Source organism: Giraffa tippelskirchi, chromosome X, assembly GCF_054371585.1.
Source record: "Giraffa tippelskirchi isolate mGirTip1 chromosome X, T2T-mGirTip1v1.2.pri, whole genome shotgun sequence".
Taxonomy (NCBI): Eukaryota; Metazoa; Chordata; class Mammalia; order Artiodactyla; family Giraffidae; genus Giraffa; species Giraffa tippelskirchi.
The window spans coordinates 17575208-17634865 of NC_137289.1; the positions used below are offsets into that span (position 1 = coordinate 17575208).

Below are 59658 nucleotides of genomic sequence, written 5' to 3' on the forward strand. Positions count from 1 at the left end.
TAAGTGATCAATGAAAAGAAATAGAGGAAAAAAATAGAATGGGAAAGACTAGAGATCTCTTCAAGAAAATTAGAGATACCAAGGGAATATTTCATGCAAAGATGGACACAATAAAGGACAGAAACGGTATGGACCTAAGAAAAGCAGAAGAGGTTAAGAAGAGGTGGCAAGAATGCAAAGAAGAACTAAACAAAAAAGATCTTAATGACTCAGATAACCGCGATGGTGTGATCACTCACCTAGAGCCAGACATCCTGGAGTGCAAAGTCAAGTGGGGCTTAGGAAGCATCACTATGAGCAAAGCTAGCAGAGGTGATGGAGTTTCAGCTGAGCTATTTCAAATCCTAAAAGATGATGCTGTGAAAGTGCTGCACTCAATGTGCCAGCAAGTTTGGAAAACTCAGCAGTGGTCACAGGACTGGAAAAGGTCAGTTTTCATTTCAATCCAAAAGAAAGGCAATGCCAAACAATGTTCAAACTACCACACAACTGCACTCATCTCACACGCTAGCAAAGTAATGCTCAAAATTCTCCAAGCTAGGCTTCAACAGTACATGAACCAAGAACTTCCAGATGTTCAAACTGGATTTAGAAAAGGCAGAGGAACCAAACATCAAATTGCCAACATCCGTTGGATCATCAAAAAAGCAAGAGAGTTCCAGAAAAACATCTACTTCTGCTTCATTGACTACACTAAAGCCTTTGACTGTGTACATCGAAACAAACTGTGGAAAATTCTTCAAGAGATGGGAATACTAGACCACCTGACCTGCCTCTTGGGAAACATGTATGCAGGTCAGGAAGCAACAGTTAGAACTGGACATGGAACAACAGACTGGTTCCAAGTAGGGAAAAGAGTAATTCAAGGCTGTATATTGTCACCCTGCTTATTTAACTTATATGCAGAGTACATCATGAGAAACACTGGGCTGGAAGGAGCACAAGCTGGAATCAAGATGGCCAGGAGAAATATCAATAACCTCAGATATGCAGATGACACCACCCTTATGGCAGAAAGTGAAGAAGAACTAAAGAGTCTCTTGATGAAAGTGACAGAGGAGAGTAAAAAAGTTGGCTTAAAGCTCAACTTTCAGAAAACTAAGATCATGGCATCCGGTCCCATCACTTCATGGCAAATAGATGGGAAAACAATGGAAACAGTGACAGACTTTATTTTCTTGGGCTCCAAAATCATTGCTGATGGTGATTGCAGCCATGAAATTGAAAGATGCTTGCTCCTTGGAAGAAAAGCTATGACCAACCTAGACAGCATATTAAAAAGCAGAGACATTACTTTGCCAACAAAGGTCCATCTAGTCAAAGCTATGGTGTTTCCAGTGGTCATGTATGGATGTGAGAGTTGGACTATAAAGAAAGCTGAGCGCTGAAGAATTGATGCTTTTGAACTGTGGTGTTGGAGAAGACTCTTGAGAATCTCTTGGACTGCAAGGAGATCAAACCAGTCAATCCTAAAGGAAATCAGTACTGAATATTCATTAAAAAGCCTGCTGTTGAAGCTGAAGTTCCAATACTTTGGCCACCTGATGTGAAGAACTGACTCATTGGAAAAGACCCTCAAGCTGGGAAAGATTGAAGACAGGAGGAGAAGGGGACAACAGAAGATGAGATGGTTGGATGGCATCACCGACTCGATGGACATGAGTTTGAACAAACTCTGGGAGATTTGTTTGCTCCAGGAGTTGGTTATGGACAGGGAAGCCTGGCACGCTGCAGTCCATGGGGTCACAAAGAGTCAGACATGAATGAGCAATTGAACTGAACTGATTCAGTTCCATTGATCTCTTTGTCCATCTTTATGTACCACACAATAGGTTTAGAGTTGTTGTTTAGTTGAGAAGTCATGTCCAACTTTTTTGTGACCCCATGGACTGTAGCCCGCCAGGCTTCTCTATCCATGGGATTATCCAGGCAAGAATACTGAAGTGGATTGCCATTTCCTTCTCCAGGGGATCTTCCCAATCCAGGGACTGAACCCGTCTCCTGGGTTGTCAGGAGATTCTTTACCCGAGCCACCTGAGAAGCCCAGATTTAGAGTATGTATGTAAAATTCAGATAGTGTGCATCATCCAAAGTTTTTATTTTTCAAGATTGTTTTGGCTAGGATCTTTGCATCATCATATAAATTTTAGAATCAACTTGCCAATTTCTACAAGATAAATTTCTTGGTCTTATAAATGTGACTGCATTAAATCCATAGGTCATTCCTGGAAGAACTAAGATCCTAACAATATTGATTCTACCAATCCACAAACATGATGTATCTCTCCATTTATTTAGGTCTTCTTTAATTTCCTTCAGTAATGTGTTTTTTTTCCAATCTTGAGAACTCAATTGTCTTTTGTTAGATTTTTTTCCTTGGTGTTTGAAGTTTTTTGATGATATCATAAATAATAATGTTTAAAATTTTTCATTTCCCAATTTTTCACTACTATTATTGATATATAGAAATACAATTAATTTTGTATATCAGCCTTGCATCTTGTGACCTTACTTAATTTGCTTATTACCTCTAGTGAGATTTTTAGATTCCTTACATTTTTATACACAATTATGTTATCTGAATTAAAAGTTTTACTTCTTTCTTTCTAATTTATATGCTTCTTATTTCTTGACTTATTGAACTGGCTAGAACCTCCAGTATGCTAGTATGATATCGAATAAAAGTGATAAGAATGGACATACTTGCCTTATTACCAATCTTAGGGGAAAGTACTCAATATTTCAGCAGTAAATGTGATGATATGTAAGTCTCAAAAAGAATACTCTGCCTACTGATTGAAAAGAGGGCTCAGTGGATATGAAAGGTTAGAGATAGAAATTTGTGACTCATAATTATGGATGGTATATAAAGCATAAGTCCTGAGGAGTAATAAAATTTAGAGGTTGGGTAATAAAAATAAATCAATAGCAAAGCTGGTAAAATGAAAAAGGTGCCATCAGAAGACCTGACATAATAATAAATATTATTTATTAAGTGCTTACTATTTATCATAAACTATTATAAACACTTTTCATGTGTTCTTATTTACTCTCTGTGCAGAGAGAGAAAGAGATCCAGCAAAAGACATCGAAGGAGAAGCTTGAAGAAATTCAAGATGTGGGGTGTCAAAGGAACCAAGAAAAGAGATTGTCCTAAGAAACAATGACTGACTTCTGGATACTACTGAGAGGCAAGATAGAAAGAAAGAAAGACGTTCCTTCGATTTGCCAACAAGGATGTTGGCTGCCTCAGCAAGAGTATTTTCAATAAAGTACAGTCTGGAAGATAGATCAAAGTGGGTTGAGGAGTAGATGGGAGCTGAGGAGGAAGAGGCAGTGTTAAGGAGATGGCTCTTTGGAGAAGCTGGGCTGTAAGAGGGGACGAAAAAAAGAGTATCAGATGGAGAGGGCTTTGGGGTCAACAGAAGGATGTTCGTGCTCCAGGGCTCCTGCACTGCTGTCCTCAGGCTTCTCCCAAGTTGCCTTTGTCCACACTCTTTCTAAGCGCAAAGTTCTGTCTCCACTCTTCTCCATCTGACAAGCTCTTATACTTTAATATTCACAACAAATGTCTCCCTCCTCTGTGAGGACTTCGTTAAGTCGTGGTAAAATGAGCCACTTTTTCCACCAAGTCCCTAGGTACCATGGACACAATTCTGTTAGACCATTCAGCATGTGGACTATAATGTAATCATTTTGTTTGTCATCTGTCTCCCCTGTTGTCATCTGTCTCACCTCCTCCAGCACAAAGGGCATGTCTGAGTCATTTTTGCTTATTCCTTTGTTAAAAATCCTCCATTGGATGGAATATTACTCAGCCATAAAAAAAGAATGAAATAATAACATTTGCAGCAACATAGATGGGCCTAGAGACTATCATACTAAGTGAAGTAAGTCAAAGATAACTATCATATGATGTCATTTATATGTAGACTCTTTAAAAATAATACAAATGAACCTGTTTACAAAACAGAAAAATACAGAATATAGAGAACAAACATGGCTACCAAAGGGGAATGGAGTGGGGAGGGATAAATTAGGAATTTGGGTTTACAAACATCAGTTCAGTTCAGTTCAGTCGCTCATTCGTGTCCAACTCTTTGCAACCCCATGAACTGCAGCACGCCAGGCCTCCCTGTCCACCACCAACTCCCAGAGTTTACCCAAACTCATATCCATTGAGTCAGTGATACCATCCATCCATCTTATCTTCTGTCGTCCACTTCTCCTCCCGCCTTCAATCTTTCCCAGCATGAGGGTCTTTTCAAATGATCCAGCTCTTCGCATCAGGTGGCCAAAGTATTGGAGTTTCAGCTTCAACATCAGTCCTTCCAATGAACACCCAGGACTGATCTCCTTTAGGATGGACTGGTTGGATCTCCTTGCAGTCCAAGGGACTCTCAAGAGTCTTCTCCAACACCACAGTTCAAAAGCATCAATTCTTCTATGCTCAGCTTTCTTTGTAGTCCAACTCTCACATCCATACATGACCACTGGAAAAACCATAGCCTTGACTAGACAGACCTTTGTTGGCAAAGTAATGTCTCTGCTTTTTAATATGCTGTCTAGATTGGTCATAACTTTCCTTCCAAGGAGTAAGCGTCTTTTAATTTCATGGCTGCAATCACCACCTGCAGTGATTTTGGAGCCCCCAAAAATAAAGTCAGCCACTGTTTCCACAGTTTCCCCATCTATTTGCCATGAAGTGATGGGACTGGATGCCATGATCCTAGTTTTCTGAATGTTGAGCGTTAAGCCAACTTTTTCACTCTCCTCTTTCATCAAGAGGCTCTTTAGTTCTTCTTCACTTTCTGTCATAAGCGTGGTGTCATCTGCATATCTGAGGTTATTGATATTTCTCCCGGCAATCTTGATTCCAGCTTGTGCTTCTTCCAGCCCAGCATTTCTCATGATGTACTCTGCATATAAGTTAAATAAGCAGGGTGACAATATACAGCCTTGACGTACTCCTTTTCCTATTTGGAACCAGTCTGTTGTTCCATGTCCAGTTCTAACTGTTGCTTCCTGACCTGCATACAGGTTTCTCAAGAGGCAGGTCAGGTGGTCTGGTATGCCCATCTCTTTAAGAATTTTCCACAGTTTATTGTGATCCACACAGTCAAAGTCTTTGGCATAGTCAATAAAGCAGAAATAGATGTTTTTCTGGAACTCTCTTGCTTTTTCGATGATTCAGCAGATGTTGGAAATTTGATCTCTGGTTCCTCTGCCTTTTCTAAAACCAGCTTGAACAGCTTACAGATATACCTGACTGTATATATATACACACACACATATATATAATGCTATGCTATGCTATGCTAAGTCGCTTCAGTCGTGTCCGACTCTGTGCGACCCCACAGACGGCAGCTCACCAGGCTCCACCGTCCCTAGGATTCTCCAGGCAAGAATACTGGAGTGGGTTGCCATTTCCTTCTCCAGTGCATGAAAGGGAAAGGTGAAAGTGAAGTCACTCAGTCGTGTCCGACTCTTAGTGACCCCATGGACTGTAGTCTGCCAGGCTCCTCTGTCTATGTGATTTCTCAGGCAAGAATACTGGAGTGGGTTGCCATTTCCTTCTCCAGGGGATCTTCCTCACCCAGGGATCAAACCCACGTCTTCTGCATAGGCAGGCAGGTTCTTTACCACTGAGTCACCAGGGAAGCCCTATATATATGTATGAATCATTTTGCTGTGCACATGGTACATTGTAAATCAACTATACTACAATAAAAAATAAAGAATAAAAGTTTTAAAATTAAAAAAAGATGTGATATTAAAAATATCTGGTTATACAAGTGTGGTTAGCTTGTGAGAATTCACCAACCTCTACACTTACACTCAACAAAAGGGCTTTTTTTTAAATGCACAAACAATAAGAAAATAAAATACTGTTTCCCCTCCCCATTGTCTTCAGCCTAGTTCATTCCCAGCACTGTGCTAGGTTCTCAGGTGATCCCAGCAAACACCTTTTGATCTCCCTGTCCCTCTCCAACTCTTAGCCGATGCTGACTGGAGTCTAGAGAGAGCATACACGTGTCCTACTCTGGGACTTTGGGTTTCAGAATGGTAAAATCCTCACTTGGCTCTCTAGGATACTTTACAAGGAACTCAAAACTGCTGGATTAAAAACAGGATGAATTTACAAATGTTTTGGACTGAATGTTATACCTCTGTTAATATATTCTGGAAAATAGCAAGGTCTTTTGCAATAATATCTTCATATTTCACATTCTGCTTGTGAGCAATTATTCTATACATTCTTGTTGGGCTCCTGTTGACCAACATTCTCAGAAACTGATTTCTGGACTAGTGTGATGGAATGTTCTACCTAATTTTTTAAGGATCAACATAAACTTTCATATATTACTCCAAAAACAAAGAGATAAACATCTTATTTCTTCATTTATAGCATTGGAGTGTATTACTCACACTTAATCTGTGTTTAGCAATCTGAAATGAGGCCTTAAGGGTGTTTGAATTCCTGGAGCCCTTTCACATTTCCGGACTTCAATTGAGTGAGATGAACACACAAGAGTAGCCATCTGTAAACAGGGAAAACCAACCCATATTAAGCAATTAGAATCAGAATATGACTTGTGTAACAGTTCAGTTTTGAAGTCTAGCTCTGGCTAAATGTCTGACTTCAGCTAAATTGTTTAATTTCCCTGCTCCTTAGGCTCTCTGTTTTATAAGATGGAACAAATACTGTAATCTTTAAGATGACTAGTTTGAAGGAATATGCTAACAATTATAGAGCTGTTTGCTCAGAGAGTATGATTACCCATATGAATCCCTTTATTTGAAGGAAAGATAAAGGTTCTGTCCTCTGCTTACAAATCTCCTTAGGTGTTCTCATGTAGAGGTCTTTAAGAAAACATAGGGACACAGAGAATTGTACACTTAAAATGGGTGAACTTTACAGTATGTAATTGATACCTTGGGCTCCCCTGGTGGCTCAATGGTAAAGAATCTGCCTGCCAATGCAGGAGACGAGGGTTCAATCCCTGAGTGCGGAAGACCCTCTGGACAAGGAATCGGCAACCCTCTCCAGTATTCTTGCCTGGGAAATCCCATGGACAGAGGAACCTGGTGGGCTACAGTCCATGGGGTTGCAAAAGAGTTGGACACAACTGAGCGACTGAACAACAAGTTTATTCTGCTTTCAGACATTTCATATTTCTCACTGACAACCTGTACCCATTTGTCCAATGAAAGTTTACTGAGAAAGATCAGTCTGGATCAAAAGGCCAAGAAACAGCAGACTGCAAGCAACTATTTTCTTCTCTCTGTGCATTTAGAGTAAGAATCCTGCTCCTCACCCTGAGTTGGGCTGGCCCTTGTAGATCTCACCAACCTCATTTCCTTCCAAACTGCCTTTTGTTCACTAGGCCACACTGGCCTCCTTTCTGGAAATGACCAGCTTTTCCCCATCCTGGAGACTAGATTTTCTGTTTCCACTGCTTGGAATGTTCTTTACCCAGCTCTGGGGTTAGTTTGCTCCTTCTCACCCACCGGGTCTCAGCTGAAATAGCACCTCCCAGGAGAGACCTTCTCTGACCATCCTTTGTTTCTTTGCTTGTTTCTTTTATCATAACCCACAATTAGGTTAATTCTTTTGTCTACTTGTTTGTAGTCTGGCTCCCTCATTGGAATGAAAACTTTGCAAAGCAAGCTTGTCTTATTTCTATGAAAAATGCTGACCCTCCATAGTGGTCCCCCTTCCCCCCCATGACTCTCCCCAAGCCTCCCTCTCTATTCCCGTCATAGCTCTCCTTACAACCTGAAGTGCTCTTTCTTTGTTTTCTTCTTAATGGTCTGGCTTTCTCTACTAGACTGTGAGCTCCTTGATGGCAGAGAATGGGTCTGTCTTATTCATTTCTGTATCCCTCGTACCCAGCACAGACCCTCACACTGGATGAATATCAGAACATTAGTGTTTGTGTTTAGGACAAAACACCATGGTCACCTCTTCCTGAGTAAACACTGCTTGCTTTTTGCCTAGAATTGCGGAGGTGTTGCTGTTGAGTCCAAAGCCATTTCAGTCAAGGCTGTTATAACAAAATTACCACAGACTGGGTAGCTTATGGATCACAGAAGTTTATTTCTAACAGTTCGGGGGGCTGAGAGTCCAAGATCAAGGTGCTGAGAGATTTGGTGTCTGGTAAGAGCACTCTTCCTGGATCACAGATGGCCATCATCTCTCTGTGTCATCACATGATGGAGAGATAAAGAGAGAGTTCTCTGGGGTCTGCTTTATACGGACACTAACCCATTGATGAGGGCTCCACCCTCATGACCTAGACACCTCCCAAAGACCCACCTCGTAATATCACCACATTCAGTTCACTTCAGTTCAGTAGCTCAGACATGTCTGACTCTTTGCGACCCCATGGACTGCAGCATACCAGGTTTCCCTGTCCTTCACTGTCTACCAGAATTTGCTCAAACTCATGTTAATTGAGTTGGTGATGCCATCCAACCATCTCATTCTCTGTTGTCCCCTTCTCCTCCTGCCTTCAATCTTTCCCAGCATGAAGGTCTTTTCCAACGAGTCAGTTCTTCACATCAGGTGGCCAAAGTATTGGAACTTCAGCTTCAACATCAGTCCTTCCAATGAATATTCAGAACTGATTTCTTTCAGGATTGACTGGTTTCATCTCCTTGCAGTCCAAGGGACTCTCAAGGGTCTTCTCCAACACCACAGTTCAAAAGCATCAATTCTTTGGCACCCAGCTTTCTTTATGGTCCAACTCTCACATCCATACATGACTACTGGAAACACCATAGCTTTGACTAGACGGACCTTGTTGGCAAAGTAATGTCTCTGCTTTTTAATATGCTGTCTAGGTTGGTCATAGCTTTTCTTCAAAGGAGCAAGAGTCTTTTAATTTCATGGCTGCAGTCGCCATCCACAGTGATTTTGGAGCCCAAGAAAGTAAAGTCTGTTTCCATTGTTTCCCCATCTATTTGCCATGAAGTGATGGGACCAGATGCCATGATCTTTGTTTTCAGAATGTTGAGTTTTAAGCTAGCTTTCTCTTTCGCTTTCATCAAGAGGCTCTTTAGTTCTTCTTCACTTTCTGCCATAAGGGTGGTGTCATCTGCATATCTTAGGTTATTGAAATTTCCACTTGCAAACTTGATTCCAGCTTGTGCTTCATCCAGCCTGGCATTTCGCATGATGTACTCTGCATATAGGTTAAATAAGCAAGGTGACAATAAACACCCGTGACATACTCCTTTCCCAATTTGGAACCAGTCCGTTGTTCCATGTCTGGTTCTAACTGTTACTTCTTGACCTGCAAGCAGATTTCTCAGGAGACAGGTAAGGTTGTCTGGTATTCCCATCTCTTGAAGAATTTTCCAGTTTGTTGTGATCTACATAGTCAAAGGCTTTAGTGTAGTCAATGAAGCAGAAGTAGATGTTTTTCTGGAACTCTCTTGCTTTTTTGATGATCCAACAGATGCTGGCAGTTTGATCTCTGGTTCCTCTGCCTTTTCTAAATCCAGGTTGAACATCTGGAAGTTCTCGGTTCACGTACTGTTGAAGCCTAGCTTGGAGAATTTTGAGCATTACTTTGCTAGCGTGTGAGATGAGTGCAATTGTGCGGTAGTTTGAATATTCTTTGGCATTGCCTTTCTTTGGGATTGGAATGAAAATTGACCTTTTCCAGTCCTGTGACCACTGCTGAGTTTTCCAAATGTGCTGGTATATTGAGTGCAGCACTTTCACAGCATCATCTTTTAGGATTTGAAATAGCTCAGCTGAAACTCCATCACTTCCACTAGCTTTGTTTGTAGTGATGCTTCCTAAGGCCTACTTGGCTTTGCGCTGCAGGATGTCTGGCTCTAGGTGAGTGATCATACCATCATGGTTATCTGGGTCATTAAGATCTTTTTTGTATAGTTCTTCTGTGTATTCTTGCCACCTCTTCTTAATCTCTTCTGCTTCTTTTAGGTCCACAGCGTGTCTGTCCTTTATTGTGTCCATCTTTGCATGAAATGTTCCTGAATAAGGAGACTGTAAAAAATATAATAAATATTATATGTATATATATACATACAGTTGATTTTCAATGAAGGTGCAAAGGCAGTTATACAAGGAAAAGATTGTCTTTTCACAAATGGTACTGAAAATAGCCAGATATTCTTTTTTTAAATTTATTTTTATTTATTTATTTGTCTTCACTGGGTCTTAGTTGCAACATGCAGGATCTTTAGGTGTAGCATGTAAGATCTAGTTCCCTGACCAGGGATCAAATGAGGCCCCTGCGTTGGGACAACAGAGTCTTAGCCACTGGACCACCAGGGAAGTCCCATAGCAAGATATTCTTAATGAAAAAAAAAAATGAACCTTGAGCCCCTACATCACTGTTTACTTAAAAATTAACTTGAGATGCATCATATACCTAAATTCAGTTAAATATAATTAAAACTCTAATGCTTCTAGAAGAATATATAGGAGAATATTTTCCATGACCCAGGGATAGGCAACAGGTTTTTTACAAGACATACAAAGCACTGATATAGAATAAAAAATAAGAATAAATGAAACTTCCTCAACATAAAAAGTTTCTCATCAAAAGACACAAGTAAGAAAATGAACAGTCATGCCACAGATCGGATAAAGTGTTCATAACACACATAACAGACAAAAGACCAAAAACATAATAAAAAATGGGCAAAAGTCACTTTACAAAAGAAGGTAGATGAAGGGCCACTAAACACATGAAAATATTTTCAATGTTATTAGTCATCTGGGAAGTGCAATGAAAAATCATTTCACACCCTCTAGAATAACTAAAATAAAAATAATTGACAGCATAAAATGTCAGCGAAGATGTGGAGCAATAGAAAATCTCATGCATTGTTGGTGGAAATGGCAAACCACTTTAGACCACTGTTTACCAGATTCTTCTAAAATTAAACATACATCTTCCCTGTGACCTAACAATTTCACTCCTTAGGTGTTTATCCAAAATAAATATAATCATAGGTCCACAAAAAGACTCATATAAAGAATGCTTACATCAGCCTTATTCATATACTCAAAAACTAGTTGTTGTTGTTGTTCAGTTCCTAAGCTGTGTCCAACTCTTTTTGACCCCATGGACTATAGCATGCCAGGCTTCCCTGTCCTCCACTGTCTACCAGAGTTTGCTCAAACTCATGTTCATTGAATTGGTGATGCCACCCAACCATCTCATCCTCTGTTGACCCCTTCTCCTCCTGCCTTCAATCTTTCCCAGCATCAGGGTCTTTTCCAATGAGTCAGTTTTTCACATCAGGTGGCCAAAGTATAAGAACTTCAGCTTCAACATCAGTCCTTCCAATGAATATTCAGGACTGGTTTCCTTTAGGATGGACTGGTTGGATCTCCTTGCAGTCCAAGTGACTCTCAAGAGTCTTCTCCAACACCACAGCTCAAAAGAATCAATTCTTTGGTGTTCAGCCTTCTTTATGGTCTAACTCTCACATCCATACATGACTACTGGCAAAACCATAACTTTGACTATACAGACCTTTGGTGGAGGGCCAAAATATACATCCATGAACAGGAAAAAGGGAAAACTGTGGTAAATTAATACGCTGGAATATTAATCTCCAGTAAAAAGGAACAAACTACTTATATGTATATGCAAGAACACAGATGAATCTCAAAAATATTATGTTGAACAAAAGGAACCAGACATAAGACTATATGCCATATGATTTCATTTATATGAAGTTCAAGAGCAGACAAAATGAGTCTATGGGATAGAAATCAGATCATTGGGTGGCTGGAGGAGCATGGAGGAACTATCTGGAGTATTGGAGATATTTTATGGCTTGATTGAGGTTAGGTGGAGGTATACAACCCTTTAAACTTATGATTAATCCTATCTCTCTCTCATTCTCTCTGTTGTGTCCTACTCTTTGCAACTCCATGGACTGTAACCCGCCAGGCTCTTCTGTCCTTGGAATTTTCCAGGCACAAATACTGGAGTGGGTTGCTATTTCCTGTTCCAGGGGATCTTCCTGACCCAGGGATCACACCCATCTCTCTTGCTTCTCCTGCATTGACAGGCAGATTCTTTACCACTAGTGCCACCTGGGAAGAATTTTTATAAATTAAAATTAAATTAAAATACAATGAAAAAAACAGAAAGCCCCAAAGCCTGAAACAAGAAAAAGACTTCATATATCCAACTATTTAATTGACATCTATACTTGGATAATTATGCAGGGATCTTCAATGGAACTCAGATACTAAATGGTGGTTTCAAAATCCTTTGACACCATGAAGAAAATGAAAGAAAATCTTGTGATAGAAAATAACTGGACAAAGGACTGTTTAAAATTGGGTAAGTAGGGATCCACGCAGTCAGCTGAAGAAAGAATGTTCCAGACAGAGGGATAGCAAATGCAAAGACTCTAAGATAGGACTGAGTTTGGCACATGCCTAGAACTTAGTGAACAAGGAAAAGGAGTGGAAGATGAATCAAAGAAGCAGGGCCAGATCACAAAGGGCCATGTAGGCCATAGTGAGTAGCTTGGATTTGATTTTATGTGTGATGAGAAACCGCTGGATGGGTTAAACGTGCCCATAGTATGACTTGCATTATAAAGGATCACTCTTGTTGCTCTGTGGAGAATCAGTTTGGGGGATTGGGAATAGGAAAAGCAAAATGACCAATCAGAAGATGTGTTGGTTATTCCCCTTAACCTCTTTATCTTCTATATCATTTCATTGTCTGCCCTTCTCTGACCTCGAAGACTGATCCCTGTAGACAGCATCTCCAGGGCCCCTTTGCTGGCTGGTTTCTGGTTGAGTTTAGGCCATGGGAGGGACTGGCAGGTGGTCAGAGGTGAGAGCTGAGGGATGTGGGAACTCATTACCATTGCTCCCTGCCCCATTTCCTTCCTTCCTCAGCAAGGTACTGGCTGGGGTTTTGTTCTTGCAGCTCCTTGTGCTTTCCCCAAGGCTTCCCCATCTTTGGGTTGTTCTCTTAGGCCTGCCCTCACCTTGGTTAATAACTAATAGTTAATGGTTTACACCATTACTATTGACTATTAGTAGGTGTGACCGACTCACCTACAGCCAAACATCCTGGAGTGCAAAGTCAAGTGGGCTTTAGGAAGCATCACTACAAACAAAGCTAGTGGAGGTGGTGGAATTCCAGTTGAGCTATTTCAAATCCTCAAAGGTGATGCTGTGAAAGTGCTGCACTCGATATGCCAGCAAATTTGGAATACTCAACAGTGGCCACGGGACTGGAAAGGTCAGTTTTCATTCCAATCCAAAAGAAAGGCAATGCCAAACAATGTTCAAACTACCTCACAATTGTACTCATCTCACACGCTAGCAAAGTAATGCTCAAAATTCTCCAAGCTAGGCTTCAACAGTACGTGAACCGAGAACTTCTAGATGTTCAAGCTGGATTTAGAAAAAGCAGAGAAACCAGAGATCAAACTGCCAGCATCTGCTGGGTCATAGAAAAAGCAGGAGAATTCCAGAAAAGCACCTACTTCTACTTTATTGACTATGCCAAAGCCTTTGACTGTGTAGATCACAATAAACTGTGGAAAATTCTTCAAGAGATGGGAATACCAGACCACCTTACCTGCCTCCTGAGAAATCTGCATGCAGGTCAAGAAACAACAGTTAGAACCGGACATGGAACAATGGATTGGTTCCAAATTGGGACAGGAGTACATCAAGGGTGTTTATTGTCACCTTGCTAATAACTTATATGCAGAATACATCATGCGAAATGCCTGGCTGAATGAAGCACAAGCTGGAATCAAGACTGCAGAAAGAAATATCAATAACCTCAGATATGCAGATGACACCACTCTTATGACAGAAAGCGAAGAGGAACTAAAGAGCCTCTTGATGAAAGTGAAAGAGGAGAGTGAAAAAGCTGGCTTAAAACTCAACATTCAAAAAATGAAGATCATGGCATCCAGTCCCATTACTTCATGGCAAATAGATGGGGAAACAATGGAAACAGTGACAGACTTTATTTTCTTGGGCTCCAAAATCACTGTGGATGGCGACTGCAGCCATGAAATTAAAAGATTCTTGCTCCTTGGAAGAAAAGCTATGACCAACCTAGACAGCATATTAAAAAGCAGAGACATTACTTTGCCAGCAAGGTCCGTCTAGTCAAAGCTATGGTGTTTCCAGTAGTCATGTATGAATGTGAGAGTTGGACCATAAAGAAAGCTGAGCCCCGAAGAATTGATGCTTTTGAACTGTGGTGTTGGAGAAGACTCTTGAGAGTCCCTTGGACTGCAAGGAGATTCAACCAGTCCATCCTAAAGGAAATCAGTCCTGAATATTCATTGGAAGGACTGATGCTGAAGCTGAAACTCCAATATTTTGGCCACCTGATGGAAGAATTGACTCATTGGAAAAGACACTGATGCTGGGAAAGATTGAAGGCAGGAGGAGAAGGGGAAAACAGAGGATGAGATGGTTGGATGGCATTACCAACTCGATGGACATGAGTTTGAGCAAGCTCCAGGAGTTGGTTATGGACAGGGAAGCCTGGCGTGCTGCAGTCCATGGGGTCACAAAGAGTCAGACATGACTGAGTGACTGAACTGAATGGTTTACACATAATGGTTTATAGTAATAATATATAATATATATAGCAATAATAATATATACAGAATTATGGTTAATAATCATTATATTCTTTTTGGTTAATCTCTTTTGAGTGTGCCATCTGCTTCCACTTGTGCCCTGTATGGCACAGGTGACTGTTACAGGCAAAAAGATGTTGATGTCTTGAGCTCCAATAGTAGTGCTGAAGAAGGTGAGAAGAGGGCTGATTTGAGATATATTTTGGAGGTAGAAACCAGAGGCCATCCTTAGCTATTGGCAGGAAATCCTTAGGGACTGGTTGTGGAGGATGGGAGAAAGAAATGGAGGGAAATTCCTGGGATTGGAGCTGATTGGTGGTGCTCTTCATTGAGGTAAGAATGTCTGAGGGAGATGGAGGCTTGTAGGAGCAGAGATGAGGGAATCAAGAAGTTCTTATCTGCCATGAAAAGTTTGAGTTGCTAATTAGACATCCAAATGGAGATGTCATGAAGGCCTGTAGACATATGAGTCTGAAGCTCAGTAGAGGTGTTGGCTGGAGAAAGAAACATGGGTCCCATGAGTATGTTGTTGTATTTGAATGCAAGGGGCAGGATGAGAACACTTCGGGAGAGAGTATGTTAGGGAATTTCCATTGTATGAATTGTGACGGGAGGCAGGGCCCGCCTTCCACTGAAAAAACTGAAAATGCCGAACATTCACTCTCCCTGACCCTTGGCAGCCCAGACATGGGCAATGACCTAGGCTCAGTCAACCAAGGCCTCCTGTCCAGGACTTTGAATCTGAAGCCAGTGTTGCAAAGAAGCAAGGGACAGTTCCGAATTCCTTCTGATGGCAGCAGTTGTAGCATCCAAGTTGTCATTGGCAGTGGTTGGTGGTGACAGTGTCGTTCGGCAGTGTCCAGTCTGTTCCTGGGTGTGAGCTGGGCTGGGATGCTGACCCCTGAACTTCCCTCAGTTTCAGACCGTTTCCAAGCCTGGCTTATCAGCTTTCCTGTCAACTCTGTTTGCTACCTGATTTCCTGCCAGTGAATTCCTTTTCTCCTTAGGTTAACCAGAGTTGGTTCCTGTTGATTGCAACTAAGAACCCTTTTAGCACAATGCCTTTAACTTGGTAGGCATCCAGCAAATATGTGCTGAACAAATGTCTCAGTAAGTTTCCTCCTAACTTGAAATTAGAAGAGAATCTCAAGCTTTTCCACCATGGCTGCCATGATCTAACGGAGAGTATTCTTTTTCGTTAATTGACAACTTTCCTTGGAGTTTTCAGAGGACAGAGAAACAAGAGGTCAGCAGCTGAAGTAACTGTCATCCTAATCTAATAGGAATAAACATGGTGACTCATGGGTGAAGTCAGTTTCCTTCTAAAAATGGCATATGGGAATTATTATTCATGGGGAATGATTCTTCTCTGGATCCTCTGGTATTTAAGGATGCTCCAGAGCAACCCACCCACCATTCCCCATATTTTGAACAGCAGTTATAGAAACCTGTGAACTCTTGATTTTAAGATATGTAGCCACAATGAAGGGCTTCCCTGGTATCTCAGATGGTAAATAATCTGCCTGTAATGCAGGAGACCTGGATTTGATCCCTGAGCTGGGAGGATCCCCTGGAGAAGGAAATGGCTACCCGCTCCAGTATTCTTGCCTGGAGAATCCCATGGACAGAGGAGCCTGGTGGGCCACAGTCCATGGGGTCGCAAAGAGTCAGACATGACAGCGCGACTCACACACACAAGTACACAGACACACATAGTCACAATGAAAGCAAGGAAAACTTTTGTCCTTTGCAACTAGAATAAAGAGGTCACATTTTACTTCTCCAAACTTCTCAAGGTAATTCAATTCCTCCCTCTCCTCCAGTGCTTTTAGATGAAAGTCATCTGCTGTCTTTGAAGAGACTTAAAGAAATTATTGAAATGACTGGAGTCCAAATCTGCTCTGGTAAAAACAAACAAACAAAAAAAGCGTGAAATTATCCTATACTGTTCTATTTTATATTTTATTGATTTTGAGCTGCATCAGGGGCCATCTGCAGGGACTCCTGTAAAGAAACCAACTTTCTGTCTTACAGATAGCTCCGAACCCACAGAGGCCAGCTCCTCAGCTGTGGTGTGAACCTATTCCAGGGGAGTGTGCCATTAGTTGGAGCTCTCGCTGATGAAAAATGGAAATGTCAGTAGCTGGAAAAAATAAGTTAATTTTGAAAGGATCACTACATCTGATACCAGATCCGGTCAATTCCACCTTAATAGCTCTCTCATGTCTATATCCTCCTCCCCACCCCACTGGATCTTGGCCAATGCTTCTCTAATTTTAATATGGACACATGGGGATCTTGTTATACTGCAGATTCTGATTCCACAGGTGGGGAGTGGAGCCTGAGATTCTGCACGTGTGTCAAGTTCTGAGGTGACATACACACTGCTGATCTTGGACCACACTTTGAATAGTCAGGGTCTAGGCCACCATAACACATCTTATCTGGATATTTATGGCAGCTTTCTACCCGGTCTCCTGGCTCCAGGCTTGATCTTATTTTCAACTGATTCTTCCTACAGAAGATAGAAATGATTGGTTTAGAAGTTAATCCTGGATCTGTACCATTCTCATTTCTCTCCACTTAAATTCTCCCAATGGCTTCCAGTATTCTTAGAATACCATCCGGACCCCTTCCTGTGGCACCGAAGGTCTCTGTGCCCGTGAGCCTCCAAACCCTACACTCCTCCATAGCACTGAGCACTCTGATCCTCCCACATTGCTGGTGTTTGCTCATATCTCCTTGTCTTCGCAAGTCTTGCTGGTACTTCTTCAGCTGGGGCTGCTTCCCTCTGTTGCCTAGTGAATTATTCTGCTAAGGCTTTTCTTTTCCTCCACAGCTCCTGCCTCTTTCACAGAGTGGGGACCTCTCCCTATGGGTTCCCATGGTACCCTGAAAATATCTCTACCACCAATTTTATCAAACTGCGTTGTAATTGTTTATATGGTTATCCCTAGTACTGCTAAACTGTGAGCTTATTGAAAGCATAGAGACTTCCTTTCTTCCTTCCTGTCTCCCTCCTCTTCCTCCTTCCTTCTCTCCCTTCCTTTTTTCTTCTTCCTCTCCCTCCTCTTCCTCCCCTCTCCCTCCCTTCCTGCCTCTCTTTTCTCTTTCTCCCTCCTTCCCTCCCTCTCTCCCTCCATCCTTCCTTTCTGTCACACTGGAGTCCATGCCCTGCTTAAAATACCATATGGCATTATGTTCTTGGTGATTCTTCTTTTTAAAGTATATATTTATTTATTTTATTTTTGGCTGTGCTTCAGGCACAGCCAAAGGCTCTAGAGGAGAGTCCTTCCTTGCCTCCTCCAGGTTCTGTTGGCTTCCGATATTCCCTAGCTTGTGGCTGCACCACTCCAATCTCTGCCTCCATCCTCAAACAGCTTTCTCCTCTTCTCCTTGTATCTGTGTCATGTTTGTCTTATATTAGGACACATCATTAGATTTAGGTTCCATCCAGATAATCCAGATGATCTCTGAACCCTTAACCTAATTATATCTGTGAAGATCTTTTTTACAAATAAGAGTACATTCACGGGTTCTAAAGGTTAGATAGTAGACATATCTTTTGAAGGTCACCAGTTAGCCTACTACAGTTGGTGACATAACATTAACAGGTCCTGCCATGACCATCTCAAGTGCATTTGAGTCCCCACACTTCTGAATACTAGTCCTTTTCAAATGTGTCAGTCCTTACACAGGAAAAAGAAAAACAAAGTCAGATTAGGTGTGCATTAATCTTTACACTGAAATATTATAATGTGCAGCCAACCAGTTTGTATTTAGACAATAGCGTCCTTGTCTGTCCTTCCAGACAACCACTGGGGTGGTACTCAAAATACTGCACAACTGATCTGTTGCAGGTACCAACCCATCACAATGGACCCCACAGCCCATCAGGATGGCACCCACTATAACCAACAGGCACTTCTATGCTGGTGTCTATTGGCAACAACGCAGCAGTAACTAATTCCTCACATTTAGGTAGTCACTTGGTTTTCAGTGATTTTTCATACTATTGATACTATTTGGTTTCCACAATGGCACTGTGAACATAGTGGGGCATGTTATTTCACAGATAACTGAACAAAATCAGAGGAGTTGCCCGACTCACCTTGGATTGCTCAGTGATGTGAGGCAGATGCCAGCCTGGAGCTCTTTTAATTCCTAGTCCAGGACTGACTTTCCTTCACCAGGTGGGGCCTGCTAGCATAGACTTAGTTTTCTTTGCAATGAACATAACATCCATAGAAGATGAGGGCCAGACATCTCTTTAGGAAGTTAATGGAGGAGCCAGGCCAATGGCCAAAACCCAAAATACCTTCAGGAGCTGGCAGATAAACTGAGTGCAGCCACCCGCATAAGGTGGACAGAGAGCATGGTGGAGCATGTGCTGATCTGGAAAGCACATGTCCCTCCTAAAGATGTTTAAAATCAGATTTGTAGTAACTCTGATGTAGCCAGAGTTATAAACAAAACAACTCTGTTGGCCTTATTAAGCCCATAGGATACCTGTGTGTACCCTCTGATATACCAACCATCTCAATGACAGATGACAGAATTGAGATGCAGACAGGCCAAGTAATTCACCCAAAGTCATATCACTTGTTACTGACAGCTGAGATTAGAGAACAAACTAGTGGTGACCAGTGGGGAGAGGGGAGGAGCAAGATAGGGGTAGGGGATTAAGAAATATAAACTACTATGTATAAAATAAATAAGCTATAGGATATATTGTACAGTAGAGGGAATTGAGCCAATATTTTATAATAACTTAAATTGGAGTAGGTTTGTGACATTGTACAGGAGACAGAGATCAAGATCATCCCCAAGAAAAAGAAAAGCAAAAAAGCAAAATGGCTGTCTGAGGAGGCTTTATAAATAGCTGTGAAAAGAAGAGAAGTGAAAAGCAAAGGAGAAAAGGAAAGATATACCCGTTTGAATGCAGAGTTCCAAAGAAGAGCAAGGAGAGATAAGAAAGCCTTCCTTAGCAATCAATGCAAAGAAATAGAGGAAAACAATAGAATAGGAAAGACTAGAGATCGGTTCAAGAAAATTAGAGATACCAAGGGAATATGTCATGCAAAGATGGGCTCAACAAAGGACAGAAATGATATGGACCTAACAGAAGCAGAAGATATTAAGAAGAGGTGGCAAGAATACACAGAAGAACTACACAAAAAAGATCTTTACGACCCAGATAATCACGATGGTGTGATCACTCACACTTACCTAGAGCCAGACATCCTGGAATGTGAAATCAAGTGGGCCTTAGGAAGCATCACTATGAACAAAGCTAGTGGAGGTGGTGGAATTCCAGTCGAGCTATTTCAAATCCTGAAAGATGATGCTGTGAAAGTGCTGCACTCAATGTGTCAGCAAATTTGGAAAACTCAGCAGTGGCCACAGGACTGGGAAAGGTCAGTTTTCATTCCAATCCCAAAGAAATGCAATGTCAAAGAATGCTCAAACTACTGCACAATTGCACTCATCTCACACACAAGTAAAGTAACGCTCAAAATTCTCCAAGCCAGGCTTCAATAATACGTGAACTGTGAACTTCCAGATGTTCAAGCTGGTTTTGGAAAAGACAGAGGAACCAGAGATCAAATTGCCAACATTTGCTGGGTCATCAAAAAAGCAAGAGAGTTCCAGAAAAACATCTATTTCTGCTTTATTGACTATGCCAAAGCCTTTGACTGTGTGGATCACAATAAACTGTGGAAAATTCTTAAAGAGATGGGGATACCAGACCACCTGACCTGCCTCTTGAGAAACCTGTATGCAGATCAGGAAGCAACAGTTAGAACTGGACATAGAACAACAGACTGGTTCCAAATAGGAAAAGGAGTACGTCAAGGCTGTATATTGTCACCCTGCTTATTTAACTTATATGCAGAGTACATCATGAGAAATGCTGGACTGGGTGAAGCACAAGCTGGAATCAAGATTGCCAGGAGAAATATCAATAACCTCAGATATGCAGATAACACCACCCTTATGGCAGAAAGTGAAGAAGAACTAAAGATCCTCTTGATGAAAGTGAAAGAGGAGAGTGAAAAAGTTGACTTAAAGCTCAACATTCAGAAAACTAGGATCATGGCATCCGGTCCCATCTCTTCATGGCAAATAGATGGGGAAACAGTGGAAACAGTGGCTGACTTTATTTTTCTGGGCTCCAAAATCACTGCAGGTGGTGATTGCAGCCATGAAATTAAAAGATTCTTGCTCCTTGGAAGGAAAGTTATGACCAACCTAGATGGCATATTAAAAAGCAGAGACATTACTTTGCCAACAAAGGTCTGTCTAGTCAAGGCTATGGTTTTTCCAGTGGTCGTGTATGGATGTGAGAGTTGGACTATAAAGAAAGCTGAGCATAGAAGAATTGATGCTTTTGAACTGTGGTGTTGGAGAAGACTCTTGAGAGTCCCTTGGACTGCAAGGAGATCCAATCAGTCCATCCTAAAGGAGATCATTCCTGCGTGTTCATCAGAAGGACTGATGTTGAAGCTGAAACTCAAATATTTTGGCCACTTAATGCAAAGAGCTGACTCATTTGAAAAGACCCTGGTCTTGGGAAAGATTGAAGGCATGAGGAAAAGGGGACGACAGAGGATGAGATGGTTGGATGGCGTCACTGACTCAATGGACATGAGTTTGGGTAAACTCCAGGAGTTGGTGATGGACAGGGAGGCCTGGTGTGCTGTGGTTCGTGGGGTCACAAAGAGTTGGACAGGACTGAGCGACTGAACTGGACTGAACTATCAAAATATGAAATCAGTATGTTGTATACCTGAAACTAATATAATACTGTAAATCAATAATACCTCAATAAAATACATTTTAAAAATGTTACAATGCTTTAAAAAAATGAGCTCTTCTCACTCTCTGCCCAGTCCTCCTTCCATCCTTACCTGTGAGCAGCACTTGCCTCTACACTTCCCTGATTGGTGTACCACCCTGGGATTGTGTCTCATAATTCAGGTTTTTACTATCCCTGTAAGGACTTCCCTCATAGCTCAATTGGTAAAGAATCTGCCTGCAGTGCAGGAGACCCGGCTTCGATTCCTGGGTTCGGAAGATCCCCTGGAGATGGAAACGGTAACCCACTCCAGTCTTCTTGCCTGGAGAATCCCATGGACAGAGGAGCCTGGCAGGCTTTAGTCCATGGGGTCGCAAGAGGTGGACACAACTTAGCGACTAAACCACCACCACTATCCCTGTGGTGCCATACTCTTTTGCTCCTCCTAATCAAAATTCCCCAAACCTTCTCCCTGTTCTCCATAGCCCTGCTCCATATTTGGTTGAAGCTGCAAAAGAAATTCACGCAAAGGCAGCAATGAGATGCAAGAGCTTAAGGTGAATTAGTGTAGCCAGTTGGGTCAGCTGTTATGCCAAGTCAAGGATTCAGTCTCTTTATTGCTAAGTCATTAGGGAAAGCAATATAACATCATGAGGAAGAGTTTGGGATCTCTAGTTATAGAGACCTGGGTTCAAATCCTGACTGTGTGACTTTGGGATAGTTACTCACCCTCTCTGTGCCTTAGTTTCATTCTCTGAAAAATGGTTATTATACTCATTTCTTTTTCCTAGCACTACTATGAGGATTAGAGAGAGTATATGCAGAGCTCTTAACACAGTGTCTGACATTTGGTAATTCATCAGAAATTATAGATTTTGAAAATAAAATCTTAGACCATAAAAAAAGATGCATCTCATATGAGCATTCCTTGGCAGTCTAGAAGCTTCTATGCTCCAGGCCTGACTGAGGTTCAGAAAAGAGAAGGGTGAGGAGGGAGACAAAGTCCTCTGGGTCAAATGGTGTTCCCACATGCTAACGTATATAGAGAGCTATCACCATCACATCATCTTTTTGTAAGCAAGAGGTTTTTCATATATTTTAACCATAAATGGGAGTTCCTTGGCAGGGCTATTTTGTGGTGGACCAAGAATAAATTCCAGAGAAGGCAATGGCAACCCACTCCAGTACTCTTGCCTGGAAAACCCCACGGATGGAGGAGCCTGGTAGGCTGCAGTCCATGGGGTCGCTAAGAGTCGGACACGACTGAGCGACTTCACTTTCACTTTTCACTTTCATGCACTGGAGAAGGAAATGGCAACCTACTCCAGTGTTCTTGCCTGGAGAATCCCAGGGATGGGGGAGCCTGGTGGGCTGCCATCTGTGGGGTCGCACAGAGTCAGACACGACTGAGGCGACTTAGCAGCAGCAGCAGCAAGAATAAATTCATAGGAAGAGAGTAATCACGGAATAGACAAATTGGAGCCAATATGAAGAATTTGGGATGTGAGCCAGAAAACACTAAGAAGCCAGAGATAGACAACGAATAAAGCACAAGTGAAAGAAAAGAGGGACAGACTCCATAACTCTGTGTTCTGCTCAAGATTTCTTATCAATAACTGGAATAAAGACCAAAGGACAAATTCATTGAATTTGGGAGGGGCATATAACTTGGAAGGGATGGTTAAACAGCTTACATGACAGAATTAGGTTTCAAAAAGACCCAGAAAGAAATCTGACTTCCTGGTCTAATCAACATGGAAAAGCCCCTCTAACAACTAAAAAAACCCAAAAAACAAAAAACCTGACATAAAAAAAAATGAAGACTTTAAAAGGTGGAAAGAAGAAGATGGACTTGACTAGGGACCCCAAGACTTCAGGAAGGACAAAGCTGTGAGTTCTCTGGGTTTCCCCTTGCCTCTGATGTATCCAGAACAGAGAGCCGGGAAAGTCTGCAACCTGGAACCATCAACAGGCACAAACAAGAAAAGCTCTTTGAGGGGCTTTCTCTCCTTACCCAAAGGACTAGAAAAAGGGTGGCCTAATACAACAGAAAATCTTTTTGACAACACCTGCCCCACCCCAGCTAAACACCAGTCTGTGTGTCTACACCTCTACCCATACCACACTGAACTGATTACAGAAGCTATATAATAAGGCTTCCATGGGATGGTAGCATGATCTCTCCCAGTTTATGCTTCTTTTACAACACTGGTTCAAGCTCAAGTTCTTGCCTTTCCATTTTGAGTGGGTGCTTATAATACTGATTTGCATTATTTCTTCTTTTCTAATGTAATGCTGTAAATTCTAATGTAGAATTTAGTGCTGTAAATTTCCCTTCAGTACTACTGTAATTGTGTCCCACAAATTTTAATGTGTTATTCTTTCACTGTCATTTTGTACAATGTTTTGTTTGAGTTCCCTTGAGCCTCCTTCTTTGACCCATGGATTATTTAGAACTATGTTGCTTAGTTCCCAAGTGTTTGGAGATTTTTCTGTTATCTTTGTGTTAGTTTCTAGTTTCTAGTTGGTTTAGAGTTTGATTCCACTGGGGCTGGAGAGCTCACTTTGTGTGATTGGAACTCTTTTAAATTTGTTGGGGTTTGTTTTATGGCCAAAGATAGAGTCTATCTTGATGAATGTTCCATGGGCACTTCAAAATTATGTGTATTCTGCTATTATTGGCCAGACAGTTCTGTAAATGTCCATTAGATACTGTTGGTTAATGATATTGTTGACTTCTTCTATACCCTTGCTGATTTTCTATCTAATTTTTCTATCAATTGCTTAGAATATGGCACTGAAGTCTTCAACTATAATTGTGGATCTTCTGTCCCTCCTTTCAGCTGTATTAGTTTTTGCTTCATGTAGATGAAACTCTGTTGTTTGATGAATACATGTTTAGCATCACTGTCTTCTTCATGAATTGATCCTTTTATCCTTATATACATTTCCTCTTTTACGTGGTAAGTTTCTGTTTTCCATTTGAAGTCTACTCTATATGACATTAATATAGCCACTCCTACTTTTAAAGAAAATTAATCAGTGTGCAATATATCTTTTCCTACCCGTTTACTTTCAACCTACTTATGCTGTTATGATTGAAGTGGGTTTCTTGGAGAGAGCATTAAGTTGGGTTACGCTTTTTAATTTACTCTAACATTCTCCTTCTTTTAATTGATAGATTTAGACCAACTAAATTTAATACAATTATTGATGTTAGGATTTAAATCTGTTAGTTTATTGCTTTCTCTTTGTTCTGTTTTTTCTTGCCTTCTTATGGATCACTTGAACATTTTCTAGAATTACATTTTGACTCATCTGTATTTGATGCTTTTGAACTGTGGTGCTAGAGAAGACTCTTGAGAGTCCCTTGGACAGCAAGGAGATTAAGCTAGTCAATCCTAAAGGAAATCAACCCTGAATATTCATTGGAAGGACTGGTGCTGAAGGTGAAGCTCTAATATTTTGGCCACCTGATGCGAAGAGATGGCTCATTGGAAAAGACCCTGATGTTGGGAAATATGGAAGGCAGAAGGAGAAGGGGATGACAGAGGATGAGATGGTTGGATGGCATCACCAACTCAATGGACATGAGTTTGAGCGAACTCTAGGAGATGGTGAAAGACAGGGAGCAGTCCTTGGAGTAGCAAAGAATCAGGCATGATTTAGTGACTGAACAACAACAATATTTGAAAAATGAAGAGGTTAAATTATCCTACCAACATTCTCTTTATGATGACATATAAATTCCCTAAGATGATACAGGCTTTCTCTCCAATGCTTCTTACTTCCTCCTGAGCCCTCCCTGGCAGAATCTTTAACATTCTTATTTCTATCAACAGTCTGTCCAGGCCAATATAGGATTTTTCTATCATGCTTTCTAAAAAATTTCCAGCCTCCACTCATTACCCATTTACAAAGTCACTTCCACATATTTAGTTATTTGTTACAGCAGCACTTCCCTGATAGAAAATCTGTATCAGTAAGGTTTCAGAGAAACAGAACCAATGTAAAATATATTTTGAGGTTTATTGCAAGAAATTGGCTTATGCAATTGTGGGGGCTGGCTAGACAAGTCTGAATTCCACAGAGTAGACCAACAGGAAGGGAACTCTTAGGACAGTCAGTCATGAGTTGAAGCTGCTGTCCAGAGGCAGAATTTCTTCTTCAGGGAAATCTTAACTCTATTGTCAAAAGCTTTCACCTGATTGAACCAGGCCCACCCAGATTATCTAGGATAATGTCCCTTACTCAAAGTCAACTGATTATATACTTTAAACACATCTACAAAATATTTTCATAGCAACATTTGGATTAGTATTTGATTGAATAATTGGGGTCTATAGCCTAGCCAAGGACACATGAAACTGGCCATCATAGACTGTAAATAACCACATTCATCTTTTAAAACTGTTTGATGGCATATACTAAAGCTAAACATATATGTCCTTTATGACTCAGCAAGTATCCTTCTAGGTTTAGACCTAAAATAAACCCATATATTCACCAAAAGTCATGGAAAAGAAGGTTCATGACAGCATTTATTTGTATTAGCTTGAAATTGGAAACAATCCAATTCTCCATCAATGGGAGAATGAATTAACAAAGTGTGGCAATACATTCAATGAACTACTACTTAGCAACAAAAAAGAACAATCTACTACTATATGCAACAGTACAGATGACTCTCACAGACATAATGGATGAGCAAAGAAAGTTATTCAAAGTTGAGTACACTTTGTATGATTCCATTTATATCCAGTTCAAAACTGGGCAAAACTAATCTACAGTGTTAGAAATCAGGATAGTAGTTACTTGGGGTGGGAATTATTGACTGGAAAGAGGCACAAGCAAGCCTTTTGGGCACTGGTAATGTTCTGTTTCTTGATCTGAATGGTGGTCACAGTGATGTGTGTGTGTGTGTGTGTGTATGCCATGTGTGAAGATCAATCAAGCTGTATAATTAAGACCTATGTGCTTAAATTATAGCTTAAGAAAAAATTAAAATAGTAAAAACATCCAGACAAGCTAGGAAAATGAGTTTAAACTAATAAAAATAGTCTTTAATGTCTAACAATTTTAAAGTAGAGCCTGAAGAAGACCTGATTTGGCAGCATGGAGAAAGACTTGGGGGCTTCAACTGACCACAAGTTCTGTGAGTTAGCAATATGATGTGGCAATTTTAAAAGTGCAAGTAATTTAACTCACCTTAACAGATACAAAGTCTCTCTTATATTTCACCTTGTTGATTACAGCCCATCATTTTCAAATCTCTTTGGATCTTAATTCTGTTATGTAGGACAAAATAGGGTTGTAGAAAGAACATTTAAGTTTGAAAATAAAGCCTTGGAATAATCTTCCTAACTAAGACAACAATCTAAAGTTGAGCAAAAGTCCAATGAGTTGTTTTCTTTGTAACTGGACTTAGATTTAGAGACCAGATGCAACACATTTCAAAAGTTGTTGACAAATTTAAGAGGAACCAGAGGCCAAGAGTTAGGATGTTAATGAGAAGTAACCCTGCCATATACGGAAGCACTTGAGACAAACAACTAAGGAGGGATGTGGAAGAGTTTTTATTCTGAATATTAGAAGGGCTGGCATTTGAAAGAGGGCACATCTGTTCACCACTAAGGACGGAGCTAAAGCTGCAGTAAGTTTAACAATGAAACTGACCTGATTCCACTATATTAAGAAGGAATCTTAAAACTCAACATTCAGAAAACTAAGATCATGAATCTGGTCCCATCACTTCATGGCAAATAGATGGGGAAACAGTGAGAGACTTTAGCTTTTGGGGCTCCAAAATCACTGCAGATGGTGACTGCAGCCATGAATTTAAAAGGCATTTGCTCCTTGGAAGAAAAGCTATGACCAACCTAGACAGCATATTAAAAAGCAGAGACATTACTTTGCCAACAAAGGTCCGTCTAGTCAAGGCTATGGTTTTTCTAGTATGTATGGATGTGAGAGTTGGACTATAGAGAAAGCTGAACGCCGAAGAATTGATGCTTTTGAACTGTGGTGTTGGAGAAGACTCTTGAGAGTCCCTTGGACTGCAGGGAGATCAACCCAGTCAATCCTAAAGGAAATCAGTCCTAAATATTCATTAGAAGGACTGATGCTGAAGCTGAAGCTCCAAATACTTTGGCTACCTGATACGAAGAACTGACTCATTGGAAGACCCTGATGCTGGGAAAGATTGAAGGTGGGAGGAGAAGGGGACGATAGAGGATGAGATGGTTGGAAGGCATCACCGACTCAATGGAGATGAGTTTGAGTAAGCTCCGGGAGTTGGTGATGGACAGGGAAGCCTGGCGTGCTGCAGTCCATGGGGTCACAAAGAGTTGGACACGACTGAGTGACTGAACTGAACTTTCATGCTAGGGTCTTTGTGAAAGAAGGAGAGCCGGGGACTTCCCTGGCAGTCCAGTGGCTAAGACTCCATGCTGTCAATGTAGGGGGCCCAGATTCAATCCCTGGTCAGGGAACTAGATCTTGCATACACAACTAAGGCCCAGTGTAGCGAAATAGACATTAAAAAAAAAAAAAGGAGGAGAGTTGGCCATCATTTAAGAGTTTAACCAGTTGCTGAATGACCTTGGGCTAGGCAGTTTTCAGAGGAGTCCTGCTGCATTGTGCCTCTTTCCAGATATGGAGAAGCAAAGAATATCACTGAGGAGAAGGAAGGTGAAGTCTCAAAGAAAGGAAAATGACACCTATGTTCACACCTGGGCTTCCCAGGCGGCGCTAGTGGTAAAGAACTCAACTGACAATGCAGGAGACATAAGAGATGCGGGTTCAATCCCTGGGTTGGGAAGATCCCCCAGGGGAGAACATGGCAATCCATTCCAGTATTCTTGCCTGGAGAATCCCATGGACACACGAGCCTGACAGTATATGGTTCATAGGGTCCCAAAGAGTTGGACACGACTGAAATATCTTAGCACACACACATGTTTAATCATTACTCTCCATTTGCAATCTCTTAAATGTGGTCATTGGGGATGCCTGTAAAGGTAAAGCATCACATATTTTTAACTAGAAATGGACCAGAAATAGAAAGTAAGATTATTGTAACTTCCCCGAGGTGCTTCTGTAAAATGGAGCCAATATCAACCTTCAACATTATGTTTTCAGAAAAGAGAGATCAGTTTCAAATGCTGTCTAAACCCTCCAGTTTATTTATGGGACCACCCATTTAAAAATTTTGCCTCTGTGAAGCAGCATAGAAAACACCTTATTGTGACTCTTTTTGAGAATGTTCTCTTCAACTACAATCTTCTCGTCCCTCCCAAACTAAAGTCCACCTACATAGAAAATCCACCAGATCTGTATGCTCATGATAGATAAAGCGATCTTGCTTTCACTGTATTTAATTTAGCAGTTGTTGTTGTTGTTTAGTTGCTAAGTCATGTCCTACTCTTTCACCACCCCATGGACTGTATTCTGCCAGGCTCCTCTGTCCATGGGATTTTCCAGGCAAGAATACTGGAGGGAGGTGCCATTCCCTTCTGTAGGGGATCTTCCCGACCCAGGGATCAAGCCCGAGTCTCCTACATTTCAGGCAGATTCCTTACTGCTGAGCCACCAGGGAAGCCTATTTAATTTAGTAGAGATGGCATCAAATATAAAGGATTATGCCAGCAAATGTTGGTCAATCTGACCCTGTCCAGAATGCAATGCTTATTTTATTATATGGCTGCAAAAATATTGTCACAAGTATCTGTGACTATCTGTAAAGTACATAAAGTTATTAAAACACATTCTTTTACTAAAGCAGTACAAAACATTACATAAACAAATCAAGCTAGAAGCAAGCATATTTCATTTGCTTAATTAGCACTAAGGAAGTCACCGAAGCAAAGCATCTGATGGGCTGGCAGGAAGAAGGGAGATAATTTCAGGGGTGGTATGACATGATAAATTGCCTCTGCTGTACATAATTTTCACTCCAGAAAATAATTCATCTCCCACGCTCATCACATTGTTCTTTCAATGCATATGTCAGTTCCATCATCTCCAGTGCCTCGGCAGGACCAAGTTTGTCCTTTGTGGCTGGAATTCCAAAGATGCAAAACCATGAAACTAAAATAAACTCACAAAGCACAGCCTAATGGACATCTTCTAAAATGTAAATGTCATTATTTTGGTCCCTTTTACATGTTTTCATGGAGAGTATAGAGTGCCCCATGGAATAATACCCTTTTGCGACAAGACAGCTTGAGAGGAGGCATGAGCATCCACACCGTGATCCAATGGAGGCTTGGTTTAGAGTTCTAGCACTCATCAGTTGTGTGAGTTTGAGCAGTTCACTTAACTCTTCCTCATCTGCAAAATATGCATATAATACGACTTCCTAGGGTTGTTAAGAAAAGGCAGTGCCATGCATGTAAGGTATACACCGTTTGTGTCTGTTGTTAGTAAATGGTACTTGGTATTAGGATTCAGTGGTTTAACAAATATTTATTGAGCACCTATTTGCCTAGCACTGTTCTAGGTGCTTGGAACACAGTAGTGAATAAAGAAACCAAAGTCCCTTCATTAATAGATCTTAAATCGACTGAATGGAAACAAATAATTTAAAAAAGTAAAAAGTGTAGCTTGTCAGAAAGTGATAATGACTATGGAAAAATCGTAGCAGGGAAATCGAAGAAGGAGAGCTGGGGTTGAGAGTGGGGTTGCAGGCTTTGATGGGTGGTCACCTACGATGGTGACATGTGAGCAAAGATCTGAAAGAGGTGAATGAGTGAGCCAGGAGCCAGGAGGCTGTCTTCGAGAAGTATGTTTCAGGCAGAGGGAACAACAACTCGAAAATCCTAAAACAGAAATGTGCATGGGGTGTTCAGAACAGCAGGGAGGACAGTGTAGAGTGGTATGAATGATGGGGAGAGGAGTAGGAAATAAGGTCAGAGAAGTAATGCAGACGAGATCATGTAAGGCCATACACTGTCTGGCATGTTGTAGCAGGTGCTATGTATGTAAAAAAGTAGTCTTATATAACATCATCATCATTACCAGACACAAATGTTTAAAGAACCACCTTTTTCTGGGTTAAAAGCTATAGAAGGCACAAGGGTGACAGCAGAGAGATTTTTAAAATAACCAGATGAGAGACGATAGCAGCTGAGACAAGAGTAACTGCAGTGGAGGTTGTGAGACACGGTCAGATTCTGGCTATAGTTTGAAGTTAGAGACAGCAGAACTTTCTGATTTAGTAAACATGGGGTGTGAGTGGAAGAGAGGAGTCAAAAATGACTGCAAGGTTTTTGTGCCTCAGTAACTGGAAGGATGGACCTGTTGTGATCTGACCTGAAGACCATACGGGTGGAGCAGATTCTAGGAGATCGGCAACTTCTTTTGACCATGTTAAGTCTGTGATGTCTGTTAGACACCAAGCAGACAGGTTAAGTGGAAAGTTGGATATCTAAGTCTAGCATTTGGGACAGAGGTCCATGCTGGTATTATCAGTGTATGAATTGTGTTAAAAGTCATGGAACTGGATCACCAAAGAGTAAGGACAAAGAGGAAGAGGAGCTGAGCCCTGGAGCACTCCAATGTTAAGAAGTTAGGGAAAAGAATAGGCAAAGTCATGGAGATGGAAAGTAGATATATGGTTGTCAGGGGCTGAAGGTAGGGATGGAGAGTGACTGTTGATGGTTAAGGGGTTACTTTTTGGGGAGATGAAAATATTCTGGAACTGGATCATTGTAATGATTGCCAACTCCATGACTATCCTGTAAACCACTATAAAAGGGTAAATTTTATGGTATATGAATTAAATCTCACTTAAAAAAAAGAAGTTGGAGAGAAGAGGAGGATTCAACAAAGGAGACTGAGAAGTGGTCAGTGAAGTGGAAAGAAAACCAAGACAGTGGACTGTCCTGGAAAGGAAGAGGAAAAAATGTTTCAATAGAAGCATATCAAATGCTGTGAAGACCTTACCTACATTGCAGCTACATCATTGGATTTAGCATCATGAAGGTCATTGATGATCCTGAGAAGAGCCATTTAGGTGGAATAGTGGGAGTGAAGCCTTGACTGGAGTGAGATGGGGGAAAAAATCCATTGGTCACTGTTGGAGGATGATGGGGATTCAATTCATTATTTTGAAAACTGGAAAATAGAATCAACACTACCTCCCGCCTTTCTAGGAAAATGGTACCACTATAAAACCATATAGCAGATGAGGGGGCATTTCTCTCTATAGAAGTATTTCTAGCTAAAAAGTGAAGATAGGATGATGGAATTCTAATAATGCCATATTGCAATCCTTGGTGGAAATCTATGCATTAGATATGCAATATTAGCAATAACTGCTAACATCAACTAGGAGGCATTATCATACTCCTGTACCTCTTAATGGAAGCATATGCCACTATCAATGAAGCAGTTTTGCTTTAAAAAAAATATCAACCTAAATCTGATTAAACCTTTAGATTTGACTACCAATGTACAGAAAACACAGGAGACAAAGGAGCATGTTAAATAAAACTACAGGGCTGCAGTCAGTAAACTAGAGGATGTGGAGGATTTTAAAGGATAAACAAGTTCTTTCCAATAAATGAATTCTAGGGGCAAAAAAAGAGGTAGAAGTGGAATACTGATGACACTAAATGTTGGCAAGGATTTAGAGAAGCAGGAACTCTCATTCATTGCTGGTGGGAGTGTAAAATGGTACAGTCACTTTGGAAGACAGTTTGGTGGTATCTTACAAAATGAAACATACTCTTACCATATGATCTGACGATCATGCTCCTTGGTATTTACCCAAAGGAGCTAATTTATGTCACATGGATATTTATAGCAGCCTTATTCATAATTGTCAAAACTTGGAAGCAAGCAACCAAGATGTACTTCAATAGGGAAGTGGATAAATAAACTGTGGAACATCCAGAAAATGGAATATTATTCAGCGTTTAAAAAGAAATTAGCTATCAAACCATGAAAAGACATGAAGGAAACTTAAATGCATACTACTACATGAAAGAAGCCTATCTTTTAAAGCTACATACAGTCTGATTCCAACTATATGACATTCTGGAAAAAGTAAAACTCTGGAGACACTGAAAAGATCAGCGGTTGCCAGGGGCAGGGACACAGAAAAATTTTAGGGCAGTGAAAATACTCCATATGATATTATAACGATACATATATGTCATACATTTGCTCAGATCCATAGAATCCACCACACCAAGAACAAACCCTAATGTAAACTATAGACTGTGGTTGATAATGATGTGTCAATATACATTCATCAATTGTGGCAAATGTCCCATTATGGTGGGAGATGTTAATAAGGGAGGCTATGCATGTGTGGGGATGGGGGGGTATATGGGAAATCTCTGTATCTTCCTCTTACTTTGACTGTGAACCTAAACCTGCTGTAAAAAATAGTCTTAAAAAAATCCAACATGCCATGTGTCAACTTGGCTGGGGAACAGTGCCCAGGGGTTCAGCCAAACATTGTTCTCAATGTTTCTGTGAGGGTGTTTTCAGATGAGATTTCCATTTAAATGAGTGGCCTTTGAGTAAAGCAGATTGTCCTTCATAACATGGGTGGGTCGCATCCAATCAGTTGAAGGCCCTAAGAGAACAAATGGCTCACCTCCCATGAGCAAAAGGGAGTTCTGCCAGCTTACTGCCTTTGGACTTCCTCTGCAGCACTCATCCTTCCTGGCTGGTCAGCAGACTGCCTTTGGATTTGAACTGCAATTCCTTCCTGAGTCCTCACCTAGCCAGCCTCTCCCACCAGATTTGGGATTCACCAAGCCTCTGTAATCTTGTAAGCCAATTCCTTAAGATAAATCTCTTTATATAGTCACATCCTATTGGTTCTGTTTCTCTGGAGATCACTGACTAACAGAGCATCTAATGCTGTATCCCTTGGTTTGCACCTGATTCTTTTTTTTATTTAATAAATATCAATAAGGTTTAAAAAAAAATCCAACAGAGGAATTTCAATATATTGCTTTATACTTTTCTGGATCTATGGTATCTAGAAATCTTTATGATACAATTGGAATTTTCTTTCATGGAATTACATTTCTAAGAAATTCTCAAGATTAGATTTTTATTACAAAGTTTTTATGTTCTTCTTGGACATTAGAACTCAGCCATTGTTCAAGGGAACACTCCTTTAGTCTTAACTTTGTAGTTTCCATTTTCACTGCCCTTTTGAACTTTGTGCCTTCCTTGCTAACATCCTTCTGCATCTTTTCCATATATGTATAATAAATTAATGAGAAAGAGACACAGAGAAAGAGAGAGACAGAGAGATGTGATATGAATGGGAGGAGGGAATTTGGAGGCAATGAGTATAGACAATTCTTTTAAGGTGCTTTAGCATGAAAGGGAAGAGAAAAATGAAAAATGGGGCAGTTGTTAAGAGAAGAAAATGAGTCAAGAGACATGTTTGTCAGAAATATAGATCAATGGAACAAAATAGAAAGCCTGGAGATAAATCCATGCACCTATGGGTACCTTATCTTTGACAAAGAGGCAAAAATATACAATGGAGAAAAGACAGTCTCTTCAACAAGTGGTGCTGGGAAAACTGGTCAACTACATGTAAAACAATGAAACTAGAACACTTTTTAACACAATACACAAAGATAAACTCAAAATGGATTAAAGACCTAAATGTAAGACCAGAAACTGTAAAGCTCTTAGAGGAAAACATAGGCAGAACACTCCCTGACATAAATCACAGAAAGATCCTCTATGACCCACCTCCTAGAGTAATAGACATAAAACCAAAAATAAACAAATGGGACCTAATTAAACTTAAAAGCTAAGCAAGGTGAAAAGAAAACTCTCAGAATGGGAGAAAATAACAGCAAACAAAACAACTGATAAAGAATTAATCTCTAAAATATACAAATAGCTCAATACCAGAAAAACAAACAATCCAATCAAAAAGTGAGCAGAAGACCTAAACAGACATTTCTCCAAAGAAGACATACAAATGGCTAATAAACACATGAAAAGATGCTCAGCATTGCTCGTTATTAGAGAAATGCAAATCAAAACCACAATGAGGTATCATCTCACGCCAGTCAGAATGGCCATCATCAAAAACTCTACAAACAATAAATGTCGGAGAGGGTGTGGAGAAAAGGGAACCCTCTTACAGTGTTGATGGGAGTGCAAACAGATACAACCACTTTGGACAAGAGTCTGGAGATTCCTTAAAAAACTAGGAATAAAACTACCATATGGGGACTTCCCTGCTGGTCCAGTGGTTAACACTTGGCCTTCCAATGCAGAGGGTGCAGGTTCAATCCCTGTTTGGGGAGCTAATATCCCATACGCCCTATGGCCAAGAAACCAAAACATAAGCAACAGAAGCAATATTGTAACAAATTCAATAAAGACTTAAAATTAAAAATAAAAACTACCATACGACCCAGCAATCCTACTACTGGGCATACGCCCTGAGGAAACCAGAGTTGAAAAAGATGCATGTACCCAGTGTTCATTGCAGCACTACTTACAATAGCTAGGACATGGAAACAACCTATATGTCCATCAGCAGATGAATGGATAAGGAAGTTGTGGTACATATACACAATGAAATATTACTCAGATATAAAAAGGAATGCACTTGAGTCAGTTCTATCGAGGTGGATGAACCTGGAGTCTATTATACAGTATGAAAAAAGTCAGAGAAAGACAAATACTGTATATTAACACATATATATGGAATTTAGAAAGATGGTACTGACGATCCTATATGCAGGGCAGTGAAGGAGACACAGACATCAAGAACATACTTTTGGACTCTGTGGGAGAAGGAGAGGGTGGGATGATTTGAGAGAACAGCATTGAAACATATACATTACCATATGGAAAATAGATAGCCATTGGGAGTCTGATGTATGACGCAGAGCACCCAAAGTTGGTACTCAGTGACAACCTGGAGGCATGGGGTGGGGAGGGAGGGGGGAGTGGTGTTCAGGAGGGAGGGGAGACATGTATACCTATGGCCGATTCATGTCAATGTATGGCAAAAAAAAATGACAATAGTGTGCAGTAATTATCTGCCCATTAAAATAAAAAAAAACATTAAAAAGAGACATGTTTGTTCACTGAACAGAATGATGTGGTAGAGCAGGGAAAATGACTGGCTTGGAAGAGAGATAGGGGATTGTTATAGCTAAGTCCTTCAGTAGGTAACAGAGGGTAGGGATCTATCTAGTGAGGAATTGGAATGGCTGCCCTTAGAGACAAAACATATATTTTCCAAAGTAACATATTTGGTTGTGGGAGCTTTAGGAAGTTCTTTTTCTCTTCTGCTCACTTCTATTTTCTCAATAAAATAGGACACTAGATCACTAACTGAGAGTGAAAATGGGAGAAGAGGTGTTGGAGGCTTAAGGAGAGAGGAGTAGATGTGACATGGTCTTCCACAGGAGTTGGAGAGTGAATGTGTAGGGAAATAGTTTGGTTGCCAGACAACTCCAAGCATCCACTTGTGGCTAGCAGTCATGAATTTAAAGTGAGATCAGATAACGTGGTTTTGTATTTTCCTTCAGCCACAGTTCAGCTGCAGGTGCAGAGCAGGTAGAGAGGTGCACTTAACCAGGTTTAGGTTTTGCCAAGTAAGTCTGCAGCTATGAGAAGGGCATTAAGCTGGAGCGTACGCAAGAGAGTGATTACAATGATCGAGTATGGAGTGCAGGTTCAGTAAGGAGGGGACAGAAGACATCAAGTAGATGTGGGTCAGGGAAAAGGTAATAGGATCAATGGATGGGAAGTTTCATGGGGTCAAAAGATAGTTGGGAGTGAGCTGGACAGACAGGAGATACCAGACTCCCATCTAGCCTTGCAATGAAACATTGCAAGATTGGGTAGAAAAATTGGTAATGACCAGGTCTAGAGGCTGGGGTGGGGCTGAGGGCAAACAAGATCACTGGAGGGAAGAAGATCAAGGAACTGAGAGGCTGGGGTGGATACCAAAGTGGCTATGGTGGTGTTAGTAGAAGAGGCTATGGTTGTGGTGGCAGCTCCATACAGAGTTCAAATGTCTCCCCATCTGAGAACTCTTTGACAGTATGTAGCTTTAAAAGATAGGCTTCTTTCATGTAGTAGTATGCATTTAAGTTTCCTTCATGTCTTTTCATGGTTTGATAGCTAATTTCTTTTTAAACGCTGAATAATATTCCATTTTCTGGATGTTCCACAGTTTATTTATCCACTTCCCTATTGAAGTACATCTTGGTTGCTTGCTTCCAAGTTTTGACAATTATGAATAAGGCTGCTATAAATATCCATGTGACATAAATTAGCTCCTTTGGGTAAATACCAAGGAGCATGATCGTCAGATCATATGGTAAGAGTATGTTTCATTTTGTAAGATACCACCAAACTGTCTTCCAAAGTGACTGTACCATTTTACACTCCCACCAGCAATGAATGAGAGTTCCTTTGAGAACGCTTTGACTCCTGAGGTTAGATGAGCCTCTCCTATACCTGTCTCTTCCCCTTCCCATCACTGTGCATCCTATTACTCTATTTTGCTTTCTTTAATGCACTCATCATTGTCTGGAAAGATCATGCTTCTTTAGCTACTTTCTGTTCCCTTATTTTCTGCCTTTTATGCTAGAATCCAATGAATTTGTCTTCTCCAATGCTTTCTCCATGTGCTGTGCTTAGTCGCTGAGTCATGTCTGACTCTTTGCGACCCCATGGGCTGTAGCCCGCCAGGCTCCTCTGTCCATGGAATGCTCCAGGCAAGAATACTGGAATGGGTTGCCACGCCCTCCTCCAGGGGATCCTCACAACCCAGGGATCGAACCCAGGTCTCCCGCATTTCAGGCCGATTCTTTTATTATCTGAGCCAACTTTCTCCATATAATGCACTTAATAACTGGCCATTAGAAAATAATGAAAAAAAGCTTGAATGAATTTGATCATGCGTGTGCTGCCTCCTCAGCCTACAGGAGAGCCCTTCATGAAGCCTTTGGAAAGTTGGGTGAACAGGATTCATTTAGGGGAGGCTGAGCCTGTGTCAGCTGGTGAGGGTTTCTGGGAAGGGGGTTTTTGCAAAGAGGAGAGGACTAGTGATGAGTCCTCAATTTCTGTAAAGTGTGGATAGTATTTTTTTAATTCAGGGGAGTGTTAGCTGTTACATGTTGAATGAATACAGAATTCCCCCAAGGGTCTCCCTGTGCACGGCCTACAGAGGGTTCAAGCTTAGTTTCCAGCCAGCGGAGGAGTAATGTGACCTTGGACTGACCTCCAGCTGCAAAATGTTGCCTTTCCTCTGGGGCTCTATCTTCACCTTTTCACATCCCATTCTTTTTTATCTCCACTGGCTCCAATCAGGCTCCACCTCCGCTTGCCTCTACTGAAATAGGTCCAGTCAAGGACACCAGAGAGCTCCGGCATCCAGTCATTCTACTGTCTCTGCCTCAATGCTCAGTGGCAGCCTGAGACACATGGACAGCTCTCCCCTCCCTGAAACATTTTCTTCTCTCAGCTGCTGTGAGATACCTAGGTTTTCTCCCACCCACCCATCTCGCTAGCTACTCCTTCTCCTCTGCTTGACCTCTAAATGTGGTGTGAGGGCCTCAGGGCTCAGTCTCCGGTGTTCTTTTCTCTGCCTTCATCCTGCTTCTGGCTATTTCTCTCTGCTTTGCCTCTCCACTCCCATGGTCTCCACTGCCACCACTCCCATCCACCTCTGACAGCTCTTACAACTCCAAGACTCTTCTCTGGGCTCCAGACTTCAGTATTTCTGTCTGCCTACTACACATCACCTCAAATGCAAACATCCAGAACAAAGCTGGGCATCTTCCCTCCACCCCTCACCAAATCTCCTCCTCTGTGTTGCTCATCTCTTTAAATGGCACCAGCATAGCTCCAATAGCTCTGGCCAAAAACCTAGCAGCAGCATCAATTCCTCTTTCTCCTCTCCCCACCTCAATTTACAAATCCATCATCAAGCCCCGTCAGTCTTACCTTCTAAATAGCTCAGGACTCCATCTGCTTGTCTTCATCTCCACTCATTGCCCCAGCCAAGCCAGCATCCTCTCCCATCTGCATGGCATGTCCTAACTGATCTTCCTGCCTCTGCTCGTGCCCCTGCCCCCCCACCGAAACCAGATCAATGGTGGTTTCAAAACATAACTTGGATTGTGTCTCTCTTCCACTCAATACTGTTTAATGGTTCTTCCATTGTCATCAGAATACAAATCCCAAATCCATGACATGCCCAAGTTACCTCTTTGGTCTCCCCTGCATGACTCCTTCCTCTTCCTCAAATTCTGTGAACTTTTCTTTGTCCCTCAGTTTTGCACAGTGAGCACGGGCCCTTCACATGTGTTGCCCATCTTCTCCCGTATTCAGCTTCACCTTGTAGACCTGGCTAACTTCTCCTCATCCTTTATGTCACAGCTCAAATGCCACTTCCTCTGCGAATCCACACTGACCCTCACATTCAGCCTTCAGGGTCCTTGCTCTATGTTTCTAGAGCACACTACACATTCTCCTTGTCATAGCATCGATCTGACTGGATTGCAACTGCCAATTTTCCATCTCTCCATCTAGACTAGAAGCTCTGGAGGGCAAGAAATTCTAGTCTTTTGTTCCCCTCTGGATGCCATGTGTCTAGCTCATAGTAGGCTCTTTGCACCAGTTATCCTTATACTGTAATATTCCTCATGCACATTTTTAAAAGTCTGCCTGCTCATCCTTCAGATCTCAGGCTAAAGGTCATCTCCTCACAGATGCAGGCCTTGACCACCGATCAGACCTAGCCATCCACTCACTGTCACATCACCTTACTTCCTTTCTCTGCGTTGCACTTGCCACTCTTGGATATTTTCCTTGCCTGTGTGCTGCTTTTTTATCTGTTCATGACCTGTCTTCCCCAGCAGGAACACACCCTCCATGGAAATAGGAACCTGTCCAGTTTTGCCCCACATTATAGCGTAGCAGCTAAGTTAAAGTTTAGCTTGTGGTGAGATGAGTGTTGGATGATACACTTTGGATGAATTGAATGAGTGAACCAATGAATGAATCAATCAGTTATTCAACTGTAACCTTCAGAGGAGAGCTGAGCATTCTCAAGTGGAAGCTGTAAACTGAGGAGCTTGTAAAACCGCCTTCACAAGTTGAGGCCTAAGATGGGTGATCGTTGGCTCCTGAAGGACCATGGCCAACATTCACCTAGCAGGAGTTGTCTCTGGGACTCATGAGAGAAGGATACTAAGGAAGGTTCTTTTTTCAAATTTCCAAATGGGGCAGACCTTTGGTATGAAGAGAAGAAAAATAGCCCCTTGTGGCCTCCCATGGCTTGCTAATGGAAGGCACTGGTGGGGAGTGGCTTCTCAGAACTTTTAATGGGTGCTGAAGGCTGATCAACTGGTGATAAGTAAGGCCTGGGACACAGATGTCACATGGGCACTCATGAAAACGAGTGGACCATTGTCTACACCCAGGGCAGGACTGGGATTTTGAACAGTCTCAGCTTTGCTGGAGGGCAGCGAAGAAGCATACTGGCCAACAGTTCCCACATTCCACTGCCACCCTGCCTCTCCCCACCCCCCACCCTCACGTCCTCTGCCCCCAGACCGCCAACAGCCAGAACAGAAAGTCATCACTCCACCTCCAGAAGCTCTGGCCACAGGAACTTGTCCAGCTTACTAAATCAAGCTCTTCACTTCTGTGAATACTAAGAAGCAAACCTAAATGGAGCCCTTGCCAACAAAACTTCTCCCTTGCCCAGCATCGAAGTCAAGCTTCTGAGCTTTCCAACAAACATTTCTGAAGTCACCCCCTTTCTTTTTTAAAACTGCAAACTATAGAGCTCTCTTGCAGAGTCCTCCTCCCTGCTACCCCCTTGGTGGCGAGCCATGCCAGTTTGGACACCTCCCAAGGACCAGACTTCCCTCAAATGCTGCCTGATTGATGGAAGTCCTGTGGGATTCGACCCTTAGAGGATTCACATTCAAAGTCTCCTTGATTATTAAGTACTGCCAGAATAGACACTAAGCCCCCCAATATAAAACCAAATGCCCTGAAGTTCCATTTGCTTGCTGTTGCTCACACTGTTGTAGGCAATTCAGAGAATTATGTGCCCTCTAGTCCAAGGCACCATGTGTGGTGCTGCTTAAACAACAGAAGACATAATTCTACCCTTAAAAGGGTCCAGTGGGGCCAGATCATCATATGTGCCCAGGATATACGTGTTAATGAAGACACTTGTAGTATAGACACCTAAGGCGTGAGCAGTGTTCTCTCTCTATGCCACCTCTGGTGAGTGGGCTGAGCTATCTGGTATCCTTTGGACCCCATGACACAAAAGACCCAATTCCAGAACATTAGGAGCAGGCCACATCCCTCACCCAGGGCTAGTGATAATGGCTCAAGTTTAAATTCTGGTCCCTGGGACAAGAAAATCTTAGAAGACCTAAAGAGCCTCACAACCCAAGTGAGTTGCTCAGTCGTGTCCAACTCTTTGCAACCCATGGACTATGCAGTCCATGGAATTCTCCAGGCCAGAATACTGGAGTGGGTAGCTGTTCCCTTCACCAGGGGGTTTTCCCAACCCAGGGATCGAACCCAGGTCTCCCACATTGCGGGTGGATTCTTTACCAGCTGAGCTACCAGGAAAGCCCAACCAAACTAGCCCCCTAGTGGAGTGTCTGTTAACTGAGTCGACTGTAAATGACTAGCCCTGCCCACAAGGCCGGGTTGGCATGTGAATCTCGGAGCACCAGGGAGGAATTTACACTTGTGGCTCCAGCCTCATCTTCCTTGCTTCTTTTTTAAAATTTTTATTTTATTGAAGTCTAGTTGATTTACAATGTTGTGATTTCTGCTATACAACAAAGTGACTCAGTTATATATATACTTTTTCACATGATTTTCCATTATGGTTTATCACAGGATATTGAATATAGTTCCCTGTGCTATATAGTAGGACCTTGTTGCTTATCCATTCTACATGTGATAGTTTGCATCTGCTAATCCCAGACTCCCATCCCTCTGTTGCCCTCCCTTCCCCTTGACAACCACAAGTCTGTTCTCTATGTCTGTGAGTCTGTTTCTGTTTCATAGATAACTTCTTTGTGTCTAATTTTAGATTCCACATATAAATGATATCATACAGCATTTGTGTTTCTCTGTCTGACTTATTTCACTTAGCATAATGCCCTCCTAGTTCATCAATGTTGCTGCAAATGGCATTGTTTCATTCTTTTTATGGCTGAGCAGTATTCCATTGTATATATGTACCACATCTTCTTTATTCATTCATCTGTCGATAGACACTTATAGTGTTCCATATCTTGGCAATTATAAATACTGCTGGGGAAGGAAATGGCAACCCACTCCAGTCCTCTTGCCTGGAGAATTCCGGGGACGGAGGAGCCTGGTGGCTGCCGTCTATGGGGTCACACAGAGTTGGACATGACTGAAGCGACTTAGCAGCCATGAACACTGGGGTGCATGTAACTTCAAAGCAGTGTTCTTGGTTTTTTTGGATATATACCCAGGAGGGCAATTGCTAGGTCATGTTAGTTCTATTTGTAGTTTTTTGAGAAACTTCCATACTGTCTTTCATAGTGGTTGCACCAACTTACATTCCCACCAACAAACAGTGCACCTCTTTGCTCCTTAGTAATCCACTTGATCACACTCCATCACCCAAGCACATTTACCTTAATAGGAGGCAGAAGTACAAACACGGAGCTGAGCAGTTCCTCTCAGAGGCCTGCACCTGAGGCTCTGGCAGCGCAGAAATCAGTGAAGCCACAGCGAACTCAGGAAAAGTAGACATTTTGTGTGGGAGGCAATGGCTCTTAGGAAAAAAAAAAGACAGAACAACCACAGAAAAAGCAACTTGCTTAACTGGTTTATCTTTTTACTTCAGGGCTGGCCACACAACAATCCTGTCACAGGATGAGTTTAAAGGAAAATGAGAAAGCATTTCATGGTTTGCAGAAACCACCACACTCTAGCCCAGCTCTGGCACAGCAGTCCAGGGCACACAGCACTCTGGGAGACAAGAGGGATCACCAGAGTCTGACATGCTCACTGTCTCCATTCTCTCCCCACCATCCCGGGCCCACCCACAGCATACCACATCCCAGCCTCCAGGGGACTCTTTCCCATCCAGACTTGGCTGTGAGAAATGGAACTAGGCAAAGGACTCCCTGAGCCCTCAGCCTGGGCTGTTTTTAGCCGAATGGGTCCAATCCACCAAACCACAGCAAAATCTACTGCAAGCAGCTGTAAAGAGGTGTGGAAATGCGGGACAGATGGGAAAGGCCTTTGAAGTAGAGAAGCAGTCCCTAAACGGAGGAGAAAGCCGCATGCTGAGCAGTCATTTTTTGAGAAATCAAATGGCCCAAGTGCAGGAAACATGCAGCAAAATCCCCAAAGGTGTTTACAGAATACAACCTTGACTTTCAATTCCTTGGATGAGGCAAAGTAGCCTGTGAAGAATTCGTTTGTGGAGTACCTTTTAGGAAAACTACCTTCAGACCCTGCAGCCAATTTCTTGGGATAATCTCAGAACTAGATGGAATTTTTTCAACAATCGGTCAGCATCTGATCCATGCCCATGAGGTAGATGTTCCAATAAGGCCAGGCTACTGTGGCTCCCCAAAGAGCAGGTGAAAGGGGTTTTCTCATCTCGTATAACTTAGCTGGGAAGAGCAACCCCGACTATGTCACACATGCTGACAGCAGCACAGGAAGCAGTGTGCAATCTCCCGAGAGAGGACTTCTTAGAAGGGCAACACTCACTTAATGAAGGTAGAACTTCTGAAGTCACTGAAGAAATATGAAAGCTCTGATATGCTTGTTAAAAATCCATCTCTACTTTTTGTGGTGCCAGGTGTTTGGGGAGGAGGGGCATAGGTGGGGGAGGCCACTAATGTCACATGTTCTTGTCCTGAGGGGGAGGGGATTGCTGAGGGCTTCAGGGCAGGGCTGGGCAGACTTTCTCTGAAAGGGCCGGATAGTGGATATCTTCCGCTTTGTGGGCCTTGTGGGCTCTGTCCCACCAGCTCAATCCTGCCTTTGTGGCTCTAGCAGCCGGAGACAAAATACAAACCAATGAGTGTGGCTAAACGCCAATAAAACTTTATTTGCCAAAGCAGCCTGAGCCTGACTGGCTCTATGGGCTGGATCTGGCCTATAGTCCATAGCTGGTGACCCTTGCCCTCCGCAAAGTGAGGGCTCATTGCAGACTTCTTCTAGTTCAGCATCTCCAAACTTGCTGAAAGGTAAAAGGACAAGCCGAGGTCCCTAGACACCCATAATCACTTCTCTTCAACCGTTCTCAGTTGAATCCCATGATGTCATTCTGAAATGCAGTGGGTCACTGACAGGGTCACATTACTCAGAGAAAAACAGGATGTTCGACACCTAAAATATTCAGAACAGGCCCAGAGCTCATCGCTGCAAAAATGCTCTTATATAATGGGAAGCAAGGGAAGGGAAGGGAGCCATGGGCAGCTGAGCAGGGTCAGTCCCTCACAGAGGAGGTGCAGGGGCCAGCTCAGATGGTGGGCCTGCTGCCACTCCCTCCCCCCATCACATCGCCCCTTGCAGCTGTCATCCAGTGGCCAGATGACTTCATTTCAGCTACCCACCCCCCAAATAAAGGGGGTAATAATCTCTCACTTGGGAGAAATACCATATGGTAGATGCTTTGAAAAGTTGTAAGAAAAGTAGAAATTACTTAGGGGAAGAAAGCTACTTCCAAAAGCATGAAATTTGTCTAGAAAAGGATCAGGCAGTTTCTTTGAAATACCATAGCTTCCTAAAAACGCGAGTCTAAACCAACGGATTAGGCAACAAGAGGGACATTATCAAGGCAAATAGACAGGGAGATCTGTTCCTTTTGTTTACATACCTTTAATGCAGTTCAAATCCCTGACACTTATTCACAAAGCCCTCCCATTACCTGCTCCTGCTAGAATCTCCAACCTCAAGGCCACCACTCTCTATCTCATACTCCAGGCTAAAAAATACACGACTCAATGACTTCTAATTGCCAAAGGTCCAGGGCTATGTGGTTTCATGCCTCTAGGCCTTTGCTCATGGGGTTCCTTGTCTAGAAGGCCCGTCTTGCCCTTCAAAATTTAGCCTCCTTTTATTCATAAGTTACAAGGATATATTATACAGCACAGGGAATATAGTCAATGTTTCATAGTAACTTTAAATGGAATATAATCTATAAAAATATTAAATTACTATGTTGTACACCTGAAACTAATATTGTAAATCAACTATACTTCAATGAAAAAAGTCAAAATTCCACCTCCTTTGTCTGTTCCCTGACCCTCCTAAATGTGTTCAGCACTCTCTCTTCTGTGCTACCTATGGCTCTTTTGTACGTATTTCTTCTATGGTATTTACCATACTGTTGAGTCATTTGTTTGAGTATATGACTGATTTCTTCAAGCAGACCATGAACTCCTTGCTGTCTGATACATCTTTGGAGCTCCAGAGCCTAGACAGTGCTGGGTTCGTGGGAAGAGCTCTGTAAGCATTTGTGGGATTAGGATGTCCAATAGTGCGGGCACCATATTTCCAGGTGTTTTCCTTTGAACCAGAGCTATCTTTTCCAGGGCTTGCCTAAGTCAGGGCTCCACGTTAAGGTCTCTAGACTACAACCATCTGTAGCCCTGGGTTCCTCGGTGTGAGGTTCCAGTCAAATGGGTCATTGGCATAACTCTTTCATGAACTTTAGTCCAACTTTTATACACCAAGCCTCCCAGTCCAATTACTGATAGTCTTCCAGATGGCTCCTTCTTATCCTTCAGGTTGCTTTTAAACGTCTTCTCTTCAGAGAGGCTTTCTGTGGCCTCGGGTAGGTCTTCTCATTACTCTATCTTGGCACACTATTATTTTGCTTTGTGTCACTCATCACAGTCTATAATGATCTGTGCTATTTCTTTACTTGTTTATTGTCTGCCTCTCCCACTAGAGGGTTAGCGCCACGAGGAACTAGCTTATTTGCTGTTGTAGCCCTGGCTTAGAACAGGACTTGGCATTTTGTTAGCATTTAATAAATATCTGTTGAATGAATGAATGCCATGAAGTCTGAGTAACATAATACACCTGGAATGCCTCACACAGTAATCATTGCCTATGGGTGTGCTGTAAACGTTTTTGTATTGACATCTCTTCAAACACACTAATCCCGGGAAACAGCTAGGATAATGAAGCCACATTTTCCCTGCTCCCACGCTTGCAAAAATGCTTCCTTCCATCTACAGACAAACGAGACGGGAGACGAAAGCCAAAAAGAAGGCAGTTGTCATCTTTCATGGACAAATAAGATGCATGCAGAAGTTGACGGCATTCATCTTTCCTTCAAGGGAAGCAAAAGTTAAATTCCCCAGAGCTTGAGCAACCAGGAAAACCAGAAATGTTCGCACATAACCTTAAAAGTGGATCTGACCATACTGCAGAGGAAGACAAGCCCGGGTTAGGAGATTATGCCCATATAAGGCCCTGCAGGCCGCTCCCAGTGGAGACCGAGATAATTTGGCACTTCTCAGCAAAGACCAGCAGGACTGCGCTCAGGGCTTTGTTCACCAATAACCCCAGATCTGCTGTCTGCATTTTCATCTAAACATTTGAGGAAAACTCTAATACCACCCTAAACATTTTAGGCTTCATAAACCCTTGAAAGAAGTGCAGAAAATAACTCAAAGGTGGTTGTGATGGACATGCTTCCTGGAGATCTCCCTGAGCTGCTAAGAGGGTGGGATGGGAGGCCAGGGTTCTGGAACAAGGACTGAGATCTGCTTCTTTTTCTGCCAGTGACCTATAAGGCCAGAGAACTGGCAAACTCTTCTTGTAAAGAGCTCAACTTTGTAGGCCGTAAGGCCTCTGTCACCACTCCTCAACTCTGCTATTAGAATGGAAAAGCCCTAGACCACAGATAAACGAATGGGCGTGGCTGTGTCTCAATTCAACTTTACAGATGGAAACTGAAATTTGAATCTTATATAATTTTTGCGTGTCATGAAGTAGTTTGCTTTTGATTTTTTCCAACCATTTAAAAATGTAAATGCCACTCTTAGTTCTCGGGTAATATAAAAACAGGCAGGTGGTGGGTCTGAATTGGACTGTGGGCTGCAGTGGACCTCCCTCAGCAGCAAGCAGCCACACACAAGGAGTACAGCCTCAGGTGTTTGACCTCACTTGGATTTTTCAAACTTACTTTCTGGCAAGGTGACCTGGAACAAGTTGGTGGAGTCTTAATCTCAGTTTTCCCCATCTGTGCAGACTTCTCCGTCAGCTCTAGAATGAGGTTCCAAAGAGATAAGTCATGGGAAGCACTCAGTATAGCTCTTGGCACACATTGTAAGTGTGTGATAAATATTAGCTACTGTTATCTGAAATGCCCTTTGCTGAGAGCCAGGTCTTCCCTTCAGATAACCCAAGTGCCTAGCACAGGATCTGATACACAGTAAATGCTCAGGAATTATTTGCCAAATGAATGACAGAAAGAAAGGAAGGAAGGAAGAATAAATGGAACCCCACTGAAATCTAGCAACTGATGCCTCCACTCACTAGCCATGCAGGCTGTCGGGTTGCAGCCTGTCTCACTTCCATACATTTAGTTTTGGCCCAATGTCCTTGTTGAGTCCTCATTGTGAACAAAGGGATGGGGTGGACTTTGTGTGATGTCATGATGTATCTGTGGTAGCTGATCAATAATCACTTGATGAATGAATGCATGAATGAATGAACAGGTATTGCCTAAACCAAGCACTATGGTGTTGGAAGTCCAAGAAAAGAGATTCTTTTCTCCCCTCCCCTGACCATCCCTGGGGCTCCTGATGCTGGAAGGAGTCACGAGGGCAAGAGGGACCCCTCTGAAAGTCTAAGTGAAAGGAGGCAGAAGGTCGTTGTGGGGTGCTACCTGTTGCCTTCGCTTACCTCCCTCATTTGGTACCACCCGGGGCTACTGGCCTGTCCACCACCTGCCTCACTAGAGACGTGGCTCCCACACAAACAAACTGGGGCTTTTTCAAGCCAAATTTCTCTCCATATCCACATCCTCATCCATAGGGCCCTTTCTCCAGCTGCTAAGGTAAAAGAGGGGTTAGCCAGTGACTCAGGCCCATGTGCTTCATGGGGGGAAGCCATTTATTTTTCTACAAACAGCATATGGTGCTCATCTACGCCTCCCAAGGAGGCTGTGGGGATTCCTGGCACGAGGGTGATTTTGTTTCAAAGACTCTCCTGGGTCCCGGGGGGGAAAAAAAGCTGCATAAAAGACAGAAAGGGAAATGATCTTGAGCCATCCGCAGCAGTCCCTAAACCACAAAGAGCAGCACGGGTGTATCGGAGGCTCCAGCACAGGCCTCCCTGGAGGCAGGAAGGCCCCAGCGAGGCCCAGCCAGGCTGATATCGCTCATGTTTCCAGGCAGAGAAGCGGCGCGGGGATCAATGAGCGCTCTGTGCTTGGCTTCGGGCGCCACCGAGCAGGGGCCTGTGGGCTATGTGCGCGCTGACAAGACCCTTAAAGGATTCCAGCTTTCCTCCAGAGGAAGGCTTGACTTGGCTCCGGCTACAAATACTGTCAACCACATCATAGCTGTTTCACAAAAGTGCTCAGAAAATGGAAAATGTGAAGGGCATTTGTGGGAACCAAGAAGGAGCCAAACACAAGCACAGCATAACTTTTCCCACCACCCAAGGAGCCACCTTCCTGAGTCTCGAGTTGAAGAAACAGAAAGGGGAATCGGGATGCCCACCCCATTGAGCTGGCCCCTGTGAGCTCGACGAGGCTCATGGGAGTCAGCATCTCAGAGCCTGCTTTGGGCCTTTGAGCCTATGGTATCAGTCATCTCTTCTGATTAAGAATAGTGATAACAGGGACTTTCCTGGTGGTCCAGTGGTTAAGAATCCTCCTGCCAATGCAGGGGACGCAGGTTCTATCCCTGGGCAGGGAACTAAGATCCCACATGCCAAAGAGCAACTAAGCCCCCCAGGCCACAACTAGAGAAGCTTGTGGTGTCACAACTAAGACCCAAGGCAGCCAAAAATTAATAAACATTTTTTAAAAGACTAGTGATAATATCTGTAACAGCCACAATGGATAGAGTGGTCACTGTCACCAAGGCACTGAAACTAAACAGCTGTGTGAACCTGGACATTCACTGAACCCCTCTGAGCCTGAATCTCTTGCTTCTCTGTAAAAGAAACTCAATAATAGTGCTTACTTCAGAGGACGCTTGTGATGATTCAACAAAGCAATTCGTGTAAAGGGCTTAACCCTGCCCCTGGCCCATTTGAGGTACTCAATCAGCAGCAACTTATTATTACTATTCCACATGAAAAGCATCAAGTGATTAAGATCAAAAGGGGACACAAGAATAGTCTGAACTTGGCCTTCTGCATCTCCTCACCCTCACTCTGCTCACCTTACCCTGGCTCTTAGATACACACTCTTTCAATTTTCTCCTAATCCCCAGAGGGGCAGCCAGGATGAGGGCTGACCTGGCCGTCCAAAAGCATAAGTTAATCCCTCAGGGGTCCGTGTGCCCATCAGCTGCAACTCTGAGCAGACTGCCTCTTTCTTCCTCCCCACCAGGTCCATTTTCTGCAGTTTACATCTCCTTGACAGTGTCACTTTGGCCTGGCTCCACAGGGCAATGCACGAGGCATGGACCTAGCCAAGTTGTCCGTTGGCTATCTTGTCAGGCAACCAAACTGTGAGTCAGAAATACTCTGGCATTTGAAAGCAAAAGCACCCTTTCTGTACTGGCCACTAAAAATAATGCCTCAAAGGTATTTTTCCCTTGTTCTTCTGAGTGTAAATCGGATGAGAAGGAGAGGGTGGGATGAATGAGGAGAGTAGCATTGACATATATAAACTACCATGTGTAAAACAGACAGCTAGTAGGAAGCTGTTGTGTAATACAGGGAGTTCAGCTCGGTGCTCTGGGATGACCAGGAGGGATGGAATGGGGGTGAGGGTGGGAGGGAGGTTCAAGAAGGAGGGGATGTATGCATACTTATAGCTGATTCACTTCAGTGTACAGCCGAAACTAACACAACATTGTAAAGCAATTATACTCCAATTAAAAAATAAAAAATAAACAACAACAAAAACCCCCAAACAAAACAAAAAAGCAGAAGGGAAAAAAAAGTGAGTGGCAGCAACCAGTCCTGTGAAGAAAATGTTTCATATTCTGTTTGTGCACTTGTTTATTCATGGCATTCTTAGTAAGTAGCTCCTCTTGGCTGAGTAATACCCACAGGCCTGGGGGGAAACAAGGAAGACAAGGGTGCCCGAGCCTGAGGGGCACACCATCCACTGGTGGAGATGGACACAGTAAATAAGCAATTGTGATGTGGTGTGAAAAGTTCTCTGTGGGAGAGGAGCCTGAGGTGCTGCTGGGCCCCAGAGGAACAGGCACTGAACTCATCCTGGGAGTGTGTTTGTGACAACAGAAAAGAGGCTTTGATGAAAAGAAATGGAACTAAGCAGCCCAGGAAACCAAATGCAAAGCACCCAGGGCCTGCCAAGGCAGCTCTAGATCTTGTTTCTCTGGGTCGTGGTGACTCTACTGCTATTTCTTGTCCGTTCCTGAGCCTGCTGATTGGGCTCTTGCCTCCAACCCTCAAGGAAGAGTTAATCCTTAAGAAAATACTTACAGTATTTTTTTTAAAATTCAAGTATAGTTGATTTACAATGTTTCTGGTGTGCAGAAAAGTGATTGTTATACATATATATATGTATGTTTTCAGATTCTTTTCCATTATAAGTTATCATAGAATATTTAATATAGTTCCCTGTGCTATATAGTAGGACCTTGCTGTTTATCTGTTTTATGAAAAGTGATGTGTATATGTTAATCCCAAACTCTTAATTTATCCATCCCCATCCCCTTTCCCTTTTGGTAACCATAAGTTTGTTTTCTATGTCTGTGAGCCTCTTTCTGTTCTGCAAAAAAGTTCATTTGTATGAATTTTTTACGATTCTACATATAAATGATAACATATATTTGTCTTTGTGTGACTTACTTCACTTAGTATGATAATCTCTAAGTCCATCCATATTGCTGTAAGTGGCATTATTTCGTTCTTTTTATGGCTTAGTAGTATTCCATCATGGAGAAGGCAATGGCACCCCACTCCAGTACTCTTGCATGGAAAATCCAATGGACAGAGGAGCCTGGTAGGCTACAGTCCATGGGGTCACTAAGAGTCAGACACGACTGAGCAACTTCACTTTCACTTTTCACTTTCATGCATTGGAGAAGGAAATGGCAACCCACTCCAGTGTTCTTGCCTGGAGAATCCCAGGGACGGGGGAGCCTGGTGGGCTGCCGTTTACGAGGTCGCACAGAGTCGCACACGACTGAAGCAACTTAGCAGCAGCAGTATTCCATCGTGTGTGTGTGTGTGTGTGTGTGTACCACCTCTCTTTTATCCATTCATCTGTCGATTGATATTTAGGTTGCGTCCATCTCTTGGATCATAGTGCTGCTATGAACATTGGACTTTATGTATCTTTTTAAATTATATTTATTTTAATTGATTGATGATTGCTTTATAATATTGGTTTGATTTCTGTCATATATCAACATGAATTAGCCATAGGTGTACATGTATCCCCTCCCTCTTGAACCTTTCTCCCACTTCCTACCCTTTCCTACCCCTCTAGGTTGTTACAGAACCCCAGTTTGAGTTCCCTGAGTCATACCGCAAATTTCCATTGGCTATCTATTTTACATATGGTAGTGTATATGCTTCCATGCTACTCTCTCCATTCATCTTATCCTCTCCTTCCTCTCCCCCACCCTTATCCATAAGTTTGTTCTCTATGTCTGCGTCTCCATTGCTGCCCTGAAAATAGGTTCATCAGTAACATCTTTCTAGATTTCATATATATGTGTTAATATATGATATTTGTTTTCTGACTTACTTCACTCTGTATAATAGGCTCTAGGTTCATCAAGCTCATTAGAACTGACTCGAATGTGTTCCTTTTAACGGCTGATTAGTATTCCATTGCATATATGTAACACAGGCTTCTCTTGTGGCTCAGCTGGTAAAGAATATGCCTGTAATACGGGAGACCTGGGTTCGATCCCTGGATTGGGAAGATCTCCTGGAGAAGGGAAAGGCTACCCACTCCAGTATTCTGGCCTGGAGAATCCCATGGACTGTATAGTCCATGGGGTTGCAAAGAGTTGGACATAACTGAGCAACTTTCACCTTCACTATATTGTGTTCCATAGTGGCTGTATCAATTTACATTCCTACCAGCAGTACAAGGGGGTTCCCTTTTCTTCACACCCTCTTTAGAACTTGCTGTTTGTGGATTTTTTGATGATGGCCTTCATTTATCTTTTTGAATTACGAGTTTTCCTCTTTTCCGGGTATGTGCCCAGGAGTGGCACTGCTGAATCAGCTCACAATATTGTTACAAAATCCAACATAAAAATTCCAAATCCTGTATACAGTATGATTCCAATTTTGTACTTGTCTGTTTCTGTATGTGGGAGTTCATAATGCACATGCAGAAAAAAGACTGAAAGGAAACACATCAAAACATTAACAGTGGCTCTCTTTGGGAAGCATTCTTATATCTTCTTGTTAAATATTTTCATTTTCCCACAATGAACATGTATTCATCTTTATTATCTGAAAAATACTGTTAATTTTAAAAACAAAGAGTCTGCAAAAGGCTGCATTGCTATGTGATTCTGTTTATATGACATTCTGGAAAAGGCAAAACTATAGGGACAGAAAACAGGTCCGTGGTTGCTGGGAGCCTAGGGTGGGGAAGGGACTAACTACAAATGGACACAGGGATTTTTGGAGTGATGACAATGTTCTGTATCTTGATTGTGGTGATAGTTACATGATTGTGTGTGGTTTTCAAAACTCACAGAACTGAACACTTAGGACAAATTTTATTGTATATAAAAGTTTCCTCAGTAAATCAGAGATTTCTTTTTGGTTAGAGTCTGGATCATTTCTCAGCTTCTATTATTTCTGAAGAATCCAATGGAACTAAGAAGATAATGAAAAATTAGAGGATATGATCTCAAAAAGGAAGATTAAAGAAAGAGGTAATGAAAAGTCTCATATTCCTGTCAGTCTCTTCAAGTTCAGCCCTAAATGACTGGGGTTTGAGTTTGGTGTTCTGTTCTTTGCTCCTTTTTTAAAGTCATTTGAGACCAGGATATATATGAAAGATACAGTTTTTCTTGGTATTTAATGAGGTGACTTGAGCATGAATTCAAGTATATGATTTACAACTGGAGTTATATCTTTATGAAACATTTACATCTGTGACAACACCTAATAAAACCTTTTATTATTATTAGAAACATTGCTTTTATGGTTAGAACAGACTCAAAATAATGCCCTTGGACCAGACACATCACAAAGTGATTATTTATCCTATTGCTCTTATCAGTATCATATCTAAATTCAATCTGATGGAGAACTGAGAAAAGGGCAAGCCAGTGACATCATTTTCTTTAAGAAGATTGGGGTTTTAATTTATTGCACAGGACATGACATAAAGACTATGTTAGAGTAGGGAACTACATGAGCCAGAAGCTGGCAAGAACTCAAGATTATCTGTAGAAGGAAAGAGCAATGCCTAGACACAGACTCTCCTTCACATAAAAGGACTTGAGGGCCCTCTGTGTCTGGCATAGGGGTAGGTGCTACAATTCCTGTCCTGAGTGACCAAGGTAGACACTAGTGTTCAAATTCAGTCATATCATTCAAATATTTATCCTTTGTCCTTTATTTAATATCAAATCAGATCATTGTCCATAAATACTGACATTAGATGTTGTTATAATCAAGATGGATTCAAAGCTATTCTTTCGTTGCTTCCTTACATAAACAATAACAAGAGGAGGTTCTAGAATAAATGTTATGGAAGACAGGTGGGCAACTGGCTCAATGCAGAGAGAAGAGCTATTCTAGTTACTTTTTCTGAAGCTGTAAATTCTTCTATTTCTCCTTAGAAGTGGCTTCAAATGCGTGGTGCAGAAACTGTATGTACAGATGCTCCTGGTTCAAATAAAACCAGTTGACAAATCACAGAGAAATACCGAAAATTAGAAAATAGTTAAGTAATGGATCCTGGTTAGGGCATGATGAAAAAATGGCATGGAGTTCTCTACAGAAAAAAATATGACCTTGTTAGTCCATTTTATTTACAAACTAGGAAATTCAAGCTCTAGACCCATAAAGTTGATGGCCCACTGGATGTCTCCACTTGGATATCACATAGGTACATCATGCTCAGTATGTCCAGACCTGAACTCTTTCCCTCTCCCCAGCATATGCTCTTCCTGGGTTCCCCATCCTGGTGAATGGAGCTACTACCTACCAGTCACTCAGTCCAGGGAAACCTGGCAGTCATCCTTAACACCTTAACCTTCCTCACCTCTAGCATGCAAGCATTCAATAGGTTTCCCCCAAATGTGCTTTGCCATTCCCTTACTGCTACCATTGGTCTCCACATTCCTGGACCCAGTGGATGCTCTTCTGTTTTTTTATGACTTTGACCTCTTTACTGATTCTGACGTTGCTGGCCATCCCTTCCTAATGAAAAAGTCTTTTTCTCTTTTGATATCTGTAACACCAATCTTCTTTTCTACTAGCCTCTCTAATCCCTTTAAACATGACTGGTTTTGCTTATCTGTTTGTTGTTGTTTTGTATTTTTTTTCTAGGACTCTTTCTATTATATACTTTCTCTTGGTGATCTCATCTACTCCCAAAGTCTAAATCTCTCTCCTGTGCTTCAGGCTTATATAATTAACTTATCCTTTAAGACTCAATTCAATACCACCTTCCTCAGGAATCATAGAATAGTACTTCATCTTATTACAGGTCTGCCTTCACTACTAGACTGTGAGCTCCTTGAAGGCAGGAACCATGCCATATTCACTGCTGAATTCCCAGTACCCTGGGTAGGCGCTCAGATAAAGTTTGCTGAATGAGTGAATGAATGATTAGCAGAATCAAGTAATTGGTCTCCTATGAATGGTAGAGGTTTGAATCCCCCTACCGACATCCCTGGGCTTCCCAGGTGGCTCAGTGGTAAAGAATCCACCTGCCAATGCAGGAGAAGCAGGAGATGCAGGGTCCAATTCCTATGTCGGGAAGATCCCTTGGAGGAGGAAATGGCAACCCACTCCAGTATTGTTGCCTGGAGAATCCCATGGTCAGAGGAGCCTGGCAGGCTACAGTCCATGGGGATGCAAGGAGTCGGACATGACCTAGTGACTGAGCACGAACACACTGACTTCCCTACCAATGGGTCAAAAAGTAGAGCTCAGCTGGATAGAATATAGTGTAATGAGAGCAAAGTTGATGGCTGCATTATTACCCAGACCAGCCAGATTTGTCCTGGATGGTAACTCGAGGCCAGCTGTGAACTCTGACCAGCTGTCTTGAAAATGTAATGTTAGTCATCAAGAGAAATGGATGAGAACACAGCATCACTAACCCAGATGGTGGTAGGGTCTCACCCCAGCAAGAAATCTTATTCTTTCTTTAATGTCTCCTTTTGGAGGTGGGATTAGTGTCAGCTGAAGAAAACCTTGGGGAGAAGGAGAGGAGACTTTTCGCCTTCCTAGTGTCCCCAGGGGCTGTACATCTAACCCCACCCTCTACAGGGAAAGACTCAGGTGAGTCAATTAAGTGTTCTCAATAGCTGAAGGGCATACTTCAAGAGGTTTAATACACAGTTTTAGATCAGCACATCAGTCCTACAATTTCTAGATGGGGGAATAAAATCCTGCTGAGGAAGGAATGCAGTCATGAGTTAACACAGAAGCAGCTTTAGGAAATACCTATCAGGATCAACATTACATTTTTTTTTAAATGACAGCTCTCTGTGGATCATCTTTCTCTCAAGGTAGTTCTGAAGTGACTTTTCCCAACGACTCTGGAGGCAACGAAGACTTCATTTTGGAAACATTGGCTGGGTGAGCTGGTGAGTCACACCTCAGATGAATTAATAAAAGTTAAGAAAACAAAAACCAGATGTTTCCTTCATCTTAATATAGGCCTCTGTGCTTTCTTTTGTCATTCGACTGTCAATTGCTGATTTCCTTCTCTTGAGGCAAAAGTCAATCTTTAAAAGGTTTGAATATCTGCATTTTTTATGAACTCTGTCCCACAGTGGCTATTTGGCTCAAATGTCCACACAGACTGCAGCCCCTGCACTGACGCTTTCAGCAAGTGAATGACACACAGTGTTTGAGGACAGCATACCAGAGGGCTTGGATGCTCCACTGGGTTTGCTGGAGAACTCTTCCAATAGCCTTTGGGAAAAGCACAAAGTGAAGCCGTCTCCTTGCTTGCACGTAAACCTCCCCAGAACCAGAAAGGGTCTGGCCAACTAGCAGTGGCTTCCTTTCCAGATCCAGGATTCATTTCTTGGCCCTTGACCCTCCCAGAAAATGCTAAGAACTGCATTTTAGAGCGCCCGCAACATATATTTTCATTCTCCTGCCCAGACCAGTGGAGGATACACTGAAATCCAGAGTGGCACACTTTTTAAAGTTTCCTAATAACACCACCCATCATTCCCTGAGAACTTCAGAAGCATTCTGTTTTTTTGTAAGAAGGGAAAATAATTTATTTTTTCCTCCATCTATTGTACTTTGGTTAAAGCAATTATTTTCCCCAGACGCCAAGCAGAAAGCTCCAGATGTTCTTAGGTCATAATGGGAGAATAGATTGCAAGTCCTAGTGTTTTCCAAGCTTGTATCCTCTCCCAGCTTTCTCATTTGGGGACCTGAGTTCTTTTCTCTTACTCTGCTTTTCCTGATTGGGTTCCATTTCTCTTACCTTCCAGAGGCAAAATTGGATTCATATCTTTACTGCCTACATCTCTGAACATCTTTGTCATAAAAGGTATTTGATATAGGTTAACTTATTTGCAAAGCAGAAATAGAGACACAGACATAGAGTACAAACATACAGACACCAAAGAGAGAAGGCAAGGTTGGATAGATTGGGAGACTGGGATTGACATATACACACTACTGTGTATAAAATAGAAAACTAATGAAAACCTACTGTCTAGCACAGGGAACACTACTCAGTGCTTTGTGGTGACCTAAATGGGAAGGAAATCCAAAAAAGAGGGGATATATGTATATGTACAGCTTATTGACTTTTCTGTACAGTAGAAAGTGACACAGCAGTGTAAAGCAACTGTATTCCAATGAAATTTTAAAAATAAATAAAATTATAGTACTACCATTCCACCCACTCACTTGCCTAACCCAGATCGCTGGGAATCATTGTGCCACCCCCCACCCTCAACTCAAACACCACGTTTAGTCTCCAAGTCCTGTTGAATCTATGGACCATTTGGGCATGTCTCCTGCATTTGTTCCCTGCTCTCCACTCCTTCTGACATTGTACAGTCCCTCTTTCACTAGGCTAAGTCTCCTAACCATCATCTCTGTGTCCACTCTCGCTCTGTCCAGATAATCCACCATTCCCACTGCAGCCACAATGAGAGTGAGCTTTCTAGAACCCAAATATGGTCATGTCTTCCACACACTGCCACTCCCTGGTCAGCGCGTGGGCATGGTGGCTTGGGAAAATTCCTTACAACAGTGAGCAATGTGGAAGCATTCGTTAAAGATAGGCTAAAGTCACAGAAATGGCAGGGCCTCTTTCCCCAGCCTCCTGACCCCTCTCAGGGCTGGGCATTTATCATCTGGACATTCCTCCATCCCAGTGCCATGTTGTCTGTATACCTGCTAGTCTACCCCACTGGACTGTGGACTCTGGATCTTCTGCAGTTCTGTACCCATAGCATCATGCACAATGCCTGACACAGAGCAGACATTCAAAACTAAATAAAAACAACCCCCTCTCCCTCATAGGCAATGCGTTAGTTGCCTATTGTTGCCATAACAAATTACCACAAACATGAAGTGAAAGTGTTAGTCTCTCAGCCGTGTCTGCCTCTTTGCGATCCTATGGACTATAGCCTGCCAGGTTCCTCTGTTTGTGGGATTCTCCAGGCAAGAATACTGGAGTGGGTTGCCACGCCCTCCTCCAGAGGATCTTCCTGAACCAAGGATCAAACCCGTGTCTCTTATGTCTCCTGCATTGGCAGGCATACCCTTTACTACTGAGGCACCTGGGAAGCCCCACCACAAACATAGTGCCTTAAAACAACCTGCACTTGTCACCGTATGGTTCTGGAGGCCAGAAGTCTGACAGTTTCACTGGGCTAAAATCAAGGTGTCACCAGGGCTGCCCTCCTTTCAGAAAATCTGGGGGAAACTGTTTCCTTCCCTTTCCCCTTTTAGAGACTGCTTTCCTCTCTCTTTCAAATCAGCACCGAAGCATCTGTCTAACCCTGCTTCTGGTGTCACATGTGTTTTTCAGAACACAGCCAGGAGTGTTCTCTAATTCTGTGGGCCTATGGGATTGGACTGGGCCCACCTAGACAATCCAGGATAACCTCCCCATCTCCAGGTCGGCTGATTAGCAATTTTAATTTCATCTACAACTGTAATTCTCTTTGCCATGTTACTATTCACAGTTTCCAGGCATTAGGGTATAGGCATCTTTAGGGGTCATTACTCTGCCCAGTAATGGGTGAGGGTCCCGGATCCCATATACCAGCCTCTTTCTCATGCTTTTCCCAGGATTGTAATGTTTTTACCTAATTGACTGCAACTGCCTTTAGATCAAAACCATGATTTAAGTCACCTCTGTGTCCCTAGTGCCTGGTCCAGGACTCAGAGCCTGTGAGGCACTCAGTGTAGTGTTTGCTGATTGGAAGTTAGGAAGTGAAATACTGGTAGGCTCAAATGTTTAAATATCAGCTTCTTGGTTCCCCTTAGAAAATGGAGCTCTGATTGTTGGTCTCAAGAAAGTGTTAAAAAACAATGTGTAGTGCAGTCAGGGGGTCTGATCACCATTATCTCACTTTCTCACACCAAACAAGCTCTCAGATGGGAAAAACAGGCAGCTTTCATTGTCTGACAGAAGTCCTCCAGATTTTTCAGATGCAAAAGCAGCTCACGTGCTTTTTGCCTAGTGCACATGGGAACACAGCTGTATAGGAGATTCAAATGAAGAAAAAATTCGTGTAATAAAGCCTTGTGACTCCCAAGCAACCAAGAGTTGAATACTTGTCAAGCAATTTTGGTAGGATTAGTATTTAAACACATAGCGAACCACTTCAGTTCCAACAAATCTGGAGAAATTAAACCTTGTTTCCAAGAAGCACTCACAGAGCTTTCAAAGTGTTTTTCCATCACTACAAAAAGAAAGAACTTGCACTGCTAAGCTGTCTCGAGTGGGACCCACACCCATCAGACAGCAGCAAGTGGAAAACGAGCAGGACACCAGGGGCAGGGCTCCTGGGCTGCCATGGCAGGATGGTGCCTGCTCAAGGAGAGGGGCTCTTTCACTCAGTAGACAGAATTGTCCAGAAACTGTCAGGTCTCACGGCAGTCAGGCTCCAGCCATGACAGCCCCAGCTAAGCCAGTTCTCAGAGTTCAGCCTTCACCATGGCAACCGCTTGGGAAACCTCCAACTTGCTGAACTGGAGATTCTGAAGGAAAGTCGCTCACAGTAGAAGCATGGCCTGCAGAGAGTTTTCCCTATTTTATTCATGTAGCACCTCATCACAACACCTGGCAGAATACTCAAGCTCAGTGTCAAGAGCCTTCTGAATTCTGGTCAAAACGTTTCCATGTACATCACTTCATCTGATCCTTCAATCAGATCTGGCAGCTACTTGGGCCTGGAATCATAACTCAGTACCTACCACAGTGCTGTCATGTGACAGTAGCTCAATAAATGCTCACTGGATCCATGACCTGTCATATTTTATAAAGGAAGAAACAGGCTCACAGAGGTTTAAGTAGCTTCCTCAGTGTGCCCAGTGGCAGGCAGGGCTGAAACCTGGCCATTCTGTTCTCCCACTCCACTGTGCTGGCCTTCCAAACCCAACTCAGTAAAGGGTATGAGGATGTTTTGCTCCTTTTCAGCAAATGTTCGTTGAGCATCTACCCTAAACCAGACCTTCCCATTACTCTTCCCCTGTCCTCTGCCTGGCCAGTTCCTTCAAGCCTTGGTTTTAATATCAGCTCCTGAGCGAGGCCTCCTAGACAAGCACCCACCCCCTGCCTCCTCACCCAGTATCCTCACCCAGTACCCTCTCACCTGATTCCTGTTTGGTATTTATCCCAACCTCTAATTACTTGGTGTGTA

At 42.4% G+C, this 59658-nt stretch overlaps 1 long non-coding RNA gene across 1 annotated transcript; it reads right to left on the reverse strand.

Moving 5' to 3' along the window:
- Positions 1–8081: 8081 nt before the first annotated feature.
- On the reverse strand, positions 8082–42291 carry LOC145536185 (uncharacterized). Its single transcript, XR_014075690.1, has 2 exons — positions 42100–42291; positions 8082–10021 (listed from the first exon to the last, which is right to left on the reverse strand). It is a non-coding gene; the product is annotated as an uncharacterized LOC145536185 (long non-coding RNA).
- Positions 42292–59658: the final 17367 nt, after the last annotated feature.